The sequence below is a fragment of the Lycium barbarum genome, chromosome 3 (genome assembly GCF_019175385.1).
Source record: "Lycium barbarum isolate Lr01 chromosome 3, ASM1917538v2, whole genome shotgun sequence".
NCBI classification, from domain to species: Eukaryota; Viridiplantae; Streptophyta; class Magnoliopsida; order Solanales; family Solanaceae; genus Lycium; species Lycium barbarum.
The window spans coordinates 16,066,888-16,138,976 of NC_083339.1; the positions used below are offsets into that span (position 1 = coordinate 16,066,888).

The 72,089-nt window shown below is 37.0% G+C and overlaps 3 protein-coding genes and 1 long non-coding RNA gene across 4 annotated transcripts in view; 2 read left to right on the plus strand and 2 right to left on the minus strand.

The window, feature by feature from the left end:
* Positions 1–5,781: 5,781 nt before the first annotated feature.
* Positions 5,782–7,459, plus strand: LOC132630393 (stress response protein NST1-like). Its single transcript, XM_060345974.1, has 2 exons — positions 5,782–6,369; positions 7,037–7,459. Exons 1-2 carry the CDS (start codon positions 5,782–5,784, stop codon positions 7,457–7,459), a joined length of 1,011 nt encoding a protein of 336 aa, XP_060201957.1.
* Positions 7,460–11,390: 3,931 nt separating this feature from the next.
* LOC132630394 (uncharacterized) lies at positions 11,391–14,787 on the minus strand. Its single transcript, XM_060345975.1, has 6 exons — positions 14,495–14,787; positions 13,781–14,331; positions 13,112–13,671; positions 12,565–12,952; positions 12,193–12,261; positions 11,391–11,488 (listed from the first exon to the last, which is right to left on the minus strand). The coding sequence occupies exons 1-6, from the start codon at positions 14,785–14,787 to the stop codon at positions 11,391–11,393; spliced, it is 1,959 nt and encodes a 652-aa protein (XP_060201958.1).
* An 18,700-nt stretch (positions 14,788–33,487) lies between these two features.
* On the minus strand, positions 33,488–57,375 carry LOC132633765 (uncharacterized). The gene is made up of 3 exons (XR_009579794.1): positions 57,246–57,375; positions 43,439–43,509; positions 33,488–34,946 (listed from the first exon to the last, which is right to left on the minus strand). It is a non-coding gene; the product is annotated as an uncharacterized LOC132633765 (long non-coding RNA).
* A 14,705-nt stretch (positions 57,376–72,080) lies between these two features.
* The window catches only part of LOC132630537 (uncharacterized), a 3,807-nt gene continuing 3,798 nt past the window's right edge, over positions 72,081–72,089 (plus strand). Inside the window, exon 1 of the mRNA XM_060346110.1 lies at positions 72,081–72,089. This exon is cut by the window's right edge and continues 182 nt beyond it. The gene's annotated coding sequence lies outside the window, so the exon portion shown is untranslated.

The window sequence follows — 72,089 nt, forward strand, 5'->3', positions numbered from 1 at the left end:
GATGCAGAATGGTGTAGTTATGGATAGGACTGATAATGCAGAGGGGGTAAATGAAGTGATTCAAGGGGCAATTTATCACTTCGATAACAAACCATTGAATGTGAAAGCTTGGGATCCTGACATGGAATTTACTACGGATGAGTTGTATTCAGTTCCTATCTGGCTTAAGTTGCCTGGATTAGACTTCAAATACTGGAGTGCTGAGGGGTTGAGTAAATTGGGTAGTTTAGTTGGTATACCACTAATGGTAGATAGGAACACTGAGAAGAAGGTGGGACTCAATTTTGCTACACTGCTTGTGGAGGCGCAAATGATTCACGACTACCTGAAGTAAGGTAGTGATCAGATTCAGGAATGAGAGAGGGAACATCATTGAGCAGTGTGTTACCTATGATTGGAAGCCACCTTTGTGTAAAATCTATCATAAATTAATATGGCCATTCAGAGGATATTTGTAGGAAGAACAAGGAATGTACCTGTGGAAACTATAAAACCAAAAGAACCTGCACAAGGGACTGTGAAGGAGCTTGTATCTGAGGGGAGTAAAACTCAAGATGGTACTGCAAGTGTGTCTGGTGTGGTTAAGCCTATTCAGGGTCAAGTCACACATGGTGGAAGAGGTGGAGGTTGGAGAAGACAACACTATAGGACTAGGTGGCAACCTCAGCTACAGGGAGGTGTCAAAAAAAGTGATAAGCATAAAGCACCAAAGGGGTCAGTTGCAAGTTCTGTCCAAGGTGGAGGAAAAAGGGAACCAAGTGTTACTGTCACTAATGCTTTTCAGGCTCTTGGAGGGGACATGGGTGATCCTAGCACAGGAATTGTTGAAGTTGGGAGGGAAAATCATATGTCTCCTCCTGGGGATGGTTAAACTCATGAGCTAGAATGTGAGAAGCCTTTAATGGCCTCAGTAAGCAGAAGAAGGTGAAACTACCTTGCAATGAATTGGAGCTAGGGTTAATGTGTTTTGTGGAAACTAGAATCAAGGTGAATAAAGTGGGGAATGTCATAAATAATATGTTTGGGGGCTGGGAGTATAGGATTAACCATGGTGCTCACTATAATGGTAGGTTGGTAATAGTGTGGAGACATGATTGGTTTGAGGTGGTGTTTCATAGTGAGACTGCCCAAGCCATGATATGTTTTATTACAAGAATTACTACGCAAAGAAGGTTTGTTGTTACTTTCGTTTATGCTTGTAATTTGAACTAAGATAGAAAGGACTTACGGAGCTATCTCTCCGATTTGAGCATGGGAACATGCCCATGGACTGTAGTAGGAGATTTTAATGTTGTATTACATGTTGAGGACAGACTTGAGTGCAATCAAGTCACTTTTGTTGAAATTGTGGACTTTCAGAATTGTTTGGACACTTGTGGTCTCATGGAATTGCCTAACAATGATTGTAAATATATCTGGAATGATAACCAAGATGATAGGGTGTTCTCAAAGATAGATTGGGTATTTGTGAATGAGGAATGGATATTCTTTAATTCTTGAAGCTTATTTTGGTGTGGCATATCGAAAAAATGAGAAAAAGAAAAGAGGTAATTATTGTTGGAAATATTAACAATATTAATCAATAAAACAAGCACAAGGATAGAATCAATTTATCGGATTAACGTTGCGTCGTGGCAAGTCACTGCCTTGAAAGCGATTTCGGACCGACTACAATGCAAATTATTTAGCCCGGTCGCTCCCTAAGGTTCCACAATACTTCCAAACACTTGCACTAGTGGATGGAAGTTTGGAGTTTGCACAAACACAATTGCCCAGAAATTGAAGGAAAAGAAGAGAACTTTTTTAAAAAAAAAATGATTTTTCTGTGTGTATTATGTTCACCAATGACATAACTTATAATAGGATATGGTCAAAGCTATTACCAAGAGGGGACTTAATGGAGATTAATGAACATTAGAATTAATGGAATTAAAGAATCATTATTCCATATGTTACAAAATTCATTTGGTAGAATCAATGGAATTAATGGATCAGTATTTCATATGTTACAGAATTCATTTGAAAGGAATGAATATGTTCATATTCTTGTAACGTATCTATATTCTTTGCCTTACACAAAAGCACCAAAGGTAGGATTAATTTCTTATGTCTTATATTCGTCTATAATTTGAACAGAAGAAAGTAAACCTATGAAAGTCTTTCGTGTTTTATTTACTTATCTCTTATATTATCTTTTATCAATTTGCTGATGTGAGAAAAAACGGTTAAACTAATATTTGTAAAGGATTACAAAATTAAATCTCCCGGAAAAAAAAATTAAAAGAAGTAATATGACTAGCAAGCAAAATGTAGAAAATTGCTAATTTTGTCTCTTTTATATTTCTTCTCATTCTAATCTATCTTAGAGAAAACACTTTTGGACATCACTAGGGATAAATAGACATGTAACCATACAACTTGTAGCATAAGATTTCAAATTCGAATTTACTGCCAACTGCCAAGGAGTAACGTGGCTTCAACTTCAATAAATAATTAACCATGAAAAGGGATTGATTCTAAAGTAAAAAAAAAAAAAAAAAAAAACACCACGCCGCTCCTTTCTAGAGCATATATGCAAGAAGAGTTCAGACTAAAAAGGATGAAAATAAACAAATTCAAAGTTTGTCTCTGTCATCTGCGTCATTGTTTATGATGAAATCAGATATTCAAAAGCATTATACTACTATAAAATTATCCATTTGATGAAAATAAACAAACTCAAAGTGTGACTTTACTTTGATTTAGAATTTCATCTAAAGGATGCACGGGGAGCCACCTTAGCGAAGGGTGGTCAAGTGCACACCCTTCATCGGAAATTACGTGGTGTACATATGTTAAATGTTAGTTATAATGAGTAAATATTTGATTTTGCGCACCCTTAACACAATTGATCAGAAGAAAATTTGCACACCTCTTCACCAAATTCCTGACTTCGCCACTGAAAGTATGGCAATGTCTCAACTCTTATCATAGACTACTACAAGGGAGAAGCATCGATGTAATATTCTCTTTTAAGATTTGTAGGTGATGGAAGAGTATGCTATGTGCTGACGGTATAAAAAATAATTACACAATCAGGTCACTTACAAGATAAATAAGTAAATATCATGACAATTATTAATTAATAGCCTAGTAAAAATATCAATTTACTTGCTATATCACAGGTTAAAATACTTTAATAGTAAAATACAATTATATTGTCAATGCAAATATATTTTAAATCCTTTTAAAATAAAACCACAAAGGTAATAAAAGGATTCTTAGCAAGGAAATTGGAAAGTTTCAAAATATTTTGGGCGGCATGCAATCTAACTGAGCTTTTAACCTGAACTTGTCATATTCAAGGTTAGATAGCACAATCTTTTTGGTTCTTTTTTCAAATAATAAATAAGAAACTATATACTTATTACGTAGGACTAGTAAATTGTAATGCGTTTGAAATATTCTCATAGTTGGAGGCTTGGTGCTGCAGAACATGAAATAGTCCTTATCTCCTTAAATATGACAAGAACTTATTGCCTTAAATATAAATAGAGACTACTGATTTCCTTTTCATTATTAATCTCAGCAATTGGTGATTGATTATCTTAGACCCGTTATATTTTCGTTTTCCAATTTTAGACAGATGAGTCAACAGGATATGCCTTCCCAATTAATAGGTCCAAAAGATCACGAGAAGACATAGTCGACTCATCACTTAGGAGAGGGGGAGTTAGAGGTAACGGCCAAATTGACAGAGCTCAATAGTTTTGACACAAATAATTGTATAGTTGCATCAAGAAATTCAATTAATATATACAAATAATTTTCTTACGGGTTATAGAAATCCAAAAAGGTCATTAGAAGACCTTGTCGGGGGCTATGTATATGTCTGTAAATGTGTAACTTATTTAGAACCTAGTAAGTTGCCTTTTAGCTGCATACATATTTCAAGGATGTGTCCGATTGAAACGGTGTCTAGCTAGATTAAGATAAAATGTATTTGCTAAATAAAAGCATACTTAAGAGCAACTTACATAAATTACTATAGTTTGTAGGCTTCTAACCAACCGTAGCTACTTTTTTCTTCATTACATGTCGAACTATGTTATAGCTATTTCGCGTGTATTCGGGTGTATTCAAATTCACAGTTTCAAAATACAGTCAGTCAAATACAGCTATTTTTGACCTGTTTCGCGAGTATTCGGGTGTATTTAAAATACACATTTTCAAAATACAGTCAGCCAAATACATATGTATATAAATCAGTCAAACAACACATACAGTCAAATACATCTAGTTTGCCCAAAAATACAATCAGTCAAGTACATATACCTTATATGTACACTCAAAAAATGACGAATACACTCAAGTATACTCAAATCTGAGATACAAGAAGAAGAAGAAGCCATAGATTCTGGCCAAAGATGACACAGAAGAAACCATGGAGAAATTAGGCACACACGCCATAGCCGCCGACAAGGAGGGACTAAGGACAGCGAGATGACGACCACCCGTCACTGACAACGGTAAGATGATAAAGGCCCATCAGTGACGACGGCGAGATGATGACAGCAATCCGTCAACAACAACAACCATAGCTGCCGATGACAGCGAGATGACAATGGCAACAGCCATAGTCGTCGATGAGGAGGGAGCTGAGGATGGCGAGATGACGACAACAACCGGTCAACAACAACAATAACCCACTCAGGCCATTGCTTCGTGTCTTTTGAAATCTGAGCTTTTGGATGTGTCATTTACAACACAGCTACGAGGAGTAATTGGAATACACCATATAGCTACGGATTGTGATTTTCTTTAAAGGGTAGTTATTATATTTAAATATCTCTTATAGTTAGCTACAACATATAAAAATGGGCAAATAGCATAGACTACCAACTTAAGACTCTTTATCACAAAATATAACGATACTTTTCCTTATTTATGGAACACAACGACAATTTATGAAACATAACGGATTTGGGCTTTAGTACCGTACCACGTTTTGGGCTTTAGTACCCCACCACGATTTTGGGCTTTGGCAGTTCATCTTAGCCCAACTGTGAATGCAATTTTTCTCTTCCTCCTCTGCAATATTCCCTCTCTACTCTTAACCCACCATCTCATACAAATTCTCTCTCTCTCTCTCTCTCTCTCTCTCTCTCTCTCTCTCTCTCTCTCTCTCTCTACTGTGTTTGCAATGTTGATGTAAATATGTGTGATTCTCCATTCCATTTTCCTCTGTTTCGTTCCATTTCACCATTAGTAAAGGTAATCTAGGGTTTACAATTCCTTTAGTTTTGATCATATATTGTTGTGGTACTTTCAATTATATAGTTTCAATCATATATTGTTGTGTTAGTTTCGAATATCTATTGATATGTTTCTATCTTTATTTCAATCAATTTCATCTTGCTCAATCAATTTGGACGGTTTATTTAGGGTTTCTACTTTGTATTTCCAGTTTTTTTGTGTGCGCATGTGTGTGATTCTCCATTCCATTTTCCTCTGTTTCGTTCCATTTCATGATTAGTAAAGGTAATCTAGGGTTCACAATTCCTTTAGTTTCGATCATATATTGTTGTGTTAGTTTCAATCATATAGTTTCAATCATCTATTGTTGTGTTAGTTTCGAATATCTATTGATGTGTTTCTATCTTCATTTGAATCAATTTCATCTTGTTCAGTCAATTTGAACGGTTTATTTAGGGTTTCTACTTCGTATTTTCCAGGTGTTTTGTGTGTGCATCATTCTGTACCAACTTAAATTGTTGTGATTCCAGTCCCTTTTTTGTGAAAATGAGTAAAAACAATTCTATAAATTCTCCTATGCGCAAAAGCCCTAGATTTTTGGGGCCCCCAACAAGCCCGAAAGTAGGGCCAATTCCAAACTTCAATTTACTCACTCAAACCCCGGTAAAAAAAGGAGGAAGGGAAAAGCAAGATTCTGATGATGAAGGATTATTCCAAAACCCATTACAAAATGAAATTAGGACGAAAATTCTGAACGATCTGTGTAATGTTGGTCCCACTATTTTTGAAATCAAATCAACCCCCCGGAATGATTCCAAAAGGAAGCGAAAAGAAACGTCAACTAGTAAGTCAAAAAAAGTCACTGACGACTCTAATTTCGAAGAAGAAATTGAGCATCCTGAAGCCAAAAAAAGTAAGGTTGAGAAAGGTGGTGCAGTAAAGAAGACGAAAGTCGAGAAAGGTGAAACATCAAAGAAGAAGAAAGTCAAGAAAGGTGAAACATCAAAGAGGAAGAAAGTCGAGAAATGTGAAACATCAAAGAGGAAGAAAGTCGAGAAATGTGAAACATCAAAGAGGAAGAAAGTCGAGAAAGGTGAAACATCAAAGAGGAAGAAAAACAACCCGACAAAGAAGGTATAAAAAAGCATTTACACTTTAGTCTTTGAATATTTGGTTACTTGCATGTGTATGATTTGTGGTATAAAAAGGGTTTGATTGGTCTTTTTATATGCTTTTTTGAGTTCCGGAGGTGTATGGAATATGTATGTAAAGTGGTCTGACTATATGATTTCTCTTAAACAATTGTGTATAACTTTATTTCTGAATTGGTAGTGTATGAAAAATGTAAGGAAAGTGTTCTGAGTTGGTTTTTCAGTATTGAAAAGAAGTGGCTAATGTCTAATTATTTGTTTTAGATTTAATTAAATTGGTGTGTGATAAGTGTCTTTTTGTGGTCTTGCATTGACCTTGGGCCTCATGATCAGCAATTCCCTTTTTGTGTTCTCTGTTCCTAAGTTATCAATTTATCTAGAGAACAAACACTGAATTCTAGATTTGGTGGTGTATGAAATATGTATGAAAAGTGGGCTGACTGTAAGATTTTTGAGTAACATGTTTAGTTATAAAGTTGTAATGCATTTTTGTGGATATAATGTGTCTAGATATGTCATTGGATTCTTGAGTTTTTAGGGTGTATAAAATATGTATGGACTTTGGTATATCTCGTATTTAGATTATTTGACTCGCTTTATAGTTATTTATGCTTTCTTTTTTGTAACTATCTCTTATTTAATATATTCAGACACAGACTCATTGGTGCTCTTACACCAACGTGGAAGCCCCACTTGAAGTTAAGGACCGCCTTAACGACGCGCAATTGAAGCTGTTTAGGGAGTCCCCTTTTGGGTTATTTCTGGATTTGCCAAAGCTGAATGTTCAGCCACAGCTAATTCGATGCCTGATGTATGCCGAGACAGAGCATGATAGGCATGATATGTTTATCATCAATTTGAATGGGAAAGAGCTTCATTTCGGCATTAGAGAGTTTGCCATCGTGACTGGTTTAAAATGTGGCATGGACAGCGAATTTGTCTCGGACCCCGATTCCCCCAACAGACTGATGGATATGTACTTTAACGGACTAACCAAAGTGCCGAAAAATGATTTGATTGAGCTTTTTCATGACAAAAAAAGGAAATTGGGGATGTTGATGCTTTTAAGATAGCAATACTTTATTTTATCAACACATTCTTATTCTCAACTGAGATTAATAGAGCATTTGTTCCCAAGTTACACTTTGACTTGGTTGAAAGCGGAGAATATATGAATTATCCATGGGGAAATGATTGCTTCAAAGCTTTGTTGTCTTCAATCAGTCACAAGTTGGCGAATGATCCAACCTACTATAGGTTTGAGGGTTTTCCCCTGGCCATTCAAGTATGGTTTTATGAATGCTGCTCGAAGGTAGATCCTACGGTTGCGACCCGTATTGGAAACCACTTCCCTCGTATTTTTAATTGGCGAACAACTTCGCAAAGAATCTACTTTGCCCATCTAAAGAAGGGGATGTTCAAAAAGTACAGCAATCAGGTAACAATACAAGCTAACTGGTCACATATGTTTTTCATACATTAATCATACACATTTCATACATTCTTTTTTTATACATGCTAACTGGTCAGCTTATACATTTTCTTAAATGTTGGTGGTTGGTTTTTACCAAGATTCTCCTAACAGATGAGGAGAAGGTAGCTATCAATTTTATGGAGTTTCCAGAAGAGACAACGGTCAAAGATGTGTTAGAACCACAGGATCCCACACAGTCGAGTCCATCTGTACGTGGTTCTGAATTTGATGCGTTGAAGAAGGAAGCTGCAAATGTAAGCATGTGTTTTCACTAATTGCATTCATATTTTTTTTTATGAAATAGTTGTATTTGTGGTTAAGACATTCATTAATGTTATTCTACATCTTTCAGGTCCGCAAAGATCTTAAATCATTTGAGAAAAAGGTTGACAAGTTTAATATAATTTTCAAAGTTCATAATTTTATTCTCATTGTAGTATATAGATTAGCTTAGGTTTCTTGTCATATTTTCCTTTTTATCCCAGGTCGGTGAACAGGTTGTTGACATGAAAGACTACATGGACAAGTCAATTATGAATTTACTTAAAGATCTAAAGTCCATGTTTGGCAGGCAAACTGAAACTCCTGAAGCTAAGGTTATTTATGAAAATTTGAGTTAATGTCTTTAGTATTATCCCTTTCTATCTAAATGTGTTTATACATATCTTAATAAACAGAGGTCTGGCAGTGTTAAGGATGTTACAAAAGAACCAAAGACAAGCAACAAAAAGGATGGACTTCAGCACAACCTATCGGTTCATTTTGATGAACCTATAGGTGATTTTGACATTGGTGGGCAGGATGTAGGTGAGCAAATATCCAATCACATGGTAGTAGATGCATCTGCTTTGAAGAATGGGATTAATGCTTCTATTCCAGGTATATTTTCCTCTATTTTTTACACATTTTCAGACCCATGTGAATGTATGCAAAATGTAGAAAAATAAGAAAACTTACGCCTTATGTGAAACATGAAGTTGGTGAGCAAGTTGGAGATGGTGAAGCATGTGATAAATATATAGTTGACCCAGAAGAATTGAAGAGTCATCCTATTGATACTCTGATTTCAGGTAATGAGATCACTCAGTTTTCATTTTTACTATATGCATTAAACAAATATACATTTTACATGATAAGATCTTAAATGATTTGGTTAAGATTTTGATATGAAATTTAAATGTTCAAATTTTACAGAACATAATCTAGATGATGTGGTTGCTGGCATTGATAAGTTGGGTGTTTTGGGAAATTCTGCCACTAAGATCCCTACCCTTGATGATTTTGAAATGCCTCCATTTACCGAGTCTCAAATAGTAGCGATTGAAACCAAAGGTGGTGACATCGTTACACCTGAACAATAAGCAAGAAATAGAAATCCTGGACCGTATGGTAAATCACCATACACTGATTTTAGTTCAGGCGGCAGCAGCACAATCAATTCTCCTACATACTTTCACATTAAACACCCATTCACAAATTGCATTGGCTTTGATGTTGACAATGATCTGATCACCGAATTTAAGGATTGGGTGAAATCGAAAATGTCTACAAGACATGGGAGGTCTGTATTGAACACATCAGCTATTTTGCAGAGAATTATTTATTTAACACATGTTATTCTACAATTTTAAAACATCTGTTATTTTGCAGGGAATCAGTGTTCTCTAAAAAGTCCAATAAGATTGTGAATGATTTTAATATGGGAGTTGATACAGTCGACAAAATGGAGTGGTTCCACACTATACTGACTACTGGAAAGTGTTGGCAAGACTCGGTATGTTGTCTTGAACCTATAAATTGTCTGACTATGATTTTTGACTTCTACATTGTTTGAAATATGTATTGAAACTAGTCTGAATATATGATTTTTTGTCTGAATTTATGATTTTTAAGTGTCATTCTGCTTTAGGTCGTTCATGTGTATATTTTGTTGGTCCTACGAGCTTTGTATTGTGGTTCGTCTCTTATGTGTGGGCTGACACTATTTGAATAATTTAAATGTGATTCGGGTCTCATACTTGATTGCTGTTTGTTAAAGATTGGTTTCTTCTTATTATGTGTCTTGTGTATGGAATATGGTTTTTACTTTTATGTCATCTAAGACAGTAGACAAACATATGTATGGGATATGTATCTAATATGTATGGAATATGGTTTTTACTTTTATGTCATCTAAGACGGTAGACAAACATATGTATGGGATATGTATGTAATATGTATGGAATGTGGTTTTTACTTTTATGTCATCCAAGACAGTAGACAAACATATGTATGGAACGTGATTTTTTCTTTTATGTCGTCTAAGACAGTAGACAGACAGACATATGTATGGAATGTGTATGAAATGTGGTATCCTAAAATCTGATTCATAGTTTAATTGACATGTTTTCAGCAAGTTGATGTGATTATGTATTACCTGAGGAAAAAGGCCAAGTATGGGCCAAATAATCTAGTCAGATACGTAACGACTGATGTTTTTTTCAAGTCGTGGGTTGAGTTAATTTACAATCAGTTCAAGGATAACCATAATGATCCTAGTCTGATCACTCCAGAACATGATGTCGCGCAAGTTATCCGTGGGTATAAGTTGCTTGCAAATATCGCTTGGGATAAAGTCGACTATGTGCTCATACCGATTAATGTAGGCCAGAAACATCATTGGGTGCTGGCTGTTTTATCTATACAAAGCAGGTGTCTTTATGTCTATGATTCACTCCTGGGAGGTGCAGCGCACACTCGTGCGGTTAGAGAAATTGTTCAAAAACTGGCAAAAATGATACCACTCTTCTTTAACAGTACTGGATTTTATGGCAAAAGGGATGACGTAGACTGGAAGAATAACATAGAATACATTGAGAAGGGTGTTTCTGATCCTTTTGATTATGTCTTCGTGGAGAATTTGCCAGAACAAGATCCGGAATCAAAGTACGTATATTTATTCTATGAAATATGGTCTTTTGCAATTTTTAACATCTGTTGATAGTTTTCATACATAAAAAATTCTTTTCTCATACATTCCATCATCATTTTCTTTTCAGTGATTGTGGAGTCTATGTATGTGCATTTGCTGAATATATCAGCCAAGGCCTCTTGGAAATCCCAAAGGACGAGTTCGATCATCATCTTCACCGTAGTAGGTATGGTGCCCTACTGTGGGATTATGCAAGGCAAAAGCAGGATGCTGGAGCTATTAGTGAGTGTGAAGCCACTGGATTGGTTACCGGTAAATTAGGTGGGCCAAGAATTCGCAAGGAACCTGTCCCCCGTGGGAAAAATTACCGAGACCTAAACGAAAAGTGAAAAATTAGTTTTTAGAGTTACTAGTTTGTAGTGTTTGATGTAAAAACATAGTTTGTTGGTGACTAGGTATGATACATTTTGTCGGGATCTATCTTAAGTTTTTGCTTGTTTTGTTATGCAAATATTGTAACTCATCTTGCTATGAATCTTTGAGTGGTTATGATACATTTTGTTGGGATCCATCTTAAGTTTTTGCCTGTTTTGTTATGCAAATATTGTAACTCATTTTGCTATGAATCTTTGAGTTTATTAATCATATTTGATACGTCTTTCATACAATTTGGTTTGAGAGGCGTTTTGAATCGTGTAGCTGCTCTTGCTTCAGGTTCTGCAGATTGTAAGAAATGCCAAATTGAAAATAATGTAATGTGAGCTCTGACATATTTAGGTGTCAAGCTTTGCGTGGGATCTCACAGCAAGACATCTTGTCTAAAGTTATTTTACTTTAACTTATATAGACAGTAGTTTGACTAAAAGAAACCTGATGCATGACCACCCAACCAAAACAGATTATTTGGTTTAAATGATTAGAAGGAAAGAAAAGCAATTTAGAAAACCAGAGTGCAGTTTATCCTAAATCAGAACAGCTCAAAACCTTCACAAGAACTGCTTGCATCTATTATAGATAAATGCGAAGGAACAACTTGAAATAAAAAAGAAGACATAAAACACCAACCTGACCCTACCCTCCCGTCCAACAGTATACTAAAATGCAGAAGCAATTATGGGAGCAGAGAAAGTAGTACATTAGGCTCCACCTCTTTTCCTTGCATCATAAGGTCACTAAAAAGGAATCAAAAGGTCCCTATCATATTCTGCTAAAGGAACAGCAGCATATTCATGGGCCCAACAAAGGTATAAAAGAAGCCAGAAGGCAAAACACAAAAGGCCTTCCTGTGGAATGCAACCACATATGATGGGTTCATTCTGTATCTTGAAGCACAATTAGCATCAAATTTCATTTAACCCGTACAACAGAATTGAAATTATCCCAATTCTATCCCAACATGAATACAAGGTAAAGCAACTGACCTGATTGGTGCTTATTAGATACAAGTGAAAGCCAGTGAGTCCACCAACAAACCACAGGTAATGTGAGCTCTGACATATTTACCACAATACATTAGCCTGTTAAATACATTATTCATACAGTAACCATACATATTGCAGACAAACTATAAGATTTTATTATAGCCAACCAAAACCAAACACGTAATGTTGATAACCAAATTCATATCAACTTTTCAACATTATTATTATTAAAATTCTACTCAGTTTCTACTCGTACTAAAAAAAACATAGTTTCTACTGTCATTAAAAAAAATATCACCGCCATAACATTGTCGACTATTTAATTTCTCTTTGGAATATTGCTACAGGTCTTCCTATTGTGGCCTTCTGTACCACATCTGCTGCATGTCACTGTTGATTTCTTAAATTTCCCCTCATGAAATGGTTTCATTCGTTTGGTAGCTGGTCTTCTTGGTGTTCTTTTACCATCTGGTGGCAACACAATCTCTTCCTTTACATGCCTCGGTATATCCCATGTACTTTCACATGGAAGAGGCACAACTGGTATTGCATATGTATCGAGGAAATTCTTATTGCTGTAGTAGGCAGAGGTATATTCCGCTCCATGTTGGTGCCTATACACTATAGCAGCCATAGCATGCCCGCACGGTATCTCATCCAGTTGAAATCTTCCACAAGTACACGTCCTAGCTCGAAGACACACTGTGAACCTCCTAACACCATCAATCACTGTATGTAGAAATTCAGTGGAAGCTCGTACCTGCAATCAAAATTACATTTGTACAAGTAATTCAGAAATTATACACTAAACATACAACATATATACACATATTATAAAGTTTTCATACATATGACAGTAAAAAAAGAAGGATATAAGTTAACAGAAGGATTATCTTACAGTCATACGGTGTGATAATACCCCATTCTTGTTAATAATTTCTTGATACTTTTTAGTAAGATCTGTGAATGTATTCTTTGCTTCTTCATTGTGCGTCGCATTCCATCTTTCAACCAATTCCCTCATGAAATCCAATAATTTTGCCACCGGCAATTCCCTAGCATTCATTGTAGCATTGTTTATAGATTCAGCTATGTTTGAAATATGTGTCCATGTTCTTTTTACTGTTGCATGTATCTGTGTCCATTTATGATAACCAATCTCAAACAAGTATCTCCTATGCTTCCTATCTATTTTGGTCACCCTTCCCATGCATTCGTTAAACTCTTGGAGGGTGTATGCCTTAGCCATTGCATAGTATAATTTCCTCATCTGCTCTTTGTTTCTATGGCATTGCTTAATTAAATTGTTCCACAAATGCCAAATACAGGCATAATGAGGTAGCCCAGGGTACACTACTGCACTCGCATTCCATATACTTTCATGCCTGTCCGACACAAAGCACATGTTCTCCCTCTCACCAAAAGCATCCCTGAACCGCTCAAAGAACCATGTCCAAGATGAATCATTTTCGGAATCAACTATACCATATGCAAGCGGCAGTATACTTACTACCTGTTTCCATACACAAATAATAAAATCAGTTATAAACTCTTTTTTTAAAAAAAAAAAAAAAGATAAAAAACAAACCTCCTGGATCCAATGTACAAGCAATTAGCATAGTCCCCTTGTAAGTTGATTTAAGATGGGTTCCGTCAACCACCACTATAGGTCTACAATACTCCCATCCTCTAATACAAGCTTCCAATGCTACAAAGGTATACAAGAAGCGGTCTTCCTCTGTTTTTTCCAATCTTACAACCGATCCCGGATATGTCTTCTGTAAAATGTATAAGTAGGCTGGAATTTTACTGTACGAGTCGGTGGGATCCCCTTGTAACATAATCATTGCTTTTTGCTTCGCTCTATAAGCTTGCATGTAGGTCAATGTTACACCATGTTGTTTCCTCATGTCCCTAGATATATCCTTGGGTGTGTATATTGTTTTTGGATCTTCATACTTATCCATTATAATAATGCTGACGACATTGGAAGTTGCTTGACGTTGTTCATAAATTCTATCCTTTAACAAGCATGTGTGCACATCACAGAAATTCCTAATCTTGAAAAGCCTTGACTCATTTAGACTTGAGGCCTTTAAACACCATGAACAATTGTCACCAGGGCATACGAGATGATAGCTATTGATGAAGAAGTACACATCAGAAACATTGAAAATTTACATTTTTATACATACATCATACAATATTCATACACCCACCTATATTATATATGTGATTTACATACATACATGCTTCATACATTTTTTATTTATCTACAATAAACAATAATATTTGTTCGTACCTTTTTGTACCAGACCTTTTCACCCGAAATTGAAACTGCTTCATAAAGGCATATTGCCTCATAACTGCATTGAGTGTTTCTTTATCCTTGTAAATCTTTTTTTCCACAACAAATTCATGTCGAGGGTCACTTATTATTTCAGTTTCACAACTATCCAACAACTCAATATGTTCACTTGAAGCCATATCAATTTGTTCAATAATATTTCCCATGTATGAAGATTGAATTTCTCGACCCCTATTTATTGAACTGGAACTACTTTCACCATCATGATGGAATTCAATTCCCTCCATTTCACTATCCTCCAATGTGATACATAAAGGAAACCTACTGAAGAAATCTTTGTACTCTTTTTTTTTTATCTAAATATACCCAAACACCCATGTCGTTGTGTATGATCATTGGTGGGCATCGATCACTAGCAATGTATTTAATCATTATGGTTTGGACTGTGGTATCTATCCCCAGTTGAGCAGCAATTGTAGAAATCAATCCATTATAGTTCGAATTTGAATCGTACTGGATTCCTTCAATTTTGAATTCTACATATCGACCTGTTACACGAAGTTCATACAACTTTAAACCAAAATTCATACATACTAAAATAGACAAATTTTGTCTGAACCAAATCAGTTCCACACTACAGACTCTACCTAGTATACAGAGTTCATACAACTTTCAACCAAAATCCATACATACTCCAATAGACAAATTTTTCCTGAACAAAATCAGTTCCACATACAGAATCTACCTAGTATACGGAGTTCATACAACTTTCAACCAAAATCCATACATACTCTAATAGACAAATTTTTCCTGAACAAAATCAGTTCCACACTACAGAATCTACCTATTATATAAAGTTCATACAACTTTCAACCAAAATTCATACATACTCCAATAGACAAATTTTTCCTGACAAAATCAATTCCATACTACAGAATCTACTTATTAAATGAAGTTCATACAACTTTTCATACAAATTATTTCATGCACGAGATTACATGCTTTTAATTGACTTCAAAACATAATGTATTTGGAGTTCAAATATATTCACCTGATGCGTCCCATCTTCCACTGTGTTGTATCATTATTGACTGCATTGTGCTATCCGCCATTGTTACACTAATAAAGCTTTGATCCGTATGATTTTGATTATGACTTCTGAAATTTCAATCGCGTATAATTGATAACGTTTTTAGGTAATTGATGCATCAATCGACTTCTATTAAATTAGATTGTATTCTTCCACAAAATATCAACAACAAAAAAAGGAAAATACCTGCTCCTTTTTTTTTTTGGAACTCGAATATGTATTACTTTTGATACTTCAATGGTTTTTGATTGAGGAATTGATTGTTTATCAACGTTGCAGTTGTTTCTTCAATCACATTCGAATCCTCAATGAAAACTGAAGAGATAGGGCGAAAACATTGAGCGAAATTGGGGGAGAAAAATCGCAGGGAGATATTATGGGAAGAGTAGGAATCAACGGTATTATGAGAAAAATCGCAGGGAGATTCCGTGGGTTTGGCCTCTAATTGGGTTTTGTATATGTTTGTAAGTATTCTACTGTTATATCTTGTAAACTGAAAACTGTCGTCGCGTTTTGTAAATATTTACTTTAAAGATGTATATATATGTATTTTGCCCTATAAAAATTCCTTTAAAATATTGTTGTTGGGTTCGATTTGACATTGAATGAAGCCCAGGTCCAGTAGTAGAACCCACTCCATTAGGCTCCCGAAAAAGGAGCATGTTATTGCCATGGTAGAAGCAGCTAAATCAGAAAGCTTTCTAAAGTAGTGTCCAGCATTGATTGAGTGAGGTTTGTTTGTTTCCTTTATGACTTTTAAATAATTTTTATTGCATGAGGTAATTTTTGGAATTGGTAAACAATTTATGGGGTACCTTATTTTGGGCACACTATTTATGTAATATCCGTCTTTTTTTTTTTTTTTGCATGAGTATCCACTGATTCTTCTCGCTTTTCTTGCTCAGGCGCACATGTCTGAAATTTCAGCCCATATTTACATGTAGTTCATGCATATATGCATGACTGAAGTGCAGGCATAATTGAGAAAAAGAGTGTGTTAAATGGATTTATTAGATTTGTTGTGTTTTTTGACACATTGATGATTGGGGTTTGTTTTTTATGATATATGGAACTTATGTTTTAAGTTTGAGTTTATTTAGAGTAGATTTGGGTCTTGGATTGTTGAAATTCAAAGAACAAATTATCATTAGTTGTTTAGGCGCGCATGCCTGAAGTTTCACCCCCTTTTTACATGTATTTCGATCATCTATGATTGAAGTGGAGACATACATGAAAAAAAATATTTGACAAAAAAAAAAAAAAATCAGACACACATGAATGAAATTTTAGCCTATTTTTTGCATGTACTTCAGTCATGTACGACTGTAGTTCAGGCATACATGATACACAATTGAAATTTGAACCAATTTTTACATGCACCTCAGTAAAAAATGTCTGAACTTTGCCTTGGGAAGCCATACCAAACATCAGGCGAAAACATCTGATATTTGGCCTTCACAAGGCCACACTTTCGGACGCAAATGTCTTAAGTTGCCAAGCTTAGGCGCGAAGTGGCTACTTGTCTAAAAACAAAGAAACATAAGGCAGGTATTACTTAAATAACGCGACCAAAGTAGGATATTTGTGTGGACCTTACAGGCAGAATTTACAAATTTCGGCCTTAAGGCCCAAAATTCTGCATGGGCATAATTCTGCCTTAAGACAGAATTTCAAAAGGCAGGCAGAATTTTGCAACTTTTGTCTTGCGAATTTTTTTTTTTTTTTACTGAGTTGGGGTTCGAACCCACAACCTCAGGGTATTAGGCGAAGAACAAAACTTAAAGACCACTAATTTGAAGGACAAAAATTAAAGACCACCCCACATGAAGGACAATCTGCACAAAAAAAAAAATGAATTGAGTTAACCTCAAAATTTAATTTCCTTACAAAGATAATAAGGCCCATAAGGCCCAATTCCACCTAGTATAATTTTTACAGAGCTAAGTGCATCAGTAGCCACTTTCACGGCTGTTCAAATATATTTAGCATTTGCAATGTATCTAAACTTTAGCCAAATACCAAAAAACTCTACCATTTCTTTTGCCTGCGTCTTTTGCTCCCTTTTCTTCTTCTTCTTTGTTCTTCTTTCAAACTTCAAAACAAAATACTTATTCAAATATCATACTAAATTATTGCTGAAGTTTTTTTTTTTTTTTTAAATAAAAGTAACATAATTGACGGAAAGAGAATTGAAGAAAGAAACCAAACATCGGTTGCTTGGAGATGGTGGTTGAGGAAAAGTTTACATTGCAGGAGAAAATAGCTAAAAGTACAAGAAGACAACTTCATAATTTTGATAAGATTAACTTTAGGCCATTGACCTGAAGTTTAAACATAGTTCAAATTTCTGGCCATTGGTCTGAAGTTCAAACTACAATAATTGAACTTCAAGCCACTGGCCTAAAGTTTGAACAACACTACTATTTCAAGTTTGAATCACAATTGAAGAAGAAGCGCAATAATGAAGTGGTTAAAATATAAATACATTTTTGAGAGTAAATATAATTGAATATGTATGGTACAATTGCAATTATGGTAATATAGGAATTATAGTTCTATTAGAATAGAGTTACTTTATTAGACTAGGAGAAGGAAGACTTTACTTCTATATAAGGAGGTCATTATGATGAATACCAGAAATCGGTGATACTAGCAAAGGAATCGCCGGTGAAGAAAACAAAACCCAAAGAAAAATAATCTCTCCCTACGACATTACATCGAATGATAACTCTACAATTGTGCTGACATAAGTCCAATTGAAGGGTGAAAATTATGGAGAATGGGCTAGATCCATGAGGACAACCCTAAGAGAAAGAAAGAAGTTCGACTTCATCGACGGTAATCAAGAAATCGGACGAAGAGTTGCCGAACTTAGAAGATTGGTGGACTATAAACTCATTGTTGGTGTCGTAGATTCGCAACACCATAGAACCAACGCTTTGCTCAACAATTTCACACAAAGAGGAAGCGAAAGAATTATGGACGAGCATCCGAGAGCAATTCGCTATTATTAACAGCCCTCGGATGCAACAACTAAAGGCGGAACTTGCGGAGCGAAAGCAGAAGGGAAGGACCATAGTGGATTACTATGGAAAGCGCACTAAGCTGTGGGATGAATTAGCGAATTACAGACAGATTCCAACTTAATGTGCGGGAAGTGCACGTGCAATCTAGAAACGGTCCTAGGAGCCAAAAGAGAAGAAGAAAAAGTGCATCTTTTCCTTATGGGATTGGATGAGACAACATATGGTACGGTGAGGTCAAACACAAGAACTGTTGCCATCACTGAATAAGGTTTATTCGAAGGTGGTGCAAGAAGAACGCGTGAGAGAAATCACACGGAAAACGAAGGACCGGAGTGAAATCTTGGCTTTTGCCGTACAAGGAAGAAATCCTTACTGTGACCTAGTTAAAAGGAAAAATGACGGTACATTCTTTACACATTGCAAGAGATCCGAACACGTTGTAGAAGGATGTTTTCGACTCATTGGTTATCCGAATTGGTGGCTAGGAAATCAAAAACGAGATGAGAAAATAGGAGGAAGAAGACGAGGACATCAACAACAACAACAACAACAACAACAGAGGGGTGGACCTGGATCCAGTCGTGGAAGAGGCAACTACTGGGCTAACACCGTGGTTGTCAAAAAAGGAACTCAAGCGGAGACAGGACCGATGAACACATGTGGGACATGACCTCACAATTTAATCGACGAGATCCGGAAGACTATGATTCAGGTGTTGAATTCCCAAGGAATAAACTCAAATGGAAATATGGAGAGTAAGACCGAAAATTCATCCTGGATTATTGACTCTGGAGCTACCAATCGTATGACAGGTAATCCGAAGGAACTAAATGATCAGTGGGACATTCCTAAGTGTCCAAATGGAAGTAGCTCAGTGACCACGAGAGAAGGAACAACTAGGCTGAATGACAGGATATGGTTGAAAAAATGTCCTTTATGTTATGGATTTAACATGTAATTTAATTTTTGTATCATAACTAGTTGATTATTTAGACTGTGATGTGACATTTAATAGAATCATGTCTGTTATACCGGACTCCACCATAAGGAAATGATTGGAAAGGGTGAGCATCGAGGTGGACGTTACTACATTTGGAATGTGCCGTTGATACGGGCTATGAAGGCAGAGGCAGTTGATTGGTTCAACTTTGGCATAAACAGTTGGGTTATCCTTCAGCATAAGTATCGAAGTTTATTACGACATTAGACTTAAAAGAGAGTGGTGATAGATTGGATAGAGAATGTGATATATGCTAACGGGCAAAGCAAACGAGAAGTGTCTTTCCTTTAAGTGATAATATTGCTTCAGATACTTTTGAGATGATTCATCGATTTAAGGGACCATATAGAAAACATTCCTCTTGTGGTGTTTCATTTTTTTTTTAACTATTATTGATTTCAGGGTCATCTTCCGATCAAATTCTGGGGAGAATGTGTTTTGACTGCGGGGTATTTGATCAATAGAACACCGTCTTCAATTTTGAATGGAAAAACCCCATATGAATTTTTTTACGGGAATGCGCCCTGGTATGATCACTTAAGGGTGGTAGGGTCATTATGCTATACACACACAAAAGGGAAAAATGAGAGACAAGTTTGAGAGTCGGAGTCGTAGGTGTGTTTTCTTAGGATACCCTACGGAAAGAAGGGTTGGAGATTGTATGACTTAGATAACGACGAATATTTTGTCTCAAGAGATGTGGTTTTCTACGAGACTACGTTCCCCTTCGCTGTAAGATTGGGCAACTTGACAGACAGTGTGGAAGAAATACCAAACGGAGGAGAATCTCCTGAACACAGTTGTGTTAACATAGATGAAACGGAGAGAGGAATAAACCAACATACTTCGAAGAAGGCAGGACTGATAATATAGGTACGAACAAAACTTACAGGGACAGAGTACGGACACTAGATTCGAACCTATGGATCAACAAGATTTAGATCGGATAGAGGCCGGTCTGGATAGAGATAACATGGAGGAAGTACAGTCGAAAAGTATTCGTACCAATGGAAAGCACCCGGACGAACAATTGGGTCGAGGTAAACGTCAAAAGCGTGAGTCAATCCGGTTCATATAATTTTCCTCGCAACATTAAAGGTTCCTTGCAGCAATTACCATAGGAACCAAACCAAAAACCTTTTCGGAGGCAATGAAAAATAGCTATGTGTTAAGAGACCCAAGCGTTGGAGGATAGTGGAACATGGACGCTAGAAACTTTACCACCAGATAAGAAAGCACTCGGATGTAGATGGGTACACAAAATTAAGTACAACTCTGACGGAACAATCGAGCGATATAAAGCTCGTTTGGTCGCCTTCAGAAATAAACAGGAGGAATTAATTGATTACAATAAAACTTTTGCTCCAGTTGCTAAGGTAGTAACTGTTCGGACATTCCTGGCTGTTACAGCTGCGCGAAACTGAGAGTTACGTCAGATGGATGTGCATAATGCTTTCTTACACGGCAAGCTTACGGAGGAAGTTTATATGAAATTACCACCGGGATTCCATGCATTTAATTCGGGGCAAGTATGTCGACTTTGGAAATCTTTGTATAGTTTGAAGCAAACTCCATGGTGTTGGTTTGCGAAATTATCAAGTGCTTTGATGAAATATGGGTTCAAACAGTCGTACTCTGATTATTCTATATTCATTGTGGGCCGGGAGGTATTTAACTTAATGTCTTAGTCTATGTGGATGACTTGATTATCTCTGGAAACGACCGTAGTGCCATTGAACGATTCAAAGACGATCTCCGCACCTGTTTTCACATGAAGGATTTGAGCCCTCTAAAGGACTTTTTGGGAGTTGAAGTTGCACTTGGACCAACTGAGTTGTTTCTTTGTTAACGAAAATATGTCTTGGATATAATCCCTGATTCCGGTTTATTGGGAGCTAAACCAATCAAGACTCCTATGGAACAGAATTACGGTTTGGCATTGGCAAATGAGCCACTTTAAGAGATCCGAAACCTGTAACACCTCGGAAAATTTTCGTTCGTGTACAGTGAATTGACTAGCGAAGGACAGTTACGAGTATCGAATTAATGGTGTCTTAATGAATTATTGGAGAAGAATTATAATTCCCCTTATGTTGGTAATGAAGTGCCAAGTAAGTTTCAAGAAGGACCCATAAGCCAAATATGGGCATAATCCATCCAAAAAGGGCGAGTTAAGGAAACACTTTCGGAGGATCTGGTTTGGAGGGGCCACAACTCCATTTTTATGTCGGAATTTGGGAAACATACCACAGGATTAAAGTTGTAGCTAATTGAAAGATCGTTCTAACCATAGGTCGTGGGCCCTCACAGCATATCGGTATCAAACGTTATGGCCATTTTACGACAGACAGTTCATCACGTTCTGGCATGACATGCGATTCGCACTTGGTGTCGCATGTTCGACATGCGACTCGCACTTGGTGTCGCATGTTGTGCCAGTGAGAACCGATCGACTGGCAAGACCTGTGACACAACATGCGACTCGCATGTTCGACATGCGACTCGCACATGGTGTCGCATGTGGTGCCAGTCCAGAATCTTCTGGACCATTATATATAGACCCAACTTCGTTTTTAACCCATTGTTTCACCATTTTTGGTCCGAAAATCCTCAAGAACCCTCTCAAAATTTCATCCACAAGAAAAATCAAAGGAAACCAAGATTAAAAACATCAAATCCATGAATCAAAGTGTATGAAACCCAAGTAAAGTTCATCTTCCTCAAGGAAATCCAAAGAGAGAAAGTAGGGTTTTGGTGCTAGAAGGGAAAACTCCACTCAAGGCTTGTTCAACCATCATCCAAGGTAAGGTTTATGACCATTTCATGTTGTTTGAGGTATTAGAGGGCTTAGATACTTGAAATGTAGAAGAACATAGAAAGTGGGTCATTATTGAGTGAATAGTGACGTAATTGAATGATAATGGAATTGAATCATAAATGTTGGAACATTGTAATTAGGAATACATTATAAATGACGTGTAGACCAAGACATGGGTGTGAATTATGCGAAATTATGATGATGGGCCATAAACCATAAATGTGAGTTAATTGGAAGAAAATGGTGGATTTTACTAAATGTACATAAATGACGATTGTGGATTGTGATATTGTGAGTGTTGGGAGTTGAAATATGACATGGGAAAAGTAGTAGAAACAAAGGAAACGCTGCCCAATTTTCCCTAGAAATAGTAGCGCGTTTTTCTCGTCGATTGACTAACACGATGGTGCGAATTATCTCTTGAAGGTAGAGACGTTACGTCAAGGGAAATCAAGCGAACGATAGCATAGTTAACGACAAAGGTATGTTAAGGCTTGTCCCTTTCTTTCAAAGGCATGATTCCTAAGTCGTGAATTCATAAATGCTTCCATGACTTCCTTAATTTCAAAAGTTAGAAGTTTATGATTCCAAAGCATGATTCCTTCCTTGATAACCCGTAAATATTTTCCAAATGCCTACATCGTTCCAAAACGAAGGTTTACGAGTTTGTAAGCTCTTATGAGGGCAATAATGGACATATTTTTTTATCATGATTACAATGATGCCAAAGATGAGAATATTTTCCTATGATGACTACGATGAGACGATTTCATGTTTAAAGGTTCCAAGTTATGATTTCAATGACGATGTAAGAATATGGAGCTATTTCTTGACTTCTCAATTTTATTCATGGATGACTATTATATTTCCTTTAATTTTTCCAAAAGTATATAGAATGACTTCTTACAAGATTATGACCCTACTCTCTGTTCTTTTTATATTAGTCTTCGTTGACAGTCTCGCCTTATGATGATTGTCCCTTCAAGGTGAGACATGACGATCATGATTAATCCATAATATACCCGGAGGTGTTCGACCTTACGTCACTCCGATGGAGTTATAGCTTTTCCTTGGATTCTCCTGCATGTTATGAATATTACGTATGTATATATATATATATATATATATATGATATGAAAATGTTCTCAGGGGAAGTGGGGAAAGGTGAGGCGCTATAGACGCATAGCCACCTGTACAGCTGGCATATCATGATTTCATCCCGGACGCGGGGTGCCCGGACGCGGGATATATGGGTGATGGATCGGGCCGTACGTTCCTCGGCACTAACATACTATACTATATATGGATCGGGCCGTACGTTCCACGGCAATATATTAATGTATGATGACATATGGATCGGGCCGTTCGTTCCGCGGCAATATATTTATATATGATGATATATGGATCGGGCTGCACGTTCCGCAGCAATATATGATATGAAGTAAGTCAGCATGTGCTATTTCTTCTATACGTGACAGTCATATACAGTTGCTCCTTATTGATGTTTCCTTTATCTCATTGACGTCTTTTCATTGTTATGCCTTACATACTTAGTACAATATTCGTACTGACGTCCGTTTTCTTTGGACGCTGTGTTCATGCCCACAGGTAGACAGGGAGACGACGCAGACTCATAGGAGCTAGCAGCTGATTTGAGAGCACTCCATTGTTCGGAGGTGCTTATGATTATCTTTTTGTATATATGTACTTTGGGCATGACGGGGTCTTGTCCCGTCCTTATGTTTAGCACTCCAGTAGAGGCTCGTAGATACGCAGTGTGGGTTAGATGGTCTCACGAGATGCTATATAGTATAAATGTTATTTTGATGGCCAAGAGGCATATATATAAGTACTTATGCTTTATATGAAATATGATTTTTCCTACGATTTGAGTATAAAAGTAATAAAAGAGCATGAAATGAGTATGATGAGACATAGAGCGAGTGGTGCTCGGTGGTTAGCCCCGGGTACCCGTCGCGGCCCCTAGTTGGGTCGTGACAAAAGTGGTACCAGAGCAGTTCGGTCTTAGAAAGTGTCTACGAGCCGTGTCTAGTAGAGTCTTGTTTATGGTGTGTTGCGCGCCACACTAATAAACAGGAGGCTACAGGGCATTTAGGAAAAATGACCATCTTTCATCATAAGAAATCGTGCGATAGAGCTGTATTATAAGATTATCCCCTCCCTAACGGTGCGTTATAATTTCAGCGAAGCTGATGAAGGGAAAAGCTACGGCAGCCTAGAAGGGCAAGATGGTGGTTGAAGAAGGGCTCGATCGAGAGCCGTCTATATATTTGGAGGAGGGCGAACCCCAGAATAAGGCCCCACCTCGTTTTTCCAATACTTCACCCACTTTCGAGGATCAAAGGGGAGTCTCAACTTAAGCTCCAGCATTCCCTGTTCCTCCCCCAGATGCCTCTGGCCAAGAGATGAGACAGGCTATTCTTTTACTGACTCAATTGGTTGCCACTCAAGCCCAGCGGCAACATATGGGCCACGGTAACAGGGGTTGGAGAAAGGAAGGTAATTCTTCAGGGTTTGATCATGAGTTTAGGGGTGATTCGAGGCGACAATTCTCTAGGCACTCAGTTCATTCGACAAGTGGTGCTCCTCCGCAGTTCTCGAGACCCAGGTTTGATGGATCTACTTATTCTGGGTCATCCTAGGGCCTCAGAATTTCCAATTCCAGAATTCGGAGTGGTTCTAGTCAGACGAGATTCTCAGTACCACGATGTACTCAGTGTCGCAGGTTACATAGGGGACCCTGTCGTTTTGGCTCGGATGGTTGTTATGCCTGTGCTCGGCCAGGCCACGTAAAGCGCGACTGCCCATCTCTATGTGGTAAAGATAAGGTTCGGACTACGAGAGTGGTAGTTGGCTCTTCGTCATCGGTACGCCTCCCAAGGCCAGGGCCATATGTGTTAGTAGGTGCTGGTAGAGACCAAAGAGGGACGCCTAGTCCGAGTAGATCCCGGCGTCATATCCATGCATTAACTGAGCGACAAGATCTTGAGTCCTTCCCTGACATTGTTCCAGGTATATTGTCAGTATCCTTTTATGATATGTATGCATCGATTGATTTGGGCCTTATGACGTCATCTATTACTTCAGATATTATTGACTGTGTTAGAGTAAAAGACTGGGCCAACCAAGCAGATTGAGATGTTTATATTTGTTAGTGAACCAGTGATTGCCAGAATCATGATTTACGAGTAAGTTGATTGACAGCGAGTGAATATAAATAATATGTGTATGTATGTGGATGTTGGAATCATAAACCGAGGGTGCAGGCACAACTTGTGAGACAAGCACTATTATTTATATCCCTTAATGGTAAGTGATCTTGTGTTGTTCGCTTACGTATTAGGTGTTACGATATATGTCCCATTGAGAAATCGGACGTGTTTCTGGGCTATGTGCAGGTTCGAGATTGTTGTGTCTACAAGCGAAACTCTGCCGAAATTTTCCTAGAATCTAAAGGAGATAAAATATAAGCTTGTGACATGTTCCAGCGAGAAGAGATGTTGCGCGACAAGGTAACGGCAGGACGAGATTAAGTTAGGAGTATCATTAATAACTACACGAGGTGAGTTAAATACTATTGGATGGATGGTAACAGTAGTTATAAGGTAGTACTAAACCATGTCATAGGAGAAAAAGGGTAACTCCAATAGAGGGTGATATTGAAGTATTGATTGGAGGGATAAGCACGAGGAAGATACGATAAGTTTATTAGCAAAATAAAGTAACGGCATCACGGAGACAGAGATATGGATATGAAGGGCTATAATAAATGTAAATACGTTGGTGAAGTGACTTATGTGATAAGTGAAATAGGGATAATCAGAAAGAGTAATAGCTTAAGTGTGCTCACTTCGCAAGGTTTAATCTATTTTATGAGCAAGATTTGCAAATGATACCAAGAAATGTCACTCTATAGAGTTGATTATGATCAGGATATAATGAGGACATAGCGATAACTGGGATACACAGTAAGTAAAGTATAACAAGGAAACGACCAAAGATATGACATGCTCCATATGAACAAGGGGTGAATGCAAGTATGAAGCCAACAAGAGAACCATGGGGCAGTAGATGAGGAAGCTTATAAAACCTTGTTAAAGGAAAGTCTAGCATGAAGGTTCTTCAATGACAAGAAATGATATCAAGCAATGAAAAAAAAAAAAAGTCAACTTGACAAAAAAGGGGGATATGGCAAGTCTTAGTATTTTGTGAATGGTATAATCAAGAGTAAAAGAGCATAAGACATAAGGGGTATTAGTTACGCATGAGACTTAGACCCTCGAGAACAAAGATGACATTACAAGCGAACTTTGACCACTGAAAAAGAGGGCAAGTGATATTATATGGATAGTGTGGATGACTAGACCTACTATTGTTGTGAGCACCCCTATGGGACGAAATTTGTAATTGGAGCGAATTTAGACATTGAGTGATAACTACCGAAGGAGCTAAGTAAAATACATTATTGTTCGGACTGCTATGCCAATTGTATCACTCGATTACAAAGTTGCAAAGTGAGTATGTTAAGACCTCCCACACGAATTATGATAGTTATAAATTATGGGGAGCAACACAAATGAGATATAGTATAGTAAGGGATATGTGAATTAAAGATTTGAAGGTGAGGTAACGGAATTAAGAATGGTACAAGTAAAACCCTTAAAGGGGGGAAGCGAGTAAAAATAATACAAGTATAGAAATTGGAATGATGGACCCTAAGATGTGATAGATATAGTCTCTGGAACTAAGAGTGAGAGTTGTACGGAAATAAGTTTAACGATTGGTAAAAAAAAATGAATACGGATTGAGCAGGCATCTGAGGCTACATTGGAAATCATCCGCGAAGACCTTGAACCACGTGACATTGGGAGCAAACAACTCAAGGGACATTGTAAAGGATGGCGATGTGATACTAGAATGGAGACAAATGCACTAATGATAGAGTCGTTGTAATGATATTGTGACTTATAAGCGACAATTGATAAGAGAGACTTAAGGTTTTCTATAGTAGGATGTAAGATATAAAAATCAAATTGAATAAGATGAATAAAGGAAAGAAGAGGGCACGACGCGGTAAGTTGCTACGGATAGACAAAAGATTTTGCAGTTCGAATAATCACCGAGCCTAGTCATAGTCGGGTACGTGAAACACCGAACCTTCGTAGTCAGACATGCTATGTAAAAGATGTGAATATGAATATGACCATGGATACGATATGTAAATGAGTACGATTATGAATACGGATGCAGATACGGACACATGTACACGTACAGATGTGTATGTACACAAATCATGCAAGAACAATTATGTAACTTGCAAGTAATTATACGTCGCCCATGAAACCAAGTGGCTGCTTAGAAAGAGGCAAACAAGAATAGCGTGGTCATGCTACCCCCGGGACAGTTGAGGGGAAATATATGGTAAAATTAGTTGAAATGTGGAGTTGGGGTTAGTGTTAGGGATAAATAGGATAATTACTTCGAATATGACATAAGTGCATGGTATACGCTGATTACAGTGACCTGGGATGTGACAACCTACGAATGCATAAAGAAGCAGCCTCAGTCAAGACCTTGTGGCAAGACGACCACTGGGAAGGAATGACCTGGGAAGAAGAAGAGAAAATTAAATCCATGTACCCGCTTTTATTTTAATCCCCGGGAGAAATCCAACATGAGATATCAACATTTTGAGGTATGTGATGCTTTATATTTCTGATGTTGCGGTCGTGTGTGGCCCTTATTGTTGTCATTGTTATGGCCCTGTGAGGCATTAAGTATTATGGGTTGTTGTGACAGGTTAGTAGTGCCATATTACAGGGGAAACTCTGGCGAAATTTTTGTAGAATTCCCGTGTTTTTAACATTCGAGGACGAATGTTCCAAAAGGGGGGAAGAATGTTACACCTCGGAAAATTTTCGTTCGTGTACAGTGAATTGACTAGCGAAGGACAGTTACGAGTATCGAATTAATGGTGTCTTAATGAATTATTGGAGAAGAATTATAATTCCCCTTACGGTGGTAATGAAGTGCCAAGTAAGTTTCAAGAAGGACCCATAAGCCAAATATGGGCATAAGCCATCCAAAAAGGGCGAGTTAAGGAAACACTTTCGGAGGATCTGGTTTGGAGGGGCCAAAACTCCATTTTTAAGTCGGAATTTGGGAACAATACCACAGGATTAAAGTTGTAGATAATTGAAAGATCTTTCTAACCATAGGTCGTGGTCCCTCACAGCATATCGGTATCAAACGGTATGGCCATTTTACGACAGACAGTTCATCACGTTCTGGCATGACATGCGATTCGCACTTGGTGTCGCATGTTCGACATGCGACTCGCACTTGGTGTCGCATGTTGTGCCAGTGAGAACCGATCGACTGGCAAGACCTGCGACACAACATGCGACTCGCATGTTCGACATGCGACTCGCACATGGTGTCGCATGTGGTGCCAGTCCAGAATCTTCTGGACCATTATATATAGACCCAACTTCATTTTTAACCCATTGTTTCACCATTTTTGGTCCGAATATCCTCTAGAACCCTCTCAACATTTCATCCACAAGAAAAATCAAAGGAAACCAAGATTAACAACATCAAATCCATGAATCAAAGTGTATGAAACCCAAGTAAAGTTCATCTTCCTCAAGGAAATCCAAAGAGAGAAAGTAGGGTTTTGGTGCTAGAAGGGAAAACTCCACTCAAGGCTTGTTCAACCATCATCCAAGGTAAGTTTTATAACCATTTCATGTTGTTTGAGGTATTAGAGGGCTTAGATACTTGAAATGTAGAAGAACATAGAAAGTGGGTCATTATTGAGTGAATAGTGACGTAATTGAATGATAATGGAATTGAATCATAAATGTTGGAACGTTGTAATTAGGAATACGTTATAAATGACGTGTAGACCAAGACATGGGTGTGAATTATGCGAAATTATGATGATGGGCCATAAACCATAAATGTGAGTTAATTGGAAGAAAATGGTGGATTTTACTAAATGTACATAAATGACGATTGTGGATTGTGATATTGTGAGTGTTGGGAGTTGAAATATGACATGGGAAAAGTAGTAGAAACAAAGGAAACGCTGCCCAATTTTCCCTAGAAATAGTAGCGCGTTTTTCTCGTCGATTGACTAACACGATGGTGCGAATTATCTCTTGAAGGTAGAGACGTTACGTCAAGGGAAATCAAGCGAACGATAGCATAGTTAACGACAAAGGTATGTTAAGGCTTGTCCCTTTCTTTCAAAGGCATGATTCCTAAGTCGTGAATTCATAAATGCTTCCATGACTTCCTTAATTTCAAAAGTTAGAAGTTTATGATTCCAAAGCATGATTCCTTCCTTGATAACCCGTAAATATTTTCCAAATGCCTACATCGTTCCAAAACGAAGGTTTACGAGTTTGTAAGCTCTTATGAGGGCAATAATGGACATATTTTTTTTATCATGATTACAATGATGCCAAAGATGAGAATATTTCCCTATGATGACTACGATGAGACGATTTCATGTTTAAAGGTTCCAAGTTATGATTTCAATGACGATGTAAGAATATGGAGCTATTTCTTGACTTCTCAATTTTATTCATGGATGACTATTATATTTCCTTTAATATTTCCAAAAGTATATAGAATGACTTCTTACAAGATTATGACCCTACTCTCTGTTCTTTTTATATTAGTCTTCGTTGACAGTCTCGCCTTATGATGATTGTCCCTTCAAGGTGAGACATGACGATCATGATTAATCCATAATATACCCGGAGGTGTTCGACCTTACGTCACTCCGATGGAGTTATAGCTTTTCCTTGGGTTCTCCTGCATGTTATGAATATTACGTATGTATATATATATATATATATATATATATATATATATATATATATATATATATATATATATATATGATATGAAAATGTTCTAAGGGGAAGTGGGGAAAGGTGAGGCGCTATAAACGCATAGCCACCTGTACAGCTGGCATATCATGATTTCATCCCGGACGCGGGGTGCCCGGACGCGGGATATATGGGTGATGGATCGGGCCGTACGTTCCTCGGCACTAACATACTATACTATATATGGATCGGGTCGTACGTTCCACGGCAATATATTAATGTATGATGACATATGGATTGGGCCGTTCGTTCCGCGGCAATATATTTATATATTATGATATATGGATCGGGTTGCACGTTCCGCAGCAATATATGATATGAAGTAAGTCAGGATGTGCTATTTCTTCTATACGTGACAGTCATATACAGTTGCTCCTTATTGATGTTTCCTTTATCTCATTGACGTCTTTTCATTGTTATGCCTTACATACTCAGTACAATATTCGTACTGACGTCCGTTTTCTTTGGACGCTGTGTTCATGCCCACAGGTAGACAGGGAGACGACGCAGACTCATAGGAGCTAGCAGCTGATTTGAGAGCACTCCATTGTTCGGAGGTGCTTATGATTATCTTTTTGTATATATGTACTTTGGGCATGACGGGGTCTTGTCCCGTCCTTATGTTTAGCACTCCAGTAGAGGCTCGTAGATACGCAATGTGGGTTAGATGGTCTCACGAGATGCTATATAGTATAAATGTTATTTTGATGGCCAAGAGGCATATATATAAGTACTTATGCTTTCTATGAAATATGATTTTTCCTACGATTTGAGTATAAAAGTAATAAAAGAGCATGAAATGAGCATGATGAGACATAGAGCGAGTGGTGTTCGGTGGTTAGCCCCGGGTACCCGTCGCGGCCCCTAGTTGGGTCGTGACAAAACCATACCGACTTCTGGTCAGTAGACTAATATACCTCTGTTTCACGAGACCTGAGTTGTCGTATTGCATGCATGTTCTGTCCCAATTCATGCAACAACCAAAGGAAGCACACTGAAACGCGACCCTCCATGTGGTGCGGTACTTAAAGAAGAACCCAGGTTAAGGCATTATGATGAGAAAAGATTGTGATCTGCAGTTGTACGGATGGTGTGGTTTGGACTGGGCCGGATGCCTGTTGACTCGGAAATCACTTACAGGTTAGTTTATCTCCTTCGGTAATTCACCCATGTCATGGAAGATAAAGAAGCAACATATTATCTCCCGCTCGTCAGCACAGGCCGAATATTGATCGATGGCAATGATTGTTTGTGAATTGATATGGTTAAAGGAAATTTTGCATAGTTTGGGCGTTGAACACAAGTCTCCATTTAAAATGTACTATGACAGTCAAACAACTTTGTACATTGCATGAAATCCGGTATTTCATGAATGGACTAAACTTATAGAAGTGGACTATCACATATGTCCAGGATGCACTTAGATCCGGTATAATATTCCCAGTCATGTATCAGTCATCAAACAATTAGCAAACATGTTTACAAAAAGCTTTTGGAAATCGCAGCACAAATATTTACTTGGCAAGTTGGGCATTCGAGACCCTCATGTTTCAACTTGAGAGGAGGTATCGAGAGTAAATATATAAAATTATTTATGGTACAATTGTAATTATAGTAATATAGGAATTATAGTTTTATTAGAATAGGGTTACCTTATTTTACTAGGAGAAGGAAGACCTTAGTTCTATATAAGGAGGTCATTATGATGAATACAAAGCAGAAAGATTCTTCCATTATTCTTATCTCTCTAAATTCTCGTCTCTGTCTTTGATTTTAACATACATAATAAATAATGGCTATGACTTTTTGGGCCAAACTATTAATAGCATATACATTTGTAGACCAAACTATTAACGGAGGATATTTTTGTTCAATTTTGCACATTTTGACCCTTTTCCATATTTTCTTATATGGCAGATTAGATTAATAGAACCAGATTAAGCCAATATTGTTAAACAAACAACAAAAAGGAGATTTAAGTGTATAATTATTGTTCGGAGAAAAATAGGGAGCATTCCTTTACCGGAAACCGGAAAGAATGCCACAATTCAAAATACGAGAGTTAGAACTAATTTTAATATTTGGTGTGAACTCAGCTGTTAATTTACTTTACTTTTTGAAATAAAGGCTTTACATATTCACGGACTACATATTATACTTTAATATATTAAACTTTATGTCCAATGAGGTACAACTTTTTAATTAGAAGGTTGGAGTACATACTACCTTACCTGAATTGCGATAAAAAAATCTATAGTCCTTTTGAAATAGCACATCGATTTACTGAAATAAAGTTGTCATGTTCGTAAAATAATACTATCAAGTACACTATGTCACTGTTTCCTAAATTAAATTTGTTTACAGAGATCTAAAACGTTACAGGGAGAGTAAATAGAAAGCATAATAATGTTGGCATAATGTATTCGAAAAATATAAAGTATGAAGTAAAAACAATTTTGACGCCATTGGTTCTGCTTACGTAAAACTCAATTGAAGAGCAACTGTTTTGACTTGATAAGAACAAGAATGAACCAAATTTCAAATATGCATATACCATTACCAGCTAAGTAGGGAAGAGTAGAATAGTATATTCAAGTTTAGGTGCATGACCCTAGAGACGCAATGGAATCGTAGGAAAAAAACAATTGCGCAATTTTGGCTAAATCTTGGGGAAGTTTCAGAAATATATAACAATTAAAAATATTTATCAGTGACTAGCCAAACAATCCTAATTATAAGTGGCTAGACTAACAATCTTATTTAATTGTTAGTTTTTTAGTGTGGATGGAATTCATTGAAAATACCTTGGCGAAATTATATACAAATTTTGAGAAAGATTGACGGCGATTTGGATTGATTTGGAGTAAAAATTAATATTTGAGATCGGCTTGGAAAGAATCATTGCGATTTGTGAAGTGTATGTCTTGTATATATATCGAATTTTAATGGATATATCATAGATACACATAACATACAGGAGTTATATTGATATATTGAGAAGATATATAATGATGTATAAACGGGAAACACAGATATACATGGCGATATACACCGATACACACAGCTTCAACTCCTTTTTTCCGATGTACCCGCTCAAAATTTCTATTATCCACAATCCAGTATCAACTCTCCAAATAAACCTCATTTGAGCTTAAAATTTAGTATAAGCTTCACACGAGTATTACCAACCAGATTTTAAACACCGATGTTTACAACACTCTTCGGATTTTATATTTATAGATTTGAGAACTTCAAACTCAACAATGGTGGTTTTTAAGGTCTTCTTCCAAATTTGATAATTATAATGGGTGTCTGATGATGTTTCAGTGCTTGAAAGTGGCGATAATATTAATGGTGGCGGTGTTATTGTGGTGGTATTACTACGTGATGGAGGAACGATGGGGAGGATATTCAAAAGTAATAAAAAATAGTTGCATATTCAAAAGTCATTGAAAAAATAGCCATATTTTAACATGAAGGATAAAATTTCAACGCTTAAAAAAAGATAAAGATCAATTTTTTCAGCTTTTTACTTTTTTCAAACTCTAAACTATTGTCATTGAATTTAACTTGTTAGAATTTCGAACTTCAGTATTTCTTTGATGAACTTTAACATTTTTTTCATCAATTCAAGCATTTTTTTTGTGAACTTCAGCATTTTTTTCATGAAGCCTATCCTTTTTTTTTTTTTTTTTAATCCTAGCATTTTATGAACCCATGCGCAATATGTTGGAGTTTTTTCTATTTTAGTTTAGGGTAATCTTATTCAAGATTTTATATCCGCATTAAAAAATAATTAGTTTCACAAACTCTGGCTATTTTACTATAATTATAAGACCAAAAATTGTTAATGCAGGCTATTTTTTCTTTGATAGAATAAGTACTTTTTCTTTCTTTGCCACGTGATCATTTAGGGAGATCATAATAGTTTCACTCTGAATAAAAATAGAGTTTAAGTTTGGTGCACTATCGGTATATAAAATATTTTACACCATCAGTAACTTTGACCTGCTATAGCAGGATACCAAGTTTTTCTTAATTTTCTTTTCTTTACTCCTTTTTTTTTTTTTTTTGGTAAAAGAAATTAAACACTATTCTTTTCTCTTTCTTCTTCTTCTCTCTCTCTCTCTCTCTTTCTCTCTCTCTTCTCTTTACCCTCGTAAACAGTCCAACCACCATATCTGCATCTCTTTCTCCTCCTTCTAAATGCACATACAAATTCATTTTTGTCACGACCCATTTTAGGACCGCGCAGGCACCTACCTTTCCCACCTCGGTAGGCGAACCCTCTATCGAATAGCACATTAATCAAGTAAAGACAACTTGAATATTCCAAAAACTAAGTACAATTAACATAGGAAATCAATTGCCTAATAAACTCCAATATTGAAAATATTTACAACTGTTAATAGATAAGACTCTTTTCAAGTTCCCACAACCTAGTCTAGACTAGCACAAGAGCGACTAAATGATACAGATTACGACAGCACTATAAGACCCAATCCTCCGTCTCGGAATGGAGTAGGAGGAGGCCTCCAGATTAGGCACTGCACATCTCCGAACATGTTGCAATCAATCACCTGAAACATTCTACACCCGAAAAGGTGTAGCAAGAGCAGTATCAGTACAATCAACGAGTACTGAGTAAGTATCATAGGCCGACAATGGTTAGAGGCACATATCAGTAAAAGAAGTCACAAATAAACATGATCAGCAACTAAATCAAGTACCACCATCTATTTACTGCACAATGTGATACCAATACCCTTAACTCCTGCTAATAACCACAAACCAGATCCACAACAATATCACAACAATCATATATCATTAATACCATTCTTTTCTAGTCTACGAGCCGACTCTTCACTATGAAATCTTTAGTCTACATCCCTTAGAGGCCAAACACACCACTGATCCAATGAGCGAACCACAAGATAATCCAGCAAGTAAAAGTCACGGATAATCGAAGACAAGTACACATCATCGCCTAAGTGGCATCTCATCCCAAAAATGTCAAGTCTCAATAAATCAATCCAAATCCAACATCGCAGGTAAACACCAAATCCTCTCAAGCAAGCAATAAATGCAATGCAATGCAAGATGTATCAACGCAATCAAACTCTATCACATCTAAATTCTATGTAAGAAACCATGAATAATGATACTTATATTGACTATATTCTATTTGGGTAAAAAAAAAACCACTCTTTAATTTAGACAAAAAAAGGGTCTCAAGGGCAAAATGAAAATTTTATGGCCAAAATACCAAATTCCATACCAAAAGGTCAAAAATCATTACTTTAATGATAGGAATACTCAATTAATTCTCAAAATCATCATTTATATGAAAATCTCCAAATTTGGGTTTAAGAACCCTAACTTTGATTCATGAATTCCAACTCTAGCATGGAAGATTATTGGTTAACAAGCCTCGATATATCATTATCAAGCATAAATAGCAACATTAACATCATTTATTCACAATCTAGGAAGCCAATTCGTTTTGAGAACCTTTTCAAGAAAACCCCCATAAATCCTCTTTGATTCTATGAGTTCTATGGCCATATTAATGATTAGAAGGTGAAACTAAGTAAGTGTGAGGTTAAGAACTTTACCTTAGGATGAAATTCACCTTTCTACCTTCAAAGTCGCGTCTTCTATGCCTTAGAACGAACTTAGAATAGATGGGAAATATTTAAGGGTTTATGAAATAAAAAGGGTATTCTGGTACAGTTATGCCGCTACAGCGGCCATCGTGCCACCCCAACAGTACCGCACCAACGATGCTCAGACCGCTATGGCGGTCTAGCTAGAATTCAACTTTCCGCTGCAGCAGTCCTGGTGCCGCTACAGCGGGCACCAGACACCAGAAATTTTTCCCAAGTTTCACCATTTGATCCTATTTCCCAACTAGTTCCCGAGGCCATCTACTCACACACCATATACATAGACACACATAAGATCACGCTATGAACGCGTCCGTGTCCTCGGAATTCCCAACGGATCTCTCGTTGACCGAGTCAAATTTGGGTCAACTCGTTTTCACTTTAAGCCTATATTTCACAAAAGTTGCCCGAATCCCGATCTAGACATCTCGGGAAGCGTGCCAACGGTTCCTTCGGGTCAAAATGAGCTAATCACTGCTCGAGAAAGGGCGTAAATACTAAAAAGGCTATAACAACCAAACGGATCGTTACATCTGATACCAATTAAACAATCGCTCGTCCTCGAGCGAAGAACGATAGTAGGACAAGCTTATGGTAACCAAGGAAATCATATCACAGAGCAAACCCAAATCACAACTCGTTCGCACTTAGCCAAAAGACCCAATTACCATACCTCTAAAAGAAACACGAATCTCGTATACATAAATCAAATGGCACGAACCTTTAGACATAACTAAATCATAAAACACTCAGAATTGGTAAGATATTCCGAGCTAGCTAATCCTTTTGATTCACCCTTTTTCTAAGTCGTTCCTTGAATCATAATTTCTTAGAAGTACACAATACACACCGAAACTTACTCTTCCCAAAAGAGAATCCTAAATCTTCCAGAAACTCTAAGCTATTTCATTGCAACTTATCTTCCACGTAGCCAACTTGGTCAGTCCTAAGTCTTCTTAACTCCTCAAATCACCTATCTAGGAACTTACCATCGAGTACCGCATAGAGCAAGATCTGCCAACATCCAATGATCAGAACGGAGCCTTATCACAATCCATGAATCTCTCCGAAGCACAACCATTATCATTACAAATCATTGTACTAACCGAAAGGCTGACACTGGTGAGATACCATAAGGACTACTAATAACAAACCTCAGAAATCAGGAGTCCCTTATCACATCCATTAAACTAATTTACTTGGAACCCATAAGTTCTCTTGGAGTTACAACCTCGATTTAACCATTTCCATTCAAACCATAATGAATGATGGGTGTAAATTATTCATGTAATTTTATACATAAAAAAATAAGTTTTAAAATAAAACATGAATAATTATATCTTATTCTCGCATATTTTCTGACAGAATCTTGCATGAAAAAGAATATCTCGGAAGAATGAAAAATAAGCAAATGCCAAAGAGATAAGAAAATATTTCATGGGTGCAACCACAAGTCCATGTTCACAACCGTGAAATTTCACATGTGGGAATTACATAAAGACAACATTGGGAGAAGTAAAATCCACGGGTGTGATCGCCACTTTCATACTCACACCCATCAAGTGTTGAAATCTAGGGGTGTGACCACCACTTTCATCTTCACACTCATTAAGTGTTAGCATCAAGAAAGGAGTTGTATAATCCACGGGTGTGACCACCACTTTCATACTCACACCCGTCAAGTATTGAAATCCACGGGTATGACCACCACTTTCATAGCACCTGTCAAATGACCACCACTTTCATAGTCACACCTGTCAAGTATTGGCATCGAGAAAGAAGTTGTATAATCCACGGGTCTGACCACCACTTTCATACTCACACCCGTCAAGTGTTGAAATCCACGGCTGTGACCGCCACTTTCATACTCACACTCATCAAGTAAGGTCACGGATGTAAGCACTACTTCAAGGTCGAAGGGGGAGACACTATACTTTCCTATAAATAGAGGCATCACTTTTCTTAGAAGATATCTAATCCAATCCCTGAAAACGACATAAGAAATAGTCTTTGCTCTATTTTCTCTTCTTTTTATTTTATATTTGTAGGAGTAGTATTTTATTTTTAATTTCTTTCTTACATACTCCTTAATGGAGTAGTTTCTTTTTGTTGGGATATTTGAAGAAGCTTGATATGATGTTATAATAATTATCTTTACTTTAATTTTTGCACGTCTTGATATTCAAATCTTTGATCTTGCTTCTTTTAGTCCCAATTCTCACAGAGGGATTAATTCAAGCTAGTTTATCGGTTCAAAAATTTCAATATTAGTTCTTTTAGTCCTAATTCTCACGGAGGGGCTCAAATAAGTTTAATGATTTGAGGGGTCTCTATTTTATTTCTTTCAGTTCTAATTCTCGCGGAGGGACTGACTCAAATAAGTTTATTAATTTTAAGGGCTAATAGCAAGAGAGAGGTCTTTATTCCTCATAACAAAAATCAAGTCAAATAATTTTTTTCTATTCTTTTGTGGAATTTATTTGAATGAGATTTTATTATAATTGTACCTAGCGGATTCAACGACTCCCAACTCTTTTCTTTTTAAATTTTCTAATAAGTTGTTTGTTTTATTTTAAGTAATTTATAATTTCAAAACCCCTCCTTTCATCAATTTGATTCTCTCAAATAGTAACCAAAACAATACACATCTGTGGCTTAGGTGGTTCCAATCTCTGTGGGATGATATCTTAAACTATACTAGAATTTTACAGAGTACAAGCGAATTTTCCTATGCACTTTGGCCTCGTCAATGACCTACAATGAACGCACCATTTCAGAGTATATCGGCAACCACACAAACTGATTCCAAGATCCGAAAACCATCACATACCGCGCATAGCAAACCATAAGTTACCGCTCTCGACTCTAAAAGCTTAAACTTATCCAAATTGTTCTCATGGTACCGGATAACAAAATCTTGTGAATGCAACCTCAAATTCCTTAACATTACCCAATATGCATATGTGGTACAACCCGAATTTTCCGACACTAAGGACATATGTACTCATAAATCAATCTTTTAACTATCAACCTTTCCATTATAATACCTCAATAGCCCATAATACTTCCGGAAGGATCGAAAACCTCATAATCCCTTGCGCTAACAAGCATAATCACTTCGGACCCATAATATCCGAAGTCATTCCGTCAATGTTGTTCATAACATAAAACACTTAGCACAACACGATCCTACCTCGGAAACACTGATAGCCATAACACACTAAAAATTTCTACAAATCCTCTCTTAAACACACACTAACTCATTCACTGCAAAGTACTACGAAACTATCCAAACAGGTACCATACGAGCCACTTCATATAAACCCAACATGTCGGTTATCTGAAATCTCACTTCGCACTCAGCCACTGGTCACAACTTATTATCACTTACCCATTCCGTAAACTTACTTTCTCAAAATCACACAACAACCACAAGCTCGTCTATTCCATACTAGACAACAATACCACCATTCAAATAGATTCAAGTACTCCTAAGGGCGTACCTAATTCTTGCCACCCTTGACTAACACTAACCAATTCTCGAAGCCGCTAGATCAATTAGCACAAATCATAAGTCTTGCACACTACCGAACCAACCTTGGAGATAGAATCACACCACACACTTTACACATTGGAGTTACCTTTCAACACATCGGATTCTAAACCGACTAAACTCTAAATCCAACGAGGCACATACTTGGTCTACAATGACCCACTTTACTCTACCAAGGTTCACTTATTCCATTCCTTATTTTGAATTCCAAAATGATCCATATAGCTCGAATAAGTTTAAGCCTCATCTCTGATTCACTAAATTAGAATGTTTCCATTGTCGAACCTAAACACACCTAACCATTTAAACGACTATACCATCAACTAAACCGACAACAACACTGATAAACAACAAAACTCACCGAAGCCACACAACAAGTACAAAGGCTCTCAGCCTCAATCCGATACTGGACATAACTCCTAGCAATTGCTTAGTTACTAGAATCTCACTCTCGTAACAGTCACAAACACATTCTCATAAGCATGACAGATACCAATTATTTTCTTCTTAGTGTTCAAGAATTTTCTATCCAAATCCTCTTTATTACGACTCAATTCCAGGTACACAACAAGTACTAATACCAATACCCTTAAGAATTCGGATTCTCTATGCTCTCTCACAATATCGTCATGTTAATACTTAGAGCCTGTTTGGATGGGCTTATGTCTATAAGCTGCAAACAGCTTATAAGCTAAAAAAAATAAGTTGGGGTAGTCAAACTTATTTTTTTTGGCTTATAGGCTGTTTTCAGCTTATAAGCTGCTTTAGATAAGCTAAGTCAAATGGGGCCAATTATTTTTTTGAGCTTATTTTAAGCACAAAATGACTTTAAGCTGGCCAGCCAAATACTCAAAAAAGCTGAATACAGCTTATAAGCAACTTATAAGCCAATCCAAACGGGCTCTTACTCTCAACTTCTCTTATCTGCAGCACACAATCACTATACTCATCAAAAGTGGTAATCCCTAGCGAACTCATTCTCGTCCTCGCATATCAATACTAAAAACTTAACCATTTCGAAATCATTGTCTGCCCTAAGTTCACCTATGCCACGCACACTTATCACAAACCTTATCGAAGTTGAAACCTTCTTCCCAAGCTAGAACTGAACTAGGTCACGCATCTAAACCGAGATGACACCTCTCATACCATACCACCACATAATGTACGAGATCAAACGCATGAGAACGAGTGTTCGCCGTTTGAGAGAGGATGAAACAAGGATACATAGATACTAATTGGAATCGCCTAGATACCAATTGGACCCGCCGAGATACCAATTGGACCAAAGTAGAATGAATAGAAAGAATGAAGAGAGTTTTCCTAAAATGCCCCATAGCTTCCGGCGGATGGGTACAAACGTCTCCGTACCATTCCACGAGACTCTACTACACATTGCTTTTGTACCTAGTAGACTGGTAACCTAGGCTCTGTTACCAACTTGTCACGATCCATTTTAGGACCGTGCGGGCACCTACCTTTACCACCTCGGTAGGCGAATCCTCTATCGAATAGCAGACTAATCAAGTAAAGACAATCTGAATATTCCAAAAACTAAGTACAACTAACAGCAGAAATCAATTGCCTAATAAACTCCAATATTGAAAATATTTACAACCATTAATAGATAAGACTCTTTTCAAGCTCCCACGACCTGGTCTAGACTAGTACAAGAGCAACTAAATGATACGGATTACAACAGCACTATAAGACCCAATCCTCCGTCCCGGAATGAAGTGGGAGGAGGCCTCCAGATTAGGCATTGCGCATCTCCGAACATGTTGCAATCAATCACCCGAAACACTCTACACTCGAAAGGGTGTAGCAAGAGAAGTATCAGTACAATCAACGACTACTGAGTAAGTATCATAGACCGATAATGGTTAGAGGCACATATCAGTAAAAAAAGTCACAAATAAATATGATCAACAACTAAATCAAGTACCACCATCTATTTACCGCATAATATGACACCAATACCCTTAACTCATTCACCTCCCACTAATAACCACAAACCAGATCCACAACAATATCACAATAATTATATATCATTAATACCATTCCTTTCTAGTCTAGAAGTTGACTCTTCACTATGATATCTTTAATCTACATCCCTTAGAGACCAAACACACTACTGATCCAACGAGCGAACCACAAGATAATCCAGCCAGTAAAAGTCACGAATAATCGAAGACAAGTACACATCATCGCCTAAGTGGCATCTAATCCCAATGGTGCCAAGTCTCAATAAATCAATCTAAATCCAACATCACAAGTAAACACCAAATCTTCTCAAGCAAGCCATAAATGCAATGCAATACAAGATGTATCAACGCAATGCAAGATATATGAATGCGATGCAATGCCATGACATGCAAATGAGGTGTATACATGTACTCCGAACGGAAATATCGATGTCTCGGTAGCACAACCCAATGTGACTGGCGAAGTCTAAGTGCCACCCTTCCCAAATCTTTGCCCAATAGACAGACGGGACCCTGGCTAATTGCTCACAGGGAGAGTCTCACCTGCACCACTCTGGGGGACCCGCGGAGTCCATGCACTAACAATAATTTCAGAATAACATCGGAATCGGCCATGCAACAACGATTCCAGAATTGATCATCGGACATTGGTCATCTCACAATCACTCCTGTAAAAGAGTTTTATCAAATATCAGTTTCACACAATCAACGATTTTGGAATTGATCATGGGACATCGGCCGTGTCACATCACTCAAGTAAAAGAGTTTTATCAAATATCAGTTTCACTCAATCAACGATACCGGATCATCACCGGGTATCGGCCATGCATCATGAAGGGATGAGAATGCGTGCAATGCGTGTATCAACATCAATAATCAACTTAATATCACAACGATACCAGATCATCACCGGGTATCGGCCATGCATCATGAATGGATAAGAATGTGTGCAATGCGTGTACCAACATCAACAATCAACTCAATATCACAACGATATCGGATCATCTCTGGGTATCAGCCATGCATATGAATTGATGAGAATGTGTGAAATGTGTGTATCAACATCAACAATAAACTCAATATCACAATGATACCGGATCATCACCGGGCATCAGCCATGCATGATGAATGGATGAGAATGCGTGCAATGCGTGTATCAACATCACAAGTACCAACCGTGGGGTACACCAATAATGTATCAATATCATAATTACTAACAGTGAGCATGCCAATAATATATCCGAATCACAAATACCACAGTGGGTATGCCAACAATATATTCGAATAACAAATACTACAGTGGGTATGTCAATAATATATCAAAATCAAAACGAATATCCGAATCCAATCTCTATTACAACTCATGGCTTCAAGCCAACACAATAAAACGGTCAAACATAACACAACGGAGTGGTACGCCCCAACACACAACAAGTCAATCAATCGATACATATTATTAACACTTCTCTAAATCAGCCTATTAGCTTAGAACAAGTAATCCCACCCTACACCCACAATCATTTATCACAACTCGTTTTAGAACTCAATCATAATCGTTGGTACATTTATCCTTCTGTTTATCGATTGAATCCACTATCAATAGCATAACACACTTAGTCACATATTATGAAAAACCTCATCAAAATATACAGAAAATAGGTATCACCCACTACTCCCAAGTCACATAAAGTCCACCAATACTCACAAACATCCTAAAGAATCTACAGGCCACAAGCCCGAACATATAAATCACACAACAGTACCATCCTAGGATTCCATCCCAAATCTCCACATTCCTACACATGCATTCTCCGTTCCTTCTAATACATAAATATGGAAAACTAATCGGAGTCTACCGAAAGGGAAGCTGTAACCTACCTGGCCGTCGAACATGTGCCACGAACCCACATCTTGTTTCGTCATTCAAAGCGTCTCCAAACAATCAAACTCTATCACATATGAATTCTATGTAAGAAACCATGAATAATGATACCCATATTGACTATATTCTATTCGGGTAAAAAAAACCCACTCTTTAATTTAGACAAAAAAAGTGTCTCAAGGGCAAAACGGAAATTTTATGGCCAAAATATAAAATTCCATACCAAAAGATCAAAACCCATTACTTTAATGATAGGAATACTCAATTAATTCTCAAAATCATCATTTATATGAAAATCCCCAAATTTGGGTCTAAGAACCCTAACTTTGATTCATGAATTCCAACTCTAGCATGGAAGATTATTGGTTAACAAGCCTAGATATATCATTATCTAGCATAAATAGCAACATTAACATCATTTATTCACAGTCTAGGAAGCTAATTCGTTTTGAGAACCTTTTCAAGAAAACCCCCATAAATCCTCTTTGATTCTATGAGTTCTATGGTCATATTAACTATTAGAAGGTGAAACTAAGTGTGAGGTTAAGAACTTTACCTTAGGATGAAATTCACCTTTCTACCTTCAAAGTTGCCTCTTCTATGCCTTAGAACGAACTTAGAATAGATGGGAAATATTTAAGGGTTTATGAAATAAAAAGGGTATTCTGGTACAGTTATGCCACTATAGCGGCCATCGTGCCGCCCCATCGGTACTGCACCAGCGATGCTCAGACCGCTATGGCGGTCTAGCTAGAATTCAACTTGCCGCTGTAGCGGCAACCACACCGCTACAGCGGTGCCGCTACAACAGGCACCAGACACCAAATTTGTTTTCCAAGTTTCACCATTTGATCTGATTATCCGACTAGTGTCCGAGGCCACCTGCTCACATACCATACACATAGACACACATAAAAACACGTTATGAACGCGTCCGTGGCCTCAGAATTCCCAATGGAGCTCTCGTTGACCAAGTTAACTTTAGGTCAACTCATTTTCACTTTAAACCTATATTTCACAAAAGTTGCCCGAATCCTGATCTAGACACCTTGAGAAGCGTGCCAACGGTTCCTTGGGGTCAAAATGAGCTAATCACTGCTCGGGAAAGGGCGAAAATACTGTAAAGGCTATAACGACCAAACGGGTTGTTACAATTGTTTTGTGCATTCTTTTTTCAATCCCTGTTTAGCCCCAAAAGAGAGCAACAATTGAATTTGTACGCGGTTTAAAGGATATGTGACCAAGCTTGTTAACAAGATAAAACGAATGAATGAAAAGTAAAGAATTAATGTAAAATGGAGGAGATAGCCTGGGAGTGTAAATGATGGGTCCGAGTGAGGAAGATTATGTCTCCTTGCTTGGACTAAAAGTAGTTAAAGACGAAGCTATTGCAATTATCGAGCCTTTGCTATTACAGAAATTAAGAGAATTGATAACATGAGATGAAGATGATATGAGTATGACGATTCCCTCTAACGGGGCTGGTACACATGTAAATATAGCGCTATTTTCCTACTTTAATTAAAAGACACGAACTCCAATATGGGTAAATAGTTTCTAAAATATCGAGCACGTCTGTTGAGGGCGTGATTCTCGGAGATAAATCTGTGCAAGATAAACTTTTCATAGATTGGGACTTATCTTCTCGGAATCCCTTGGCGTGGGTTCGGTTTGTTCCTTCTGTCTCCTCGGACTGACCCTCGATAACCACACTGTATGTGCATCCGGTGAATCGAAGAGAAATTTCCAAATTCTCTCCGCACACAGATAGTCCCTTCATTTTCCGGAGTAAAGAAATGGATGCGGGAAATAGATTGAAAAGACATCGTTCTCCCCCAAGACTGTGCTCTACTTTGATTGCGTTACTGACTAACCTAAGTCCGAGCATAATTAATGTTGTGCCACTGTCTTGCCTTAGAAACGTGTGTTTTTCAGAATCCTTTGGCCTTCTGCATTCTAACGTTACTAGAAACCTTTTCAAATTCAGCTTCCTTGTTATATAAAGCCATGCACTGCATCAGTTTTTCACATTTTCTGAAAATCTTGGCTTTTGAAGCTTGTTTTCTTTTCTTCCCCTCGTTCATGATGACTTCTTCTCCATTATTGTTGACCGATACTGCCTTGCCTCTAAATTCTCCTCCTTCATCTCCTACTGAATCTTTGCCCCCACAATCTCCTATTGAACCTGGTAACATGAAAGAGCTCAAGCTTCAAGCGGCTGAAATCATCCCGGTTGGGTTCAGATTTGAGGACGAGTGCAAAATTGGCCACCACTACGATCATGTGGGGCACTTCGAATCTTTTGTCGTTGATGCCACAATTACTATGGTTAGGAGAGAGTGCCATTTAGACGACGGTGTTGAGATTTCACCTGCTGGGCAGGGTGTGTGGAATAATCACCACATCCCAGGTTATTCTCTCGTATATACTTATCTATTTGCTATCGGGTTCACGCTTCCGGTTCCTCAGGTGATCGAAGATTTGTGCCGACATTATCGAATTTTCATAGGACAAATTGCTCCTCAGATATAGCGACTCGTTTATTACATCCAATTTTTAGCCGATATGGCCGGAGTCCCATTTACCTTGGACCATTTAATCCATATCTACATTTCCCGGGTCATCTGTGGGGGCATTGTGCATCTGATCCCTCGGGGCCCTCGGGGCTTGATCCAACCCGAGGACGACTTTGATTAGGGATGGTTGCATCGGTTCGCTATGATGAGAACGGCCTAACTACAACGTGCCAACCCCAATCTTTTACCGGAGGAGTGGAATTCCGAACTAATTGTTATTGAACCCGAACTCTTACCCGGGATATTCGAATGGTTAAATGTCGTGTTAGGTGCAGCAGAACACGTAGGCCATTCTTCGAAAGATCTAGGCCCAATTGGATGGAGGGGCAAGAATCATGGTAAATCCCATTCTTTTGCCACTATTATTTAAGGTTTTTCAACCTAATTTGTTTCTTCTTGTATCAGGGCTTCCGGTGAAGAAGGCACCAATGGCAAGGGCTGCCAAAGTAAACCCTGAAGGCGTAGCCGAAGGAAGCTCTACTGGTTCAGCTAAGGCGCCGAAGAGAAGAGCCATTCCGGAAGCACCATCCAGTGGTCCGGGAATCAGTGCCAGGGTTAAATCTCGTCGGAATTAGTGCCAAGGTCAAATCCGATCGAGGATGATCCCGAATAAAAGGCTATTGTAAGTCCTCGTGACGATATTGCTCCAGCCCGAACCAAGGAGAACTTTCTCAAACCGACTTCGGGCAGAGAACGATTGGCTTAAAGCAGATTTATCAGAAATGGTGATGAGCCCAAGGTTGACGAGGTCTAGGGCACTGGAAGTTTAGGATTTTATTTTGTACAGACGTTTTGACCGACGTCAATTCTAGTTGCTTTATACGGTCGTTTTGACCGATGTCAATTTTGTTGTTCGGATGCTTAATTGAATTGAAGTTTCTGAATTGGTTCGTAGCTTGACTTGTCTTTTTCGAACTTAATTTTGCTCGGAGAGACTATTAAGCAACTCATTAGGAATACGCGAGAAATCCAAACGTCCAATCACGTCACTTTTTACTGGCACGAGGGACGCGTCGGTTTCTGATTGGCCGCCACGGAGCATGCGTCAGTCCCTGATTGGTCGTACGGGAGGCAACAAATAGGAAACGCTCCCTTCCCCTCTATAAATACTCGTTCACCCTTTCTTTTACCTATTTACCTCTTCTGGAATTTCCTCTTCTTTACTCAAATCTTCGAATATCTTCAAACCTTCAACTTATAAACCTTCAAATCAAGCTTCAGTTCTTCAAAAAACTTCAGAAGCTCTTAAAAAAACTTCAAAAACTGACCTCAAATCTTCAACAATTCCTTGTTTGTTATTCACATTTTCTGCATCCCTCTGTTTGTTTAGTTCATATTCCAACACCCAAATTTGTTCCTTCTGAAGCTGATATGGCTTCAATTTTCAGACCTTCCTTTCGTGAAAATACTCCAGCCGATTTCTCTCGTACCGTCGGTACTGCTTTCGAAGAAGATACCGAGGCAGACCCTTATGAACCTCGAGGAAGGGATGTGATGCCATTGGCATATAACTTCGACTCAGAATTTGCTCCCGAGAAGCCCCTGAAGGGAGACAATGCGAACCGAGGTTACGACGTTAGGTGTTATTGTACAGCTATCACCAAGGCGGTCCTACCAAAGGTCCGAGCCGAGTGTGGTTGGAACGTCAGTCCAATACCACCTCCTGCAGGTGAGTGGAGATGTCACCCCTCGGAGATCGTGATCCCGGGCCCCAATGAAGACATCACTACATACGTGGAGGGATATTTAAGTGTGTATACCTTCACTTTCACGTTCAATTTGAACCCGGCACTTGACGAAGTCATTCTGGACATGTGTCGGACATACCAATTGTGCCTCGGGCAGATTGGACCGAATGTATGGTGCGTAGTTACATGCATTCGATTTTTGGCTAACGAGGTCAATGCTGAATTTACTCTTGATCATTTGATCCGTCTTTACTCGCCATGTTTCTTTCGCGGGGGAATAGTAAAGCTAATGAAGCGTGAAAAGTTCCCGATCCTTTCCAGTGTTAACGATAAAGATCGGGGATGGCTGGTGCGATATATTTGTGTCAAGACCGAGCAAATTAATCCTCCGAGCCATCGTCCCTTCCCCAAAAAGTGGAACAAATGAGGTGAGTAACTTCGATGTTTAAAATTTTCTTCGGTTCATTTCCACGCATCTATTTACAATTTTTTTCTTCTATTTTATAACCAAAAAATGGGACCCCCGCTTTATTGATAACCTCGAAGAGTGGCTCGAGGAACTTATGGCCCAGTGCCCCCATGTACTACGATCTTGGAGCCATTTGTCGGCAGGCAAATGGGAAGTAAAAAATCAAGTTGAGTATTCTCGGGCTTTACGCCCCCTCCCCCCCCCCCCCCCCCCTTTTTGGCTTGTGATTTCTTTTTGTATTCGTAGTCCTGTAGCGAAATAAGACCCAACTGAGGGATCCTCTGCCCCCATCTCCCAGGGAGAGTTAGATGTTCGATCCGATGGACACCAAGAAACTCGTCGTCGAGGTGGCCCTCAGTAGAAAACGGAGCAGATCTTCACAACATTCATCTCCACGGGTCCAAAAAAGAGGAAACCCACCACGGCCCGCATTGAACCATTATATTCACTGAAGGATATGTTCGAAAAGGACAACGAGGACTTTATGATTGCCTTCCGTGTGCAATAAACTGCACCTCCTGTGGTTAGCCCTACTATGGCTGGAGTGAACCTGCTGCCTTCATAGAGCCAGTTCGAATCTCGTGCGATATTATTGCGATTGAGGACGATCAATCCGGTAAGAAAAGTGCCACTGATGCGACTAATTTACCCAGGGCTTCCTCTTTGCCATCTTTGCATGGGGAAGACCTCGACCTCGATACCATATTGGAAGAGGCTGCCCAACTGATATTGTTAGGGCTGATCTCTCGAGTTTTAACCTATCGATCCCTCAAGGTAGGAGACGGCCTATGCATATTACTGAATTGAGTTCTCGGCCCCACCTTGTAGGCACGTTTCCTAAGCCAAGTTTTTACTCGAGGAGGATGAGATCTACCGTCATTTTCGTGCCGGAGGATACGCATTTTTATCTCGCCCGGTCGGTGTAGCCAGATACCTCCGACCTTTGGTGTCCCATGAAGATCGGGAGAAGATGGATGGTGTATCGTGGCCGTGTCTCTTGAACGAGAGTATGCACGCTTCTAATCGGGTATGTACTGGTGAATTACCCGTTCATTTCCTTCCTATTTTTCATAGTAACCTGTTCTAAAATATAGGCCGTGGTGTTGCTCCACGAGGGGGTTCGAAGGCAAGAGATGAGCTGCGAAGTCAGCTTGACGATACCAGGGGTCAATTGGATACCCAGAGTCGCGAAACCTGCAAGTTCGAGACCCTTCTGCGAGAGGCTAAAAAACGGCTATCGGAGTCCCATGTTGCTTCCCTCCTTAAAGCCGAAGTCGACACCATCAAGGTTGATAATGTTTCCAGGGCCGAACTCAAGGTGGCAATAACTGAGCTTTCCCTTGCTAGGAAAGAGAGCCTCCGAGCTGGAAATAAATTGGCGGCCATGGCCGAGAAGTACACCATTCTTCAGGTGGACAAAGAAAGGCTGGTTATGGAGGCCTAGATATCTTCCTAGGCCTTCGAAGAACGGGTGGCTGCCATCTCTGACCTTAGGCGGGAGCTTAATTCTCTTAAGGCTGAATTTGAAAGGTTGATGACCGAGCGTTTTGCACAAGGCGAGGCTCTAAAAACTGCCCAAAAGGTAGCCGCTGATCAAGCCAAGGTCGCGGAAAATCTAACCACCCAATTGAACCAGTCTTTGGCAGCTCGCCTTCAGATCCAAGATCAAGCTGTTGCCGATGTCCAGGCGGCCACTGACCGTTCCATTCTGAAGGCCAAGCACATGAAATGGTTGACTCGGGTTCATACTTTTCGCGAGGTTCAGGCGCAAGGCCTTGAGGGCATTGGGGCCAAGATCGCTCAAGCCGAAGAGATGGAAGCTAAGACGAACAAGGTCGTTAACGGTGAAAGCTCCAGGGATGACCCCACGAACTCTGAAGATCTGGCCTCCTCAGAAGAGGAGTAATTCCTTTTTCTTTTTTCTTTTATTTGTGTAAAAATATGAATGATTCGGCATAGTTTGGGCCGATGTAAAATTATGAATGATTCGGCATATTTTGGGCTGATGCATATATATATATATATATATATATATATATATATATTGTGTGTGTGAGAGAGAGAGAGATTTTTTGGGTTGTTACCTCAATTCTTTTGATGCTTTGATGCTTGCACCGAATACAATGCGCATATTTTTGGACTGACAGATTGAAGTAAGGTCATTCCTACAGCAATGTGAGCTTCGTCTTATTTTTCGCTCGTGTATCGGATGTCTCCGAATTAGCACGTTGAGCATTTTAGGTCGATATTTTTTGACCTCAGAAGCACTTAGATAGTGATCAGGCTTAGTCCGGACTGTTAATGCCTCGTGGTTTATTTTCTCTTATTGTAGCGGTGAGTCCCTTACGAAAAGGGAGTAAACGAAAATATGAATAGATTGAAACTTCATAATGTTTGAACCGAAGTATTTTTCTCTTTTCAAAATCACAAATGATTACAGAACCTAAGGGCATTTATTCGGGCATGACTCATTCGGTTACAAATAATCTATCCGGGCACAACTCATTCGGTCGTTTGGCCCTTACAAAGATAACCACACAAAACCCTTCGATGCCCTTGGTTCCACATCTTACGGGGTCATATGATTTAGTCCCCAAGTGTTTTATGCTCGAAGTATGAGAAGAAAAACACTATTGTTGCTACTGGGGAGTCCCCGTTCCCCGCTCGTAGCCAGTCTTTGACATTTTTAAGTAACATGCTGCACGTTATTGCCTCATTAAAAACCTTGCCGGAAAACCCAAGTTGGGACAAAATCGGGCTAAGGGAAAAAGCGTGCAACACGTGTTTCCGAGCTAAATCTGACTATCACCGCTTCGGTTGTGTTTATTACCTGCAAGGGTTACATAACAGGTTTAAGAAATTACCAGGTTTAAGTACGTACCTTAGCACTAGTATCTCTTTAGGTGTGCCACATTCCAATTGTTCGGCACATATTGTTCGTCTATTGCCTCGAGCTGATAAGACCCTTTGTCCGTTATCCCGGTTACCTTGTATGGTCCTTCCTAATTTGGCCCGAGTTTACCTTCATTGGGGTTCTTCGTATGAAGCGTTACCTTTCAAAGGACCAACTCCCCTATTTGGAAGTGTCGAAGGTTCACCCTTTGGTTGTAGTATCAGCCCATTCGTTGTTTTTGGGCTGCTAATCGCATTAAAGCGGCTTTGCGCAATTCCTCCGTTAAATCGAGCTTTATAGCCATGGCTTCGTCATTTGATTCTCTCGTAGTATATTGGAACCTGAAGTGGGGCTCGCCTACTTCCACCGGGATTAGAGCCTCTGTGCCGTACACCAGAGAAAATGGTGTTTCCCCGGTACTCGACTTCGGTATTGTTCTGTATGCCCATAATATCTCGGGGAGAACCTCTCTCCATTTGCCTTTAGACTTATAGAGACGTTTCCTCAAGTTCTGAATGATGGTTTTGTTCGTGGACTATGCCTGTCCGTTTGCATTCGGGTGATACGGAGTTGACATTATTTTCTTTATTTTTAGTCCTTCGAGGAAATCGTTTACCTTAGTTCCTATGAATTGTCGACCATTGTCACATGTGATCTCAGCCGGTATGCCGAATCGGCAAACGATGTGGTCCCATATGAATTTGATGACCATTTTCTCTCGGATCTTTTGAAATGCCTGTGCTTCAACCCACTTAGAAAAATAGTCAGTCATAAATAATATAAAGCGAGTCTTGCCTGGTGCCGATGGCAAAGGTCCGACTATATCCATCCCCCATTTCATGAACGGCCATGGGGAAAGTACAGGATGAAGCAATTCGCCGAGCTGATGTATCATCGGGGCGTGTTTCTGGCACTGGTCACATTTGCAGACGAAGTTCTTCGCGTTCGTTTCCATATGATCCCAATGGTAACCTGCCCGGATCAACTTTCGAACCAACGATTCTGCTCCGGAATGATTGTCGCACGTTCCCTCATGTACCTCTCGCATTGCATACTCGGCTTCCCCGGGCCCTAAACATCTAGTGAGGGGGCCATAGAAATAACTTCGGTATATCTTACCGTTGACTATGCAATATCTCACTGCTTTAGTTCGTAATGCCCGTGATTCCTTCGGATCCGTTGGCAGCTTTCCATCCACTAAATAATCTACGTACTTATTTTGCCAATCCCAAGTCAAGCTTGTTGCGTTGACTTTGACTTGGTTGGCTTCTATAACTGAATTCATCACATGGACAACAACACCCGAGTTCAGTCCCTTCGATTCTACCGAAGAGCCTAAGTTTGCCAAAGTATCTACCCCGGTGTTTTGCTCCCTCGGGGTATGTTGTATCGTCTATTCTCTGAAATGATGTAGGACCAAATGAACCTTTTCGAAGTACTTCTACATTCTGTCCTCCTTTATCTCGAAAGTCCCATTAATTTGGTTCACGACCAGGAGGGAATCACATTTTGATTCAATGACTTCGGCGCCCAATCCTCGGGCTAACTCTGAACCTGCAATCAAAGCCTCGTACTCGGCTTCATTGTTAGTCAATTTCGACAATGTTCTTATAGACTGACGTATAATCTATCCAGTCAGTCTTTTTAGTACGATACCGAGCCCGAACCCCTTTATGTTGGATGCACCATCCGTATGTAAGGTCTAGACTCCTGATGTTTTACGCGAGGTTAGCAATAGTTCTTTTTCAACCTCGGGTAGCATTGCGAGCGTCAAATCTTCCACGAAGTCTACCAAGAGTTGAGACTTTATGGCTGTTTGGGGTTTGTACTCGATATCATACCCGCTATTTTCAACCTACCATTTTGCAAACCTACAGGATAATTCTGGTTTATGCATTATGTTTCTTAACGGGTAGGTAGTTATTACACATATGGGGTGATATTGAAAGTATGGTTTCAACTTTCTAGACGCACTTAACAATGCTAAAGCAAGCTTTTCCAAGTGGGGGTAACACTTCTCAGCATCCCCTAAAGTTCTACTCACATAATAGATCAAAAATTGTTGTTAGCTTTTTCCTCTCAGACCAGGACACTGGTTACCGCAACCTCGGATACGGCCAAGTATAGGTATAATGGCTCGTTGGCTCTTGGTGTGTGCAGCAAGGGCGGGCTTGACAGATATTGTTTCAATTCTTCCAAGGCTTGTTGACATTCCGGCGTCCATACGAAATCATTTTTCTTCTTAAGCAGGGAGAAGAAACGATGACTTTTATCGGAGGATCTGGAAATGAATCTTCTTATAGCCGTTATTCTCCCGATTTGTCTTTGTACGCCCTTCACATCTTCGACCGCCCTGATATCTTCGATGGCCTTTATCTTGTCCGGGTTAATTTCAATTCCTCGGTTTGACACCATGAACCCAAGAAACTTGCCCGACCCTACTCCGAAGGCACACTTCTCTGGATTCAGCTTCATGTTGTATTTGCGCAAAACATCAAAGGTTTCCTACAAATGCTTTAAATGGTCCTTTGTTTCCAGGGACTTAACTACCATGTCGTCAATATAAACTTCCATTGTTTTTCCTATCTATTCTTCGAACATTTTGTTAACTGGGCGTTGATAGGTGGCCCCGGCGTTTTTTAATTCGAAGGGCATTACGTTAGAACAATAAGTTCCATATCGAGTTATAAAAGATGTTTTCTCCTGATCCTCCAGGTTCATTCGGTTCTGATTGCACCCGAAGTATGCGTCAAGAAAACTTAACAGAGCATGTCCGGTCGTCGCATCTATCATACGATCGATATGAGGAAAAGGGAAAGAATCCTTCGGACATGCCTTATTTAAATCTTTAAAGTCAATGCACATTCTAAATTTGTTACCTTTCTTCGGTACGACGACGATGTTGGCTAACCAGTTCGGGTACTTAACTTCCCGGATGGACCTTATTTTTAACAACTTTGTTACCTCCTCTTTGACGAACGCGTGCTTGACTTCGGACATTGGCCTTCGCTTTTATTTTACCGAGGGGAAACTCTGGTCCAAGCTTAATCAATGAGTGGTTACTTCCGGTGCAATTCCTGTCATGTCTAAATGGGACCATGCAAAACAATCCGAATTAGTTTTAAGAAATTCAATTAATTTATTTTGAGCTCCGGGGTGAGTCCCGTGCCCAGGTATACCTTTCTCTCCGGGAGATGAACGAAGAGGACAACTTGTTCTAGTTCTTCTATTGTTGACTTTGTTGCATCAGATTCATCCGACAGCACAAAAGATCTTGGTATGCCGAAGTCATCTTCCTCCTCGGCCGTCGCATTCTGTGATTGCTATTTGTCCACATCTGAATTTTGAGTACGGCTTACTGTTGGATTCTTCGACGTGGTTTCTTTTGGTGTTGCTTCTTCGACTGCGAACATTTCTTTAGCAGCTGGCTGATCTCCCCGGATTATTTTTATCCCGTCTGGGGTTGAAAATTTCATCATTTGGTGTAATGTGAAAGGTACTGCTCTCATTATGTGTATCCAAGGTCTCCCGAACAAGGCATTGTACTTCATGTCTCCGTCAATAACGTAGAACTTTGCGTGTTGCACAACTCCGGCCATGTTTACAAGTAAGATAATCTCTCCTTTGGTGGTCTTACACGCCATATTGAATCCGTTCAAGACCCTGGTCGTTAGTATAATTTGATCCAACATACCAAATTGTTCGACGACCTTCCATCGGATGATATTTGCCGAGCTACCTGGATCAATTAAAATACGTTTAACCTGAGTTTTATTTATAAGTACAAAGATTACCAGGGCTGCGTTGTGAGGTTGAGTGATGCCTTCTACTTCCTCATTGCTGAACGAAATAAACCCATCCGGTACATAGTCCCTGCTCCTCTTTTCCCTCGTGTTAGAGAATTTTGTTCTCTTCATGACAAGTCCTCGGGGTATTTCAACCCCGCTAATGATCATGTTGATTACATGATGGGGTTTTTCTAGCTCAACTTTTTTGTTGCCTTCCCTATTCTTATAGTTACTCCTCTCCCGTACACTCAAGAATTCTCTGAGATTGCCATTCTTGAGTAACTGGGCTACTTCATCTCTTAACCCCCTAAAATCGTCAGTCCAATTCCCGTAGGTACCATGATAGTCACATATCAACTTCGAATCCCGCTGGGAAGTGTCAGTTCGGAGTGGCTTTGGCCACGTCGCCCCTTCTAGCTTTCCAATAGCCGCCACCGGGGCCGATGAGTCGACATTGAAATTATACTCCGACAACCTAGGGCTTTCTCCGGAATGTGAGACAGCGGTGGTGTTGGTTTTGTACTGGAGGCTCTGCTAGACGAACCTCGATCAATCCGTCTGTCTCCTTAGTTGATCCGCCTGTCACCTCGGTTCATGCTGAGATCGGGGTTACTCCTGCTTTTCTCTGACCGGAAGCCGGGCCTTATAGATGGGTATGGATGATACCTATCCCCGGGGTTGTATTCCGGTTCGAATACCTTTTTTGATCTGTCGTTCCTTGTCCAGGTTACTGGACCCGGTGGGAGCCCAAGCTGATCATCCTCTACTCTGATTTTTGATTTGTACCTATTGTGTACATCTGCCCAAGTAGTAGCACTGAATTCCAACAGATTCTCCTTCAATTTGAGAGACGCGTTGGAACTTCTCGGATTGAGTCCCTTCGTGAATGCTTGGGCAGCCTATTCATCAGGGACCGGTGGTAACAACATTCTTTCCTATTGGAATCGGGTAACGAACTCTCTGAGTCGCTCGTCATCCCTTTGAAAAATCTTGAATATGTCTGCCTTCCGTGCTTGTACCTTCCGTGCCCCTGCATGAGCTTTCACGAAGGCATCCGCCAGTAACTCAAATAAGGGGATGGAGTGTTGGGATAGTGAACAATATCACTGCATCGCCCTTTTAGTCAATGTTTCACCGAACTTCTTTAGGCTCACTGACTCGATCTCGTCATCCTCGAGATTGTTACCCGCTATAGCACATGTGTAGGAAATAATGTGCTCTTGTGGATCGGTGGTTCCATCGTACATCGGTATATCCGGCATTTTGAACCATTTCGGGATCAGCTCGGAGAAAAGGGCCTTCTCACGATGTGTTTGGTTTCTTGACTGGTGAGAATCAGAGGCGCTCCCAGGATTTGATCCACCCAGGAATTATAGTCATCCATTTTTTTCTCGTTGGAGTCTATACGTTTGGTCAAAGCTTTGAGCATTCTTATCAACTCATATGACTCCCCATTGACCGGATTGTCCTGACTATCGCCGACCTCAATTTCCCTTCGAACTTGTTCAGATACCCGATTCGGTTCTGGTGCCAACGCTTCGCTGAGATCCGTTATTAACAAGATAAAACGAATGAACGAAAAGTAAAGAATTAACGTAAAATGGAGGAGATAGCCTGTGAGTGCAAATGACGGGTCCGAGTGAGGGAAGATTATGTCTCCTTGCTCGGACTAAAATTAGTTAAAGATGAAGCTTTTGCAATTATCGAGCCTTTGCTATTAGAGAAATTAAGAGAATTGATAACATGAGATGAAGATGATATGAGTATGACAATGCTCTCTAACGGGGCTGGTACACATGCATATATAGTGCTAGTGTCCTACTCTAATTAAAAGACATGAACTCCAACGTGGGTAAATGGTTCCTAAAATATCGGGACGTCTGTTGAGGGCCTCGGAGATAAATCTGTGCTACATAAACCTTTCGCAGATTGGGACTTATCTTCTCGGACTCCCTTGGCGTGGGTTCGGTTTGCCTTCCGTCTCCTCGGACTGACCCTCAATAACCACACCGTATGTGCATTCGGTGAACCGAAGTGTCCAAGTTCTCTCCGCACACAATCCCAATTGCACTTTTCCAATTCTTGTTGGATAACTTCTTTTGTTCTATGTTTTCTAGGATTTATTGGTATTATTCCATGAAAATTAAGTGTTTTTAAGTGTTCGTGTCATTTTCCACTGTTGTATGCTCCATAGAACATGGTAAATTTCTTGGATAATTCCTCCATCTTCCGGATCTCTTTCAACCTCTTCTTCATATCAACTAATTCCTGCTTACACATTATTATTTTTATAAATGCGAATGTCGAACTAGGTTTCTTGAAACATAAAAATGATATGAATGTAATAATTTAAGAAAACTGAAAAAATAAAAAGAGGAAAATGGAAGACCTGCAACATCGTCATTTTCTGTCGCTGCCATGGCTATACCGACGAGAAGGAGAGAAGAGTGGTAGATTTAGAAAGGAGATGGTTTTAAAACTAAGAAATTATTTTGATTACCGTATAATTAGAATTCAAATAATCTTTAGGTTTTTTAAAATTTACAATTGTTATTTTTTAAAAGGCCCTAATATTACTTAAGATAATTATGATAATTATCTTTAAAGCTACCGAATGGTATAATTCTTTTAGTACACTAACGATGCACCATGGTGCACTAAACTTAAACTAATAAAATCAGGAGAAGTGACACCCTCTAAACTTAGGTGCAACTAATTTTTTATGTTGACGGCAAAGTAAAATATATTCCTTTTACTATCGTTGTGTCATAATTCCTAAAAAAATTGTATATAGTCCAAGAAATTGTTGGGTGATCGACATAAGAAAAAAGCCGGGGGTAGTATAGTAAATTGAAAGGACAGTGATTCAACATGTGGCCAAACCTTGGACACACGTAGATCATGCGGCGACCTACCGTACTTGTTCTTCTATTCAATTCAAATCAATTCATTAAAATACAAAAACATTGCCAATGTAACGAAATCTTCTTCTATATGCCCCACTTTTTCCACTCTGTCACCTTCAAGCTTCCTGTCGGTATCCGTTTCGTGGGACACGCACATTATCTCAATCTTTGACCCTTTGATAAATATAATACTTTTTTTTTAGTTTCAATTTTTTATTTGGTGTTCGATATATGCATCGACTATTACGAATTTGCATATCGTAGTGCCCATTTGAGGAAAGTGTTTCTTACTAAGAATATTTTCATACTCAAAACTCAAATCGAAACATCTTATCAACTGATGAGCAACCCCATCCGATGCACCACATTCGTTGGTAATTACTAGTTTATGATAAATTCCACCCACCTTACGTCATCACTCTAAAACAACCCACCTTTTCTTTCTTTTCCATTTACTTTTTTCCTTTTTGCTCTTTATGTCATTTATTACTACTTTCTTTTTTGGGTATGTAAAATTTTGCATTCTAATTTTGTTTCTAATGCCAAGTTTGTGTTCAAATTTGCATTCTCTACTGGATTTGGAAGTATTTGTTTGTGTAACGCACCAAAAATCTGTAGAAACAGATGAATGTTACATTGTCAGTTTACTCATTTAAGGTTCGATTGAGTTTCAAACAAGAAGTCCTAAAAAAAGGTTTATCTCTACTTCCTCCGGATAAAAAAGATTGTCTATTTAGTCTTTTTTTCTTAAGTAAAAAAGAGTGTCCATTTATCAAGAAAGAATTAAATTTATTTTTTCAGATTTGTCTTTATTAAGTGTTATGTGATCAAATCATAATATCTATTTAATTAAGGTCAGTTTAGTCAAATTACCTATTATTTTCTAGGAATTAGTATTTTTTTAAGCGGTGTGCAAATGAGTAAATGAACACTTTTTTTTATCCGGAAGGAGTAATTAAGTTCTGGGAAAAAGAAAAGGAAAAAAACTTAAGACTAAGGAATTTCGTTATAAACTGAATTTGGATAAGGTCCATTTCGTAATATTACGTCGGCTAATTAACTACCTTAGCATCCATTGAATCGTCATATTTAATACTGCTGTAATTTAATAGTCAATAAAGTAGTGGTCCAAAAGACGAGTAAGCAATAGGGAGAGGAGGCTCTCAGAACCAAACAAGAATCGAAAGAAGATGCAAATTCGCGTTATTCATGTGAGTGTTTTTGTCTCTCCAAGATAACAAAATAAAAAGACTCTTCATATCTCGATTTCACTTTAGCATCATATCCAATCAAACATTTTTTATAATTGTCATTTATTATAACAACATATATCACTATAATGACTTGATTTTTTTCGGATTCGATTTTTTATGTTATATTTTACTTTTCTATAATAGCATTTTACCTATATAACATTGACATTCATTATGACGGTACACTCTTTGTAAAATTACCTCTCTATAACAGCTATATTCAACTATTGGGAGTGAGATAGAGCCTCAACCTACTACTACTTGAGATGAGATAGAACAGTCAATTGTTACGCTCTTAGACAATATTCAAGCGGAAGGTATTTTGAATTTCCTTTTGCTAAAAGTTTGGACAGAATTCTTCGTCAATTCAAGTGTTGTGATTAGAATTTACGAAACAATCTCCAATTATAGAATTTTTACGTCAAACTTGAAATATTTAAATTCTTAATTAATTTTAAGTGCATATGTTACTTAGATTTTAATTCTTTATCAGTATGGTACAACTAGTTATGAATTTTTTAGTAATTTATTAGCCTTTTCAAAATTTTAATAATAAGATATGAAATTAATTGAGATTTCAAAAGTAACAAGTATATTGTTTTTGTTTGTAAAAAGTACAAAAAAAACAATTGTTTGCTTACGTTGTTTATAACAGCTAAATGAAATCTAAACATCAAATGTCAATATACATACATAATAGCACCTCACTACAACAATCATGAAATTTTTGAATAAACGCCGCTATTATAGAGAAGTTTAACCGCATATCAATCGCTCTAGTGAGTCTTTATTTGTGGGTGCGAAGGGCGAGGGACACGCATGATAGAGACAGAAATGAGAATATAAGAAATCAGAGTTCAATTTTAACAGACTCAAAATATCGAATGATATTTCTCTCACGGTGGGAAGAATAAATTATACAATGCCTGTCTTAATTAATGAGATATACTAGTACGTATTTGGTAAAATAGTTAAATGCACAAACTAATATACCATTATTATTTTAAGAAAGTATACGTAGATGAATTGCTTTCCTTTGTATATCAATAAGTTCTAACTTCATACGATGCCTACGTTATATAGATTTTGAAGTGACCTTTGCACTATCCACTGTTAAAGATAAGATTAGATATACATGTGAAAGGTTGACGAGAAAAAGGTCAAGTCGATATGTCCTTATAATAATACTAGATGTCTTATGTCCGTGTTGCGCACAGGCTCAATACTTTAGGTTATAGTGTATCTATGTGTATGTAGTTGTATTTGAATAGTGATAATATATATATATATATATATATATATATATATATATATATATATATACACACACACATATATATATATATACACACATATATATATACTATGTTCAAAACACGATTAATATAACATTGTAATTTGTGCTCCGTATCTAAAACTTTATTATATTCGTGTTTGCTATGAATACAAAGTCGACAAAAAATTCTTAATACTTTTTAAAAGAGAAGACTTGTTTAAAAAAAAACTATTTTCCTCTTTTTGAGATAAAACAATAGCAATATTTAAGTATCAATTGATACTTTCAATTTTAATTCGATTAATTTAAAAGTGTAAAATACTTATTATTTTTTATCAAATTTTGATTTAGATAATTCAAATTCAAATTATTAAATTAATTTTACATGTTTAAAACGAAACAAAGTAGAAATTGATTTTCTATTTAAACGACGAAATACTATTTTTAAATTTTTGGTAAATATTCTCGGTTTAGCTCATTGTACTTGTCATGTTGTCTTTTGCATGGTTTTTTAAAAAAAAACGTGAATTAGAATTATAATTTGACTAATTTACCTTATTCATTATTTGATCTCCATTTGATATTAATTTCTTTTCACATTTATTAGAGTAAGAATAAAAATGAAAAAGTAAAAATGAAAAAGTAATTAAATTCTATCTTATTTTAAAATATAAATATTTTAAGTATATTTATTTTAGTAAACATAACAAATAAATGACATGGCAGAATAACAAATACAATAATTAAATATCTAGATTAGATCTCAGACTAATATAAGAAAGGAAAGGAAATTGTATGTATTTGCCTACTTATAGCCTGTTTGGCTAAGCTTCTAAAAGCACTTTTTGAAAAAACACTTTTGGCGAAAAGTAATTTGTATTTGATCAATTAATTAAAAAAAAACACTTTTGAACAACAATTAGTGTTTGACTAAGCTTTTAAAAAGTGTTTCTATTTGTATTTTTCTCAAAAGTACTTTAAAAAAAGTGCTTTTGGGCAAAAAAAGTTTTTTTTAGCTTTTGAAAAACTGCTTCTGCTACTCCTTAGAAGCACTTATTTTCTCCCAAAAGCTTGGCCAAACACCTCACTTTTTTTCAAATAAGCACTCATTGAAAAAATAAGTACTTTTGGGGGGAAAATAAGCTTGGCCAAACAGGCTATTAACCTTTTGAAGAAAAACAATAATATGGGGTCCATGTTTTTTGCTGTGCAATAATTTCATTTGCTCTCACTAATGGGTTGATACGCATGTGGTAATGAATCCACTATTATTAACTTGATGGGGATATTTTGGGAATTACATAAATATTGTTTGATTGTTTAATATATGGGGTGCACGTTTTTTTTTTTTTTTTTTAGACATTGCTTGTTTTTTTAATATGGGATCCACTTTTTTTTTCATGAGTTTGGAGAGGGTGGGGTCCACTTTTTTTTCCTTTTTTTTTTAATATTGCTCGGCGTTTTTAGTATGGGGTCCACCTTATTTTTTTATATTTTTAAGAGTGACTGACGACGAAGCATGGGTAAACCGATGCTTCTATATAGTAAAAAATAGAAATATAATAAAGTATTTCTATCTACTTTTTAGAAGAGTTAGTAATATAAATTATAAAATGTCATTTTTTTGCCCTTAAATAAAAAAGTGGGTGGGACCACAAAGGATTTTTTTTGCCCTTAAATAAAAAAGTGGGACCAAAGGACGGATGACGATCTTGCTTATAAACCGGCTCTTCTATATAGTAGTAAAGTAATATATATATATATATATATATATATATATATATATATATATATATATATATATATATATATATATATATATATATATATATATATATATATATATATATATTATGTTCAAAACACGATTAATATAACATTGTAGTTTGTGCTCCGTATCCAAAACTTTATTATATTAGTGTTTGCTACGAATACAAAGTTGTCAAAAATTTATTAATGTTTTTTAAAAGAGAAAACTTATTTAAAAGGAAACTATTTTTATCTTTTTGAGATAAAACAATTACAATATTTAAGCATTAGTTGATACTTTGAATTTTAATTGATTAATTTAAAGGTGTAAAATATTCTATTGTTAATGTATGTAGATTGGGCCTAAACAATACCTATTATTTTTTTATCAAATTTTGATTTGGATAATTCTAATTCAAATTATTATATTAATTTTGCATGTTTAAAATGAAACAAAGTAGAAATTTGATTTTCTATTTAAATGAATAACTACTATTTTTTAATTTTTAGTAAATATTTTTGGTTTAGCTCATTTTACTTGTCATATTGTCTTTTGCATGGTTTTTTAAGGAAACGTCAATTAGAATTATAATTTGACTAATTTACCTTATTAATTATTTGATCTCCATTTAATATTATTTTTTCTTTTATGACATTAATCTCTTTTCACATTTATTAGAGTAAGGAAAAAAAATGAAAAAGTAATTAAATTCTATCTTATTTTAAAATATAAGTATATTTATTTTAGTAAACATAACAAATAAATAACATAGCGGAATAACAAATACAACAGTTCAATATCTAGATTACATCTTAGGTGAATATAAAAAAAGAAAGAAAATAGTATGGTTTGACTACTTAACCTTTTGAAGAAAAACAATAATATGGGATCCATGTTTTTTGCTCTACAATAATTTCATTTGCTCCCACTAATAGGTTGATACGCATGTGGCAATGAATCCATTATTATTGATTTAATGAGATACTTTGAAAATTACATGAATATTGTTTGATTTTTTAATATGGGATGCACTTTTTTTTTACATTATTTATTTTTTTAATATGAGATTCATTTGTTTTTTATATTGCTTGATTTTGTTAATATGGGGTCTACCTTTTTTTTCCGTGAATTTAGAGATGGTGTGTTCTACCTTTTTTTTTAAAATATTAGTTGGTGTTTAATATGAGGCTCATAATTTTTTATTTTTTTTTAATAATAGGGGACGGACGACGAAGCATGGGTCTAAACCCATGCTTCTATATAGTTAAAATAAAATAAATAGATGATATAATCCACTACACTTATCTGTTACCATTAGTGATATCTGCCACCACATTCAATATTTTCTTCTACACCATAAAGATTTGTAATCATAGCTGATAGCACACATCAAGAATACTTCTTCTTACTCCTCCTTGTCCTACTTAAAGGAGAGAGATCAGATTTTACATTGTGAAATAAATGTGATTAAAGGCGAATTTAAAATTTAAATATAATATATTTAAAGTAATGAATTTCTTAAAAACATGGATGAGATTTCGTGAGGTAGGAGATGGGATGTCAAAATCGAATGACCAGAAATCAATTAGACTATTCAGTGATATATCTATAGTATTAAACCTAAAATTATACTGTAGGTTTACTTGAAGCGGCACTGAATCAGTGTAGGAATTAAATTTTTTACTAATATAATTCAAAATATAAAAAAATAAATATACGATCAATAAAATTAACATTTATTATTTATATAAAGAAGTTAACTTTAATATATAGTGTAATTTTTTTAAACAAAAAGGTTCGAATAAACTACCTCCACCTCGTACTATGGCTCCGTCCAACAGTCAATATTACAGGTCGGTTGCTGACAGAATCATTTATAGAAGTTAACCTGCAAGTTTGGTATTCATCCAGATTTCTCTATTTCATGTCGATTAGTTGACAAATCACGAATGCTATTTCATACACTAATTAAATATTTTTTTGGGGTCGAAGCCGTAAGTTGAACTCTTTGTCTAGGGGAAAAGGATAAAAAATGCACCTTTATTTTGAGAAAAGAGCTAAAATTATACTCCATTATAAATTTGGGTTAAAAGTACCCCTTCCATCCTTAAAGTTTTTAAATATACCCCTGTCTTAATGAAAATTTCCAAAATAATTCTATTTTATTTTTAAATTCACTTTATTTAAATCCGACCCAACTATGTAAAAAACTCATATGCGACCAACTTATTCTCGAGTCCTACATCTGGAGCCACTAGGCACAGGAGCAGGTAACCCACATGCATTTTTTATTTAGTTTGATCGAATTTAAATGGTGCGGGTTTAAAAATAAAATCGGGTTATATTGGAGATTTCCTTAAGAAAGGGATATATTTGAAAACTTCAATGACGGAAACCAAATATTTTTTATCCAAATTTGTAATGGAGGATACTTTTAGTTCTTTTTCCAAAGTAGAGAGACATTTTTACCATTTTTCCCTTTACTAAATCGAGCAAAAAAATAAAAAGACATACCCCAAACACTATACCAAAAGAGGCTTTTAGTGACAATATATTTTCCTTTTAGCTGTAATAGTTATTGTCACAAAAATATTTACCAGCAATTGGTTAATGCCATTAGATCTAAGGTCGGTAAATTAGCGACATTTATTGTTAGGGCTGAAGTTTGATATTGCCGGTAATAATTGATTCTAAAATATAATTAGCGGTAATTAAATTATTACCGTAAATTAATTATCGCTAAAAGCATATTTTATTATAGTGAAATCTAGAAAAAGATAATCCTATCGATGATTTTCACTTGTCAATTTAAATGTGCAAATTATTTTATACTATCATGTTTGCAATAGGACAAGTTGATTAGCTGTACTGGAAATAACGATCATATCAAACATGTGAACAATTAATAAGTTATACTCGTTCCGTTTTAATTTATATGAACTCATTTGACTGGACATGATATTTAAAAAAGAGAAAAGACTTTTGAAACTTGTGGTTTAAGATAAGCCTTGAAAATTTGAGTAGATGTAAATCATTCAAAAAGTGAATTTATTTATAAATTAGGAAAAAAAGTTATTTATTTTAACACGAATTAAAAAAAATTAAATTCAAATAAATTGAAACAGAGGGAGTATGATTTATTAAGGATCTACATCTTGATCTGTTAGAGTTAATCAGATGAATGGACGTATCTCAAAGCTGCAAATCTTATCCTACCAGACGCAAACAGGATAGTCAAACTCAAACTGTACCTGAATTTTGGAGTTTACCTGATTCACCGACAAGAACAAATTGGTTTTAAAAGGTATTATCAATATATCTCAATTTATGTGGTATTTTTTTATTTTCAAGATATTTTTTAATACATTTTTCTTACATGCTTTTTAAATATTTTTAATTGTTAAGTATTATGAGTTATAGTATTTCTTATGTAATTTTTAAATATATAATTTTTTTAAGAAACTTAAATATACTATGTGCGAATTCACACTCAAAATTAAGATATTTGACTCTCAAAATTCAAAATGTGCTATATAAAATGAGACTGCAGGGGTAATTCCCTTGATTCCTCCCGACTTGAGCTGCTTAGGTTTTGAGAGATTAGGAAAAAGGAAGCAAGAAAGAGGATAATAAAATTAAACCCATAATTATTATGTGGAGAATATACGGAAACCACAATATAAATGAAAGGAAGTAAACGTAAATGTAGTTGAGCAGGTGAAATTAGAAAAAAAGAAAGTAAAGTGTCTTTATTTTTAAATGTTCTACAGATTAAAATCCTATTTGCTTTTTTTTTTTTTTTTCATTTTTCTTTTTAGTATATACAGGTATCACGTCTTTGTCCCATCAGCCAAATAATAGTACTCGGTTACAGGCAACTAATTATAGTCAGAATAACTTCCATGCACTGTACATATACACAACCTTTTTTGTAGCTTTGCTAAAGCGGAGGGTGAAGACGAAGACCCTACCTATTGGTGTTTGGTCCGATTAGATAAAATGATAAGCTTACTCTTAAACTAGCTTCTCCTCCACCTAGGGAAAAAAATTAATGTATCCTTTAAAAATCAAACTATATTTATATATTATCACGATAAAGTGATAAATTATAATGAGAATTAATATACACTAATTACTCATGATTAAATACAAAAAAATATGTGTTATATATTCATTGCTATAAAATATTGAATGTGAAGTTAGGTACTAAGAATTATTTGAACGAGGTCAAGTTAAGAAATTACTTGAGGTAAGATAAGACTGACTTACTAGAAGAGAATTCTAGCAAAGCTATATATGTATCCCATATGTTCGATAACGTGCCTTATATAAATGTTGTTCTTGTGATTTAGCTCTCAATCCAGCATAACCTCACTTAGTTCAATCTTATGTAAGAATGTACGAGTTGTACATGCGTTATTATTCGTCTTTCATGACTTATGATTTAACTGTCTCAGCTCTCAAAATCATACACAATTGCACGACTCATGAAACATTACATGTCATGTGCATTGAATTGTCACATTCATGCTAAATTCATATTCAACTACTGGTGTGATCACTCCATACTCAAACGGGAGAAGAAGTGACCGAACTGATCCCTTGCCTAAGAGCCAGGAGGGCCAAGAGCTTTGTAACGGCCCTCACGATGGTCTGAGCATAACAGGACACTCGGTCCTTGATCACATGTGACCGAGCCAACCACATGACTTACTGAATCAACATGGGACGTGTACTATTACAAAATGTGATTTAGAACATGATTTAATAGTAAGAGCTGAGTGCTGCATGCAAGTAATAATAATACTAAAATACTGTATGTAGATATAAGTGTGGAAATAGTCTGAAAACATGACAACATAACCAACATGGCTAACCATGACTAAATATCTAACATGACATACTAGGCTAGTCCATGAAACCTCTGACATGATTCTGAATACTAAACTATTACCGAGACAAGGCGTCAGGCATACCTGACTGCCTAACATGAAATGAATACTGAAAATAAGGACAATACCCCGAATGGAATGAGGCTCACCAGATAGCTGATCCGTGTGAATCCTAAGGTGCGGTCTTGTCATCCTGTAAATCAGTTACTGCATCGTGAAATGCAGGTCCGGGGCAAAAGAGACGTGAGTACTCTGGAATGGTATTGTATGTAAAGTAACTAACTGAAAGAATAGTAAGGTGGGTGCTCTTGAATGGGTAACCCAAATCAATAAGCATGAGTACATGAAGTAATACAAAACTAAAATTGTAATTGTAAGCTGAAACTAGACATGAACATAATCTAACATGAATATGATATAACATAAGTAAATCATTTTAAGTGGGAGAGCCTTAGTACAACCGACATGTAACAACCACGTGAGCACGTGGCATTTGTTCTCTACCTGATCAGCTAAGCCATCTCGTATCTTGTCAGGGTATGAGACATGAACATGACATGACTAGATCAATAGAATAACCTGTAATTGGTAACATGAAGGAATCACCCCTATCCGACGATATGACCCTTATCTTACGTTGGCATATGTAGTTTCAGGTGTTAAACTTCTCAGTAATCTGTAATACTCCCAAAACATGAATAGGGGCATAGGTATATTAGAAGCCAATAGATTTTATAACATAACTTGTATTATAGTTGTTGACATGTATAGTATAGTTTTTCATGAAATATGAAATCATATTAGTTCATCAGATATATATAAAAACTCATGGAAATTGAAGCATGAGTATACATGGATTACGTACAGGGTTCATGAAATTAAAAATGATATATCAAGAACACAAACAACGGATCATAGTCTAGTTATAGCGTAGTTTAGTATTTTCATGAACTAGGGCATAACACTCATTAGAATGAGACTTTCGTGGAAATATGAAATAATAGCGGCATGGGAAAGAACAATAATGTTCCCACACGTAGATAGAAGATCTACATACCTTAATCGCTCCAAAACTCGAAGAAAAATTCAATCTTTGAAGAAGAAACCCTAAAACTTTCACTTGAACCTTTGAGAAGGGTTTTTCTTGAAAACAATAAGATTGTAGCGTAGAATCTTGTTAAGAATTCATGTATACGTGTTAGAATTACTTAGGAATACATGAGAGAGACTTACCTTGATGTGGGAGGATGAGGAGAGGAGAGAAAATTCATGCTACGGTTTGAAGAAGTGAAGAATAGAATGAAAATTAGTAATAAAGCATACTTAAAAATGTTGCAGGGGTCGCACGTCATGGAGGACGCGTCGTGCGCCCAGCAGCGTGGGCTGCCTTGCCTGTGCGTGCGCTCACGCTCACAATGGGTCTCACTTCGCTGCTTGGACATGTGTGACATGGCTTTGGGATGCCAATTTTCTAGCGTCGCGAGACCGCGGACGAGCACGGCTGATAGCTCTTTAATAAAACGTACATAACTTTTTGTACAGAGATCCGTTTGACTTGATCCTTATATGTATCCAAAGATATTTCGAAGGGTCATTGCTTTTATCAAGAAAGGTTTCCCAAATTCGCAACTAATAAGGGGGTTATAATCGCTTTCAGTGAGGTCTTGTGCAAACTCACTTGAAAATATGATATGTAGAGTAGCTTCCAACTTAATTTGTCCGAAGACTCTTCTTGTACCTTTTTATAGGTTTCAAAACACTTCGTACACTTCCCATCTTGATTCCATTATATCCCCATACACGGGTCAAACCTTAGCTCGAAGGTACGGGGTGTTACAAGTTAGATGTACCTCACGCTCTTAGATGCCAAATTGCATGATTGTAGGGGGATATGCCGACACCCTCCATGCGTGTTTTCAGATTTCGTACACATAGAGTTCACATCATGAGAATCTTTTTCATAAGAAAATCATTTGCTTTTAAAATTCTATCTGCATTCATGTGCAAGCAAATTACTCAGTTTATAGTTCAGCTCACAGTCTAGTAATATTGTCAACATACAGTCTCCAGTTGTCAATTCTTCTTATTTGTAGATGTCAGTTTTTAGCGTATGTTAATTTTCTTGTTCTTGCTATTTTATACGTTTATCTGAAACTCTCCCTCTGAGAAGGTAGTCTATGAGACTTATATTACTAGGTATTCTATTGGAGATACTTGGCCCATGAGAGTCCACTTTCGTTTTTCTTGGATGCAGATATTGCGAGATTACATTTTAAGCATGACTGGATAGGTCATACTCCAACTCAGCTCACTTCCGTCAGTTACTTCGGTGGGAGCCCAATCTTTATCATGTGAGACTTAAAATACTGGGAAATGCCTCGAGGGTAGTGTAATTTTAGTATGCTTAGAAATTCATGATTGGTCTTGAAGGATATTCATGAATTTTCATTAACTTCCAGTTTCAAACTCGATTATTTTAATATTGTTAATTGAGTTGACCTTCTTAATTAAATCGAACTGTTCAGTGATATTATATATCATGTTAGTCAGCCCAGAGTTCGTTGGACAAACAGTTAGTGTCAAATATGAATCACGTCCCCCCTCAACTTTGGGTACGACAATTATCTCTCTTCTCAAGTGGTTTTCAGAGCATTTTCAATTTTCGCGACAACATTATTTCATGCAAGGGACTCATACAATCAGGTGACCATTTGTTAAGTAGTTTATTACTCCCTCTTTAATTTGGGTAGCCGTGTTTGATCGGGTACACAAAGAGTATAATTCTTTGAGATTTGTGGTGTTACAATTTAAATATGTCATGATATTTCTCTAGCTATTAAAACATGTCATTAAGAATAAAATGAGAAATTAAAAGTTTGATTTTTTTTTAACAAACTAATAAGAAAATGGCCCTATTCAAAATTACTACCATATCGTCAATTCAAAGGAGAAAAATAACTTCGAAACTTAATAGGATATCTGAACTATCAGATTAATCTGTTGTGAGCATCGAATAATACTTTCTGCCCTTCAATTTATGTGTCTAACTATTCTTTTTAGTTTGTTCTAAAAAAATGTATTTTTCTATATTTGATAAGTTTCTAATTCTAACATTTCCATTTCATCCCTAACGATACTTCCGAGTAAAAATAACTTGACAGATAAATCATAAGATTCATGAAGTAATTTTTGACATGTTATACACGTTTTTAATTTAAAATCCGAAGTTCAAACGACTTAATTGCATTGGGCATGAATGGTATGTACGAGCAGAGAATATTTATTTTCTCTGTCCCAATTTATGTGACACAATTGAAAATTATAGATTCAAACATATAAGCTTTGACCGTGAATTCGGACATAAAAGTTTTAAGTTGTTTGAAATAAGATTTATATTTTTAGAAGGCTTAATGCATATGTGACTCCCTAAACTTGTCTCTTTTTTCCATTTTGACACCTTAACTAAGTGTTGTTCCTATTGAACCCATGAACTTGGCCTCAAGTGTATATATCAAACACAATTCGACTTACATAACATATCTGGTGAGTTTCAATTTTTTTTAACCTAGCGCGTGAATGTCAATCGCATCCTACGTGAAATATTCAACCAATTAAAACACCCCATTCATTTTAATTATACACATCCTACATCGGTAGGGTATTTTATTTGGTTGGATTTTCCACGTAGGATGCGATTGACATTCATACGCTAGGCTAAAAAAATGAGCCTCACCATATATATGTTATATAAGTTAGATTATATTTGATAGACACATTTGAGGCCAAGTTCAGGAGTTCATAAGAACAATACTTAGTTGAGATGTCAAAATAAAAAAAGAATCAAATTTAGGAGGCTATGTATGCATTAAGCCTATTTAGAAATTACATAAAAAATATTATAAATCACGATAATTAACCATTTAAAAGACAGATAAAGAAACTTATTGACTCTGGACATCCCAACGGTAAGACATAACCTTGGATGTGAGAGCAATTTTTTTTCTTAACTAATTAAAAGGGGAGGGGGGTGGGGAGGCGAGGGGTTTGGGGGGTGTTTGTTACTGTGGAGTAGGTTATTCGTGGCGATAAAAAATAGTAGGTCCCATTAAGCAGATCCATTAATCCACGTATCACTAATCTGTTTGATTTTCCGACAGGTATGAATTTCAGAAAAAATAACGCCGTGTAACCGAAACTGAACAACTGCAAACTCGTCGGTCAACAAAAATAAAAATAAACAAATCTTCAATCTTTTTTTTTTCTTTTTTCTCACATACTACTCCCTCGGAAAACAAAAACTTTAGCTGTATTGAATATTTACGCCAAATTAATTGACACATGCTATGTGTATGAATATATAAATAAAATTATTTAATCATGATTAGTAAATGGATATATCTACTACTTAAAATTACTTAATTACAGTAAATTAAGTAGTTTGGTGTAATTACCCAGTGTAGGTAAGTATTTACCCATACCTCATTTCATTCTAAATGTCTTACTTTTCTTTTTTGTCTGTATTTCTTTTTATACAGAGGTGAATTCAGAATTTAAATTCTAACGGTTCGAGATTTAGATTTTAAGTATTAAACCCATTATATTTTTTAAGTTATGGCTCATATCTACTATTTATTACAATTTTAATAATTTTTACACATAAATTTACGCTCTACGTTAAAAGTTGAGGGTTCAATTAAACTTCAGATTACCATGCTAGATATACCCATGTTTCTATATGCAGTAAGTTGACAATAAAGCATCATAACCATATGATTTTAAAGCCATTTTAGTACAATATTCACATGTCTATGTTAAAACTATAAAATTTAAAAATCTTTCTTTAATTCTTAAATCTTGTACATAGTTAAAAAAAGATACTTAAATTAGAACAGAGAATTGTGTATAAAAAAAAAATAAAAAAAAAGTTCGATGGCGACAGTTATAAAAAGGCTAAGGCAATTTTCTGGGTGTTTTTTTTATCTTCACATACAATTAATTAAAATTGCGTCGACCATCTTTTCACGTGTCTTTCTTTTTGTATTTTTCCAACTTTATTCTTTCCTTTTCGCTCTGTTTTCTGGGATAGTAGAAATAAAAAGCTGTGGGCCTTTACGTTTTATCTTGATCCTTTTTTTGACGGTGGTTTTCCTATATAA

Bases quoted from the DNA above. Each gene is read 5' to 3' on its own strand.
- LOC132630393 (XM_060345974.1), top strand. From the start codon at position 5,782: ATGAGTAAAAACAATTCTATAAATTCTCCTATGCGCAAAAGCCCTAGA. The intron at 6,370-7,036 runs GTATAAAAAAGC...TAATATATTCAG, and splicing joins AAAACAACCCGACAAAGAAG to ACACAGACTCATTGGTGCTC.
- LOC132630394 (XM_060345975.1), bottom strand. From the start codon at position 14,787: ATGGAGGGAATTGAATTCCATCATGATGGTGAAAGTAGTTCCAGTTCA. The intron at 14,332-14,494 runs GTACGAACAAAT...CTTCATCAATAG, and splicing joins AAAAGGTCTGGTACAAAAAG to CTATCATCTCGTATGCCCTG. The intron at 12,953-13,111 runs GTATTATCACAC...TTTTGATTGCAG, and splicing joins AAATTATTAACAAGAATGGG to GTACGAGCTTCCACTGAATT.